Consider the following 72,089-nt stretch of genomic DNA (forward strand, 5'->3'; position numbering starts at 1 on the left):
CATAGATTACACTGACATGGGGGCTGATAATGTAACTAATGGGAAAAGGTACTTATTGGTAATGGTAGATCGATTCTCCAAATGGGTTGAGGCAATACCAACAGCACGTGAGGATGCCAGGTCGGTCATTAAGTGGCTGCAGACTGAACTCATACCAAGGTATGGGGTTCCAAGACAAATCCGATCCGACAACGGGTCCCATTTCAGTAACCAACACCTGAGACAGGTGGAGGAGAGGTTCGGCATTGTGCACAAGTTTGGGTCTGTGTACCGGCCGCAATCTCAGGGCCTCGTGGAACGTGCCAATCAAACTTTGAAGGCTAAGATAGCCAAGGTATGTGCAGGTTCAAAGTTGACGTGGGTTGAAGCTCTGCCCCTGGCGTTGATGGCCATGAGAGCCTCTCCAGGAGCAGGCACCCATCTCTCTCCACATGAGATTATGACTGGTAGAGTCATGCCTGGTCCACCAAGGGAGGGAGGTCATATGCCCGCCCTTGATGTACAACAAATTGTAATGTCTGAATATGTGAGAAAACTAACGGAACTCTCTGCAGCTCTCTCCAAACAGATTCACAAGGTCCAAGAGGGGGAGCTGACGGGAGATCCGGCGCCACTGAAGGTAAAAGTTGGTGACTGGGTGAGGGTTAAGGTCCACAAGAGAAAGTGGCAAGGACCCAGGTGGACTGGACCGTACGAAGTGAAGGAGGTTACTTCACACTCAGTCCAGGTCAAAGGTAAATTGGGCGCACCTTGGCACCACCTTACACATTGCACACCAGCACCAACTCCTTCCAGAACTTTGACTGAGGTCAGGGCTGACTTGAGCGCCCTAAATTCGGCACCAAATACAGAGGCTCCTAGTCTGTGAGAATGTGGAGGAGACTCTCATTAACAGAGACTGGAGGGCTTCGCCCTGGGAGGAGACATAGACCTCCCTGGGAGAGACTGGGTATCTCTGGTCCCTTGTTTGTTATTTTCATTATAGTCACTGGAGTTTCCATGGGAACTTTCACATGGCTAATACAGCAACCAGCACATCCACATACTAATATCACTAGTCCTAATAATATCACATCTCACGCCACCGTCAGAACAAACACCCATACCTTACGAAAACGACATGTTTTAAATAGCGACCAAAACTGTACTACCAACCAAATTAGAAGTACCACCCTATGTATCCCTATAAATACTACCACCACTGTCACCGTCCCTTGGGGAATGTTGGAAAGTACTGGGCAGAATGAAAACAGGAAGTTATGGCAAGTCCAATATCATTGGTACATGACATTGGGGGGTTTGGATAAATGGTCCTGGAAAAACCTAGTCGCCGAGACAGGTCCTGATTGGTCAAGTTATTCAACAGGACGGAACGTCTTATTATGGCGAAAAGGGACTTACATTGGCCAAAGAACAAAATGGCCTGAAGTTAATTATCCCACCAGGCCAGAGGGGAGGGCTGCCAATATTTCATATTGGCTCCATATATGGACACCGGTCCATATAGTCGAAATAGGGCTCCATTTTATATTTACTATTTTAAATGGAACTTGATTGTTTGTTTTGTATCAACACCCGACCCTTCCACTTCTACAATTAAGGACGATAGAAAAAACATTGTGAAACCCACAGGTAGAGGTAGATGGGGACCAATTACCATGGTTACCACTCCACCTACTTTGGATGATGCAATCTTGACCGCTACAGGTGTCTCCGGCCTTTCTAACAACTGGCTCTTGTTGACTGAGGAAGCGGCAAGGGTGACTCATCAGAGTTGTGTGGTTTGTATGGGGGCACAGCCATTGCTTCGCATTATCCCTGCCGCCATTACGCCAGAATGCTTCCTGTCTGTCATGAAACATGACAACCCTTCCGCCAATTGTACACTATGGGACGTAATTCATCCCTTGGTTACTAAAGTAACTAAGAAACCAATTTTTCCTATCAGGTGGCTAGAGCTAACTTTACCTGTGTTAATCTCACGAAAGGTCTACCATTGTTGGGTATGGTACCTGTTGGATGGTGTCGGTTTATCTATACGCCTAATGCTGAGTTTAAACCTGTTTCCAGGGCTGATGTCTGGTGGTGGTGTGGAGGCGTTCGTCTGTTTGATGGACTGCCTGGAAATGCCACAGGCACCTGTGCACTAGTCTCTCTTTTGCTACCAATTTCTGTGTATCCAACAGGTGTTCAGGAGCTGGTGACCCATGTGTCTGACTTAATTCCTACCAGGACCAGGCGCGCTGTGGGCCCTACTCGTGGGGACCCAACCTACATTGATGCAATTGGGGTCCCTAGGGGGGTACCAGATGAGTATAAATTGATTGACCAAGTAGCCGCAGGTTTTGAATCTTCATTTTGCTGGTGGTGCACGATTAATAAAAATGTTGACAGAATCAATTATGTCCATTTTAATGTTCAAAAATTAGGGAATTGGACACAACAAGGTTTTGAGGCGGTGCATGGCCAGTTGGCTGCGACCTCTCTCATGGCTTTCCAAAATCGTATTGCTGTCGACATGCTCCTGGCTGAAAAAGGAGGAGTATGTGCTATGTTTGGTGAACAATGTTGTACCTTTATTCCCAACAATACAGCCACAGATGGCAGCTTGACTGTCGCCCTGGAAGGGTTACGAACTCTTAATGGCAAAATGAAGAGCCACTCAGGGGTGGATACTTCAATGTGGGACTCTTGGATGGATGCGTTTGGTAAATATAAATTGCTAGTTTCTTCTATACTTGTATCCATCTCTGTTTTTGCTGCAATTCTAGTGCTTTGTGGATGCTGTTGCATTCCATGCATACGGACGCTGACAACCAGGATTATAACCACCGCTATTGATCCACATCCTGCAGATAACGGTCAGATGTTTCCTTTGCTTGCTATTGACGATGCTGACCAAGGATATCTGGATGATGAATAGCATTTAAGCTTTTTGTCACGTCTCTTGTGAGACGTGAAGAGGGGGAATGTAAAACTTTATCTTCTGATAAAGTTTTCCCTATTTTGCCAATTGCAGCATTTAAGCTTTTTGTCACGTCTCTTGTGAGACGTGAAGAGGGGGAATGTAAAACTTTATCTTCTGATAAAGTTTTCCCTATTTTGCCAATTGCACTATTAGCTTGTGTCACGTCTCTTGTGAGACGTGAAGAGGGGGAATTAAAACTTTATCTTCTGATAAAGTTTTCCCTATTTTGCCAAATTGCAGCATTTAAGCTTTTTGTCACGTCTCTTGTGTGACGTGAAGAGGGGGGAATCAAAACTTTATCTTCTGATAAAGTTTTCCCTATTTTGCCAATTACACTGTTAGCTTGTGTCACGTCTTAAGTTTTCCTTCTTTACTGTTACTTGGTCACGTCTCTGGGGAGACGTGAAGAGAGGGATTTGTCGTAGTAAATATATAATGTTATAGCTTGGTCTGACTAAAATCTTGTGCATGACCCATTTTGTGTTGGGCCTTTGTATTCAATACAATGCACAAAAGACTTCTATCTTGTCAGCCTTATCAGCAGGTGGCTAAGGACAACACCCACGCCATAGGTCTCTCAGTTCTTCCAACTCACGAGTTCTTGCTCTGAGGACACACACACACACACCCCCACACACACACACACATACACACACACACACACACACACACACATACACACACATACACACACACACACACACACATACACACATATACACACACACACACACACACACACACACATACACACACACACACACACACACACACATACACACACACACACACACACACAAAAAAATCCCCTTCTCTTAGGCTGAACATCTGAAGACAGAGAACCCGACTCAGAGCCAATGCAACAGTGACACTAGCCTGGAGGTGACCTCGCCCAACTCATCAGGACCAATCAGAAGATCAGAACTGCTAGATTCAACCTACTTCATTTTATTGTATAAAATGTCAGCACACAATGTTTAGGGGCTCTCTCTCAGATATCTCCCTACGAGATTGACGAACGGGTCCGTGCACGCTATTTACAGATATCTTTACCTCTGAATAAACTGCCTTATATTATACAATTATCCACCTTGTCCGAAAGTCTCTACTTGGTCTCCGTTCTCCAGTAAACTTGTGATCATCAACAAAATGAATGAGTTCCACCGGACCGCACAGTTTGATGCATCTGGCGGACATGAGCCGTTCATTTCTATTCAGTTGAATAGCCATAAATTCGGCGTCTGAACTGTGCGTAAATAGGCTAACCTAACCTCTCCCGTCTTATATCAATATAACATGCCCTCTCCCTCCCATTGTATCATATGTGGGTATTTTATATATTAGGCTACACAACTTCATCTGTCAGAGTAACTGTGCACATTCCTTGACTTTCCTCTAGTCTAAATCAACATTATCTACTCCCAGATCAGCGTAGGCTACACGTCAGCCTACTACAACCACATTGCGGTTAATTGCATTATTTAAACCATAGTTAGCCTACTTTAACTAATTCCTTTACAGAAAGAAAGGTTTGGAGAGCAAAGGAAATGTCAAACAAAAAAGTGGCAGTAGTTACCGGTGCAAATAAAGGCACAGGATTTGCGATTGTGAGGGAGCTTTGCAAAGCAACATTTACCCGGGATGTTATTCTTACTGCTCGAAATGAGAAACGAGGCAGTGAAGATGCTGAAGTCCGAAGGATTTCAAGTTGCTTACCACCACCTTGATCTCTGCGACCAGGGCAGCGCCAAGCAACGGAGTAACTTTCTGCAGAAGACATATGGGGGATTGGATGTGCTCATTAACATTTTACATTTTTACATTTTAGTCATTTAGCAGACGCTCTTATCCAGAGCGACTTACAGTTAGTGCATACATTATTTTTCATACCCCCTGTGGGAATCGAACCCACAACCCTTGCATTGCAAACGCCATGCTCTATCAACTGAGCTACATCCCATTAACAACGCGGGAATATCCTTTAAAAGTTCCGTGACCTGTTGCCACAAGAAAAGGGCAACCAGTGAAGAACAAACACCATTGTAAATACAACCTATATTTATGTTTATTTATGTTCCCTTTTGTACTTAAACTATTTGCACATAATTACAACACTGTATATAGACATAATATGACACCTGAAATGTCTTCATTCTTTTGGAACTTTTGTGAGTGTAATGTTTACTGTAACTTTTTTATTGTTTCTTTCACTTTTGTTTATTATCTATTTCACTTGCTCTGGAAATCTAAACATATGTTTCCCATACCAATAAAGCCCCTTAAATTGAATTGAAATTGAATTGAAAGAGAGATAGAGAGAGAGAGATATGCAAGCAGCATGCTAGAACACACCAACATGAATTTCTTTATCCTTGTAAGATAGGCTACTGCGTCTGCTATACATATACAGTTGAAGTCGGAGGTTTACATACACCTTAGCCAAATACATTTAAACTCAGTTTTTCACAATTCCTGACATTTAATCCTAGTACAAATTCCCTGTCTTAGGTCAGTTAGGATCACCACTTTATTTTAAGAATGTGAAATGTCAGAATAATAGTAGAGAGAATGATTTATTTAAGCTTTTATTTATTTCATCACATTCCCAGTGGGTCAGAAGTTTACATACACTCAATTAGTATTTGGTAGCATTGCCTTTAAATTGGGTCAAACGTTTCGGGTAGCCTTCCACAAGCTTCCCACAATAAGTTGGGTGAATTTTGGCCCATTCCTCCTGACAGAGCTGGTGTAACTGAGTCAGGTTTGTAGGCCTCCTTGCTCGCACACGCTTTTTCAGTTCTGCCCACAAATTTTCTATAGAATTGAGGTCAGGGCTTTGTGATGGGCACTCCAATACCTTGACTTTGTTGTCCTTAAGCCATTTTGCCACAACTTTGGAAGTATGCTTGGGGTCATTGTCCATTTGGAAGACCCATTTGCTTTAACTTCCTGACTTGAGATGTTGCTTCAATATATCCACATAATTTTCCTTCCTCATGATGCCATCTATTTTTTGAAGTGCACCAGTCCCTCCTGCAGCAAAGCACCCCCACAGCATGATGCTGCCACCCCCGTGCTTCACGGTTGGGATGGTGTTCTTTGGCTTGCAAGCAACCCCCTTTTTCCTCCAAACATAACGATGGTCATTATGGCCAAACAGTTCTATTTTTGTTTCATCAGACAAGAGGACATTTCTCCCAAAAGTACGATCTTTGTCCCCATGTGCAGTTGCAAACCATAGTCTGGCTTTTTTATGGCGGTTTTGGAGCAGTGGCTACTTCCTTGCTGAGCGGCCTTTCAGGTTATGTCGATATAAGACTCGTTTTACTGTGGATATAGATACTTTTGTACCTGTTTCCTCCAGCATCTTCACAAGGTCCTTTGCTGTTGTTCTGGGATTGATTTGCACTTTTCGCACCAAACTACGTTAATCTCTAGGAGACAGAATGCGTCTCCTTCCTGAGCGGTATGACGGCTGCGTGGTCCCATGGTGTTTATACTTGTGTACTATTGTTTGTATAGATGAACGTGGTACCTTCAGGCGTTTGGAAATTGATCCCAAGGATGAACCAAACTTGTGGAGGTCTACAATTTTTATTCTGAGGTCTTGGCTGATTTATTTTGATTTTCCCATGATGTCAAATAAAGAGGCACTGAGTTTGAAGGTAGGCCTTGAAATACATCTACAGGTACACCTCCAATTGACTCAAATTATGTCAATTAGCCTATCAGAAGCTTCTAAAGCCATGACATAATTTTTTGGAATTTTCCAAGCTGTTTAAAGGCACAGTCAACTTAGTGTATGTAAACTTCTGACCCACTGGAATTGTGAAACAGTGAATTATAAGTGAAATAATCTGTCTGCTAACAATTGTTGGAAAAATTACTTGTGTCATGCACAAAGTAGATATCCTAACCAACTTGCCAAAACTATAGTGGTTGTGTTCATTCCAAATGAATAGGTAATAAATAAATAAAAATGGTTAAATTACTTCTACTATAAAAAAAATGTAATTAACGCACAAGCGCGTGCACATATGTGAGGTGTTTTGTAGCAGATGTCCAAAAAATATAGAGACCCCCTTAATGTCATGGTATAACGTCATGGCACTCTGGACATATTTATTGTTAAAGGACTTTTGATCCAGTAAGCTTAAACAGAATTAACTATTTTTTAAATTAACTTTTTTACAGTATTTCTTGAGATAAGTGGTGTGATGCAGATATATTTTTCTTCAAAAGAGATGAATGACACAAATATTGAGAGGAAGTTAATGCTATTGTACATTCAGTATTTTAAGTAATAGTAGACCAAAACTAATGCCATCTTAGCCTTTTCCCTCTATACTTCCCAGGGAGCACAAATACTGCAACTCAGTGACAGTAAGATAAGACTATTGACATACCCAGGACATTGACAAGTCTAAACAAAGTTTTTTTTAAACTCCATAAACCACTACATATATTGGAAATAAAATAAGAAAACATTAACAAATCACTAAACATAAACAAATTCTCTGCTGGGAAAAGCTAAATAAAAAATGCAGACTAGACACCACCCAAACATATCAAATGATATTAGTACCCTTCATAAATTAATGTCTTGACTACATCTTGATTTCCAAGGGACAAGCAGTTTACACTAAACCAGTGGCATCAAAAAGGATCAGCCCCCATTTTGTATCTCCATGAGTACAAGGAAATACGATGGACAAGAAAAGGGAGGGATATGTACAGTAATTATAGCTACACTTGCAGGACTTAACAATCATATTGGACAACTGCTCCACCTGTGGGAGAAAAAAAAGAGTACATTCAATGGATAGACATTGTAAAGAATAATGAAAACCCAGCAGCTGTGTGGTCTATGATTTCAATTCAGTGACGATGTTCTGAGAGTTTGATTTGATACTTCTAACCATGCAGTATTCACTGACCTTGTGTTGTCTCCCCACATAATAGATCATGGGTAGGGGCTCTAAGACCTGTGGAACACAGCAGGGTTTGGCAGAGGCTCCAGGATTGTGGTGCTTATACAGAGCCAGTACCTGTGGTTGGGTAAACAACACTAGATATCTCACTGAACAGACCATCTCGTTCTGTATCTTGTCTCAATCTCCCCCCATGGCTATACAGTGTCTGATTACTGAAAACCCCAACTGTACATATCCTTTAAAGACAGTAAACAACAGGGACGCCTATAGAAACATGACTGGTAGCATTACCTGGGAGTACTTGTTTTCTGTGTTCCATATATAGGTGCAGGGGCCCATGCAGTAGTTAGCAAAGTAGCCAGTGGGTTCATGGATCCACTTCCAGCCCTTACGGAAGTCAATGTAAAGCCTTCGCACACAGCAACTCTCCGATTTGCTGGGGGGTACACACACCTGTGAGTTATACACCTTATTTCTTACAAACAGGGAATTAACAGGGCGTTAATAGGGAGTTAACAGGGCACTAACAGGGCGTTATGAGGGCGTTAAGAGGGTGTTAACAGGATCTCTAAGTAGGCTTACAATATATCTATCTGCTAAAAGAGATTAACTTTGTTAGTACACATTTAAGAGACATTAATTGATCGTTATAAATGTTATCTTGGGCCTGTGGAATAAAGGATAGTCTCACTCTGAGCAGATCTCTTCAGTAGTGGTTTGTCGTTTCTTCCGAGAGCTAAGCTGGCTGTGGCGTTCCACAGGAAGTGACATCAGTAAAATGTGAGCGCTTTGAGTGTTTCTGTATCTCCCCTCAGCTTGTCCATCCCTATCTTATGAAACATTGCCACCTGTCAGTCAAGAGATTCACAGTGGAGGTTTTGGCAGAAAACTTATGGCTTGAGTTGATTTCAATATAGTGAATAGAGTAAACTGCAAATACCTGCTATTCCGAAGAGGAATTCCTCCATTGGTTTCCCACAATCACAAGGCAACTTCAATTGGAATCCTTGCTCCTCTCCTGTAAAGTGTTGCAAAAATGCTAATATAATGGTGTATGAAACTGTTTTTTCAAACCTGAAGGAATAGGTATACTGTTTTAGGTGTAAAAGTCTGTTGGACAGTTCTTTCACATGCTTTGTCATGGGCCTTCTTTGTAGTGGCACTTCAATCAGACACAGATGTGTAACAGGATATGATTGTCTGTGTTGCAACATACTGTTTGTGTTATGTAATTATATCTACAACCCTAAAGGAAATTGTAACTTACCAGCCTCATGCAGCCACTCCCTCAGAGTCTGTGTTACATCAAAGGACACCCAGCGATTGGCCCATTCCTTGGAGACAAAATGGGACTTCAGGTAACGTGCCTTATCTCCAACTCTTCTGTAGAGTTCCAGCCTCTGCTCGCTGCCTTCGAGCATGCCACGGTTCTTGATGAGGAGATAAAGAAAAACCCTTGAATGAGTAGGTGTGTCCAAACTTTTGACTGGTAGTGTATAGTGAAGTGCAATTCCACCACTTTTCATAGTTTGGCAGCCTCTGCTGCTCTTTCGGTGCAGTGCATGTTTCATGCAGAGCACCAGAGCAGTTCTTCCACTATCAGGAGAAATGGTAATACATGTTAAAGGGCAACTCCACCACTTTTCAACCTCATATTCATTATCTCCAGCACCAAACCAGTGTTTACATATGTGAAAACGGCGCAAGGTCCTAAAGAGTAGCAGAGGCTGCCAAACTATCATCAAAAGTCTGACAAGGCACTCTCTATTGTTTCAGACATCGCTCTGGTTGTTGATCATTGCTAGACAGCCATTTTCAAGTCTTGCCATAGATTTTCAAGCCGATTTAAGTCAAAACTTTAACTAGACCACTAAGGAATCTTCAATGTCATCTTGGTAAGCAACTCCAGTGTATATCTGGCCTTGAGGTTTAGGTTATTGTCCCGCTGAAAGGTACATTTGTCTCCTAGTGTCTGTTGGAAAGCAGACTGAACCAGGTTGTCCTCTAGGATTTTGCCTGTGCTTAGCTCTATTCCCTGTCTTTTTTTTTTTTTACCCCCTTGCCGATGACGAGCATATCCATAACATGAAGCAGCCAAGGCCATGCTTGAAAATATGAAGAGTGGTACTCAGTGGTGTGTTGTGTTGGATTTGCCCCAAATATAAAGCTTTGTATTCAGGACCAAAGTTAATTTCTTTGCCACATATTTTGCAGTATTATGCATGTTTTGGAATATTGGTATTCTATACAGACTTCATTCTTTTCACTCTGGCAATTAGGTTAGTATACAATGTTTTTGATCCATCCTCAGTTTTATCCCATCACAGCCATTAAACTCTTTAACTGTTTTAAAATCACCATTGGACTCATGGTGAAATCCCTGAGCGGTTTCCTTCCTCTCCGGCAGCTGAGTTAGGAAGGACGCCTGTATCTTTGTAGTGACTGGGTGTATTGGTACACCATCCAAAGCATAATTAATAACTTCACCATGCTCAAAGGGATATTCAATGTCTGCTACCAATAGGTGCCTACCAACAGGTGCCTTTCTTTGCGAGGCATTGGAAAACCATCCTGGTCTTTGTGGTTGAATCTGCTTGATCGGCAATCCTCCCGCGATGCACCAAGCCCTGTCTGGACCCTGGTGTGGGAGACCCCGAACCTGGAGAGGGGCTGACGTCTGGGCCTGGATCGGCAATCCCCCCACGATGCACCAAGCCCTGTCTGGACCCTGGTGTGGGAGACCCCGAACCTGGAGAGGGGCTGACGTCTGGGCCTGGATCGGCAATCCCCCCACGATGCACCAAGCCCTGTCTGGACCCTGGTGTGGGAGGCCCTGACCCTGGAGAGGGGCTGACTTCTTGGTCTGGAGTGGAGCCGCTGACCGGAGCTGAACTGGACCCCGGTGGAGCGGACTACTCTGACTCCGGAGTGGAGCCGCTGACCGTTGCTGGACCAGGCACCGGTGGAACAGGCCGGGCCGGACTGTGGACACACACCACAGGTCTGGTGCGAGGCGCAGGAACGGGCCGGGCCGGACTGGGGACACGCACCACAGGTCTGGTGCGAGGTGAAGGAACGGGCCGGGCCGGACTGCAGACATGCACCACAGGTCTGGTGTGAGGAGCAGGAACAGGCCGGGCTGGGGACACGCACCACAGGTCTGGTGCGAGGAGCAGGAATGGGCCGGGCCGGACTGGGAACACGCACCACTGGCCTGGTGCGGGGAGCAGGTACGGGGCATACCGGGCTGGATACACGCACCACTGGTTTGGTTCGGGGAGCAGGCACGGGCCGTACCAGACTGGGAACACGCACCACTGGCTTGGTGTGAGGAGCTGGCACGGGCCGTACCGGACTGGATACACGCACCACTGGTTTGGTGCAGGGAGCAGGTACGGGGCGTACCGGGCTGGCGACAGGCACCACTGGTTTGGTGCGAGGAGCTGGCACGGGCCGTACCGGACTGGATACGCGCACCACTGGTTTGGTGCGGGGAGCAGGTATGGGGCGTACCGAACTGGACGGCTCTGGCTCCGGAGTGGATCCACTGACCGGAGCTGGACTGGACCCCGGTGGAGCGGAATGCTCTGACTCCGGAATGGAGCCGCTGTCTGGAGCTGGACTGGGCACCGGTGGTGCGGACTACTCTGGCTCCGGAGTGGATCCGCTGACCGGAGCTGGACTGGGCACCGGTGGAGTGGACTGCTCTGGCTCCGGAGTGGAGCAGCTGACCGGAGCTGGATCAGGCACCGGTGGAGCAGACTGCTCTGGCACTGGAGTGGAGCAGCTGACCGGAGCTGGACCGAGCACCGGTGGAGCGGACTGCTCTGGCTCCGGAGTGGAGCAGCTGACCGGAGCTGGATCAGGCACCAGTGGAGCGGACTACTCTGGCTCCGGAGTGGAGCAAACTTCCGCACCCATCCCCATTTCTGTAGCTGGACTAAACGCCGTGCCTAGCCTGGGCACCGACGCAGAGGAAAATTCCAGCCCTGTAGTAGGACTGGTTGCCGGCCCCAGACTGGGCACCGACACGTTTAGGAGCTCCTGCTCCAAAACGGGGCTGTACATCGTGCCCACCCTGGGCACCGACGCAGAGGTGGTTTCCAACCCTGTAGTTGGGCTGGTTGCCGGCCCCGGGCTGGTTGCTGGCCCCAGACTGGGCACCAACACGCTAAAGTGCTCCCTGCAGGGGTCCGTCGCTGGAGGTCGGGTGAGTTGTGTGGTTGGAGGAGGTGTAGAAACGCCACCTCTCTCCCATCGCTCCAATCTACTCACCACACGCTCCATTGCGCTGCCGGGAGCCTGGATCCTGCTCGCCTGCCGTTGGATACGTTCCTCCAAAGATCCGGATGGACCGACTGTACCTGCTGACTCCATTTTAGGTGCGTGTTCCTGTCCTGGAACGGGCCGTGCCGGACTGTGAACACGCACCACTGGCTTGGTGTGAGGAGCAGGCACGGGACGTACCGGGCTGGGAACACACACCACTGGCTTGATGTGAGGAGCAGGCACGGACCGTGCCAGACTGGGAACACACACCACTGGCTTGGTGCGAGGAGCAGGCACGGGACGTACCGGGCTGGGAACTGGCGTTGGATATGTACGACTGTTCCAGTCCTTCTCTTTCCGCGCCCAATCCTCCTCCAGTGAGGACTCCTCCGGGAGCCCCCACGAGTTAGGGAACAGAAACTCATCATCGTCGTCATCCTCCGACTCCTCAGTGTAAAACTGGTCCCATTCCTGTTCCCATGGTTGTAGGGACTCCAACTGGAACCCCACCGGGTGCAGTGGTCGGGGCTCTTCTCTCTCGATCCGCAGGTCTTGGAGGACCTCTAAAATAGCGTTCTCCTCCTCTCTAGTCAGGCCTTTCCCGGCCTCCTGCTGCCTCGTCGTCCACCCCGTGAGCCCCCCAACAACATTTTCTTGGGGTTGCTTCTTGGGCTTCTTCTTCGGCTGGCATCGTTGATGTCGCCGTTGATCCTCTCCTACCCGGGCTTCCTCCTTCATAGCCTTACCATAACGGATGGCCTCCTCCTCTGTGATTTTCCCCCAACCGAGGAGGACATCTACCAACGTAGCCTCCCGTTGAGTACCAGGCATTTGCTCCTTCTGGGCACGCTGCTTGGTCCTTTTGTGGTGGGATCTTCTGTCACGAACGTTGAGAGACGGGTCGGACCAAGGTGCAGCGTGAAAAGCGTACATGTCCAAAGGGCTATACACATACCAGCCTAACAGGAAACAAGATCCCACAACTAAGGTAGGCAAACAGGCTACTTAAGTATGATCCTCAATCAGAGACAACGAGCGACAGCTGTCTCTGATTGGGAATCACATCCGGCCAAACATAGACACACAACCTAGAACTGAAACATAGAAATAGACTAACTAGAACGTAAACATAGACTATATAACATAGAAACTCACGCCCTGACCCAACCAACTAAAAACAACAGGCCTCTCACGGCCAGGGCGTGACAGTGGGGTACAGAGATGAGGTAATCATTCAAAAATCATGTTAAATACAGAGTGAGTCCATGCAACTTATTATGTTACTTGTTAAACACATTTTTACTCCTGAACATATTTAGGCTTGCCATAACAAATGGGTTGAATACTTATTGACTCAAGACATCAGCTTCAGCTTTTAATTTTGTATTCATTTGTAAACATTTCTAAAATGTCAGTGGGTCCGTACCTGTCAATCCTACACCTTAGCATTGGTTGTGTGTGTGCTATTTTTGCCTTATGGAATTTTAGATTTTTGGGTGTGACAATGAGTGTTGGCAAGAAAGCAGAAACAGACAGTCAAACCACTTACGTCAGACAACTTGTGAGAATGATTCAGTTCTTAGTAATTGGGGTGCAGGGAACTTGCCCAACTGACTCCAGGTACCTTTACCTACCTGTCAGTCCCACACCTTAGCCTTTGTGTGTGTGTGTGTGCGTGCGTGTGTGAAATACCTGGTGCATGTTTAAAGGAGCCACCCAGATGGGGTTATCGCCACTATTTCAACGTCATTTCCTGTCCTAGAGATGAAATGCACGTTTAGGTTCCACCTCCGAAGAATGACGAAGGCGACTTATACATATTCACGAATTGGGTGTGGGAATTTCCACCTGGAGCTGCTAAACATCAACAAATAGGGCACTGACAGCTGTCAGTGTAGCTAGCTAGCATGCTAACCTTATCTAGCTAGCTAATGTTAGCTGTTGTTGCTGTTTTTTTTTATTACACCGTATTCAAAAGATTAACTAGCTGGTTCCATGGCAGGTTCTGGAGCTAGATTTGTCATAAGCATTGATTTAGGGAAAACTTTGCCACAGAGGGAATCCACTGGCCTATCTTTGACTTCGCCATCTATTATTATCTCCAAAGCTTTGACATCTTCCATAAATTGCGGCCGTGAATTCACAATACAAATAGTTAAGAATAAGATGAAGCTCCGGTAATATGGATAACTATTGAAAGATAGCTGATATGCGTGTTTCTACATTGTAGTGGACACAGTGGTTCTCACAGGGGAAGAGAAATGATAGGCTACAACGACTTTGCTCATGATCATGCATGCAGCAAATTACATGTAACTATACAGTGCCTTCAGAAAGTATTAACATCCCTTGACTTTTTCCACATTTTGTTGTGTTACAGCCTGAATACATTTTTCATTACATTTACATTTTTGGTCACTGCCCTACATATTTTTAATAGACGTACAAACATTTATAAAAACCTGTTTTTGCTTTGTCATTGTGGGGTATTGTGTGTAGAAATTATTTAATCCATTTTAGAATAAGGCTGTAACATAACAACATTTGGAAAAAGTGAAGGGGTCTGAATACTTTCCGAATGTGCTGTATGTACAGTTTTTATTGCTATCTATCTGTACTGTTAGTCCCTCTATTTCCTTTGTTAATATGAACTCGTTTGACCTAAATTGCTTTTGTTTTAAAGATGAATATTGAACTGCATGGCCTCTAAAGGCACATTTAAAAGTGTCCCATACAACAAGGGGATCTGCTGTACCTATGTTATGTTGGAAAAAGTCAGTTATAAATTCTCCTGTCCTGCTTAAAAACAAGTTGTCATCCAATAGGCTTTGATTAAATGTCCAATATCCTCGCCCATGTGGGAATTCTTAAGAGTAATGTATATGCCAATTATTTGATGGTCCAACTGCATTCAACACTTTTTAAACTTTTGGTGCCAGCGAGATTGACATAAGAAAGTAGTCAAGATGACTAGCTTGATTGAGTCTCCACCATGTATATCTCACTAGGTCAGGATATTTAAGCCTCCATATATCCACTAGTTCCAATATATCCATGATATTCGGGATTTCCTTAAGTGCATGAGGGTGATAGTTTGTAGTGTGATTTCCTTTATGGTCCATTGATGTATTTAAAACCGTATTACATTATAATGTAATATATCCCACCATAATAATAGAGTCTTGTATTGCTTGTAGGCTTGATAACTTATTATACATATTTTCATCATTATTTGGACCGTATAGATTAATGAGCCAAATCTGTTTATGGTCCAATAACATATTTAAAATAATCCATCTACCTTGCGGATCTGTTTGGACAATTTGCCCATTCAAATCAAAATGATTGTTAATTAATATCATCACCCTTTCTGAGTTTCTTTTCCCATGGGAGAAGTATATCCCCCCATCCCAAGTTGGGTTGTCATCCCAGTGACTGGCAAACCACCCCTGTCCACCTGGTTCCTAGGGCCTTTGAGAGATTGGGACCCATCCTTTAAAAAGATCACACAGTGCCACCTACAGAACAGAAGCAGATTAACAGCCAAAAGCATTTCCACCTTGGTTATTTAAAAAAAAGATACGCTACCAGTCAAAAGTTTGGACACACCTACTCATGCAAGGGTTTTTCTTTATTTTTACATTGTATAATAATAGTGAAGACATCAAAACTATGTGTTAAACAAATCAAACAATATTTTATATTTGAGATTCTTCAAATAGCTACCTGTGACGAGTACTGAGGATACGAAGCGGCAGGACGTAGATGCAGGAATCAACAAGGTAAAGGTTTACTTAACAATGAGAAAGAGAATAACAAAGAGCAAGTAAACGACACGAAGCTAACAATTACACACAACAATGAACGAACAGTCCAGGGCTATATAGTGGTGGTGATGAGATGATGAGGTGCAGGTGCGCTGGAGGTGATTAGGGTGCGTTGGGTTTCCGTGGCTCAGTAGACCGGCGAATCAGAGCGCCGGAGGGGAGCAACGGGAGGAGACGTGACACCACCCTTTGTCTTGATGACAGCTTTGCACACTCTTGACATTCTCTCAACTAGCTTCATGAGATAGTCACCTGGAATGGATTTCAATTAAGAGGTGTGCCTTCTTAAAAGTTAATTTGTGGAATTTATTTCCTTCTTAATGCGTTTGAGCCAATCAGTTGTGTTGTGACAAGGTAGGGGGGGTATATGGAAGATAGCCCTATTTGGTAAAAGACCAAGTCCATATTATGGCAAGAACAGCTCAAATAAGCAAAGAGAAACGACAGTCCATCATTACTTTAAGACATGAAGGCCAGTCAATACAGAAAATTACAAGAACTTTGAAAGTTTCTTCAAGTGCAGTCGCAAAAACCATCAAGCGCTATGATAAAACTGCCTCTCATGAGGACCGCCACAGGAAAGGAAGACCCAGAGTTACCTCTGCTGCAGAGGATAAGTTAATTAGAGTTACCAGCCTCAGAAATGGCAGCCCAAATAAATGCTTCACAGAGTTCAAGTAACAGACACATCTCAACATCAACTGTTCAGAGGAGACTGTGTGAATCAGGCCTTCATGGTTGAATTGCTGCAAAGAAACCACTACTAAAGGACACCAATAAGAAGAAGAGACTTGCTTGGGCCAAGAAACACGAGCAATGGACATTAGACCGGTGGAAATGTGTCCTTTGATTTGGAGTCCAAATTTGAGATTTTTGGTTCCAACCTCCGTGGCTTTGTGAGACGCGGTGTGGGTGAACGGATGATCTCTGCATGTGTATTTCCCACCGTAAAGCATGGAGGAGGAGGTGTTATGGTGTGGGGGTGCTTTGCTGGTGACTGTCTGTGATTTATTTAGAATTCAAGGCACACTTAACCAGCATGGCTTCCACAGCATTCTGCAGTAATACTCAATCCCATCTGGTTTGGGTTTAGTGGGACTATCATTTGTTTTTCAACAGGACAATGACACAACACACCTCCAGGCTGTGTAAGGGCTATTTGACCAAGAAGGAGAGTGATGGAGTGCTGCATCAGATGACCTGGCTTCCACAATCCCCCGACCTCATCCCAATTGAGATGGTTTGGGATGGGACGGACCGCAGAGTTAAGGAAAAGCAGCCAGCAAGTGCTCAGCATATGTGGGAACTCCTTTAAGACTGTTTGAAAAGCATTCCAGGTGAAGCTGGTTGAGTGAATGCTGAGAGTGTGCAAAGCTGTCATCAAAGCAAAGGGTGGCTATTTGAAGAATCTCAAATATAAAATATATATTTTTGATTACTACATGATTCTAAATGTGTTATTTCATAGTTTTGATGTCTTCACTATTATTCTACAATGTATAAAATAGTAAAAATAAAGAAAAACCCTGGAATGAGTAGGTGTGTCCAAACATTTGAGAGGTACTGTATATATAAAATACATCTTAATTTATTTACACAATTAACTAATAATATGTGTAATAATGTAGGCACTTCATACAAAGGATTGTTACTTATAACCAGGACTGGCATTACAAATATTTCATTTTTGGGCAATAAATTATTAATTTGGGGAAACAATTATTGTGATTCATCCTATACTGTCCCTAACATCATTACCCCCATAGCAACAGATCTGGGATACATATACACACTCTCCCCACCCTTCCCCCACAAACAACCACAAGCTCAGATGTTCAACAGTTGTTCCATCCCCGAGCCCAACTCAAGAGAAGACTTGATGTGTGAATGCATATACAGTTGTAGCTGTTTGAGTAGGCGTGCAAAATTGAGCAAGAATGGGGAGACTTGATTATCCAATGTCAAGTCCTAGCTGATGGAGCTCAGATACACCCCTTTCCCCTGAAACACACACACGCTGGTCCCCCGTTGTGACCATTTTCACAAGCATCTCTGAGCAGTCAGACCTTTTGATTATTTTGTGCCACAATAATTTGCCCCCTCTCTGATTGTCCGAGTGTGAGCCCTCCCCATGGGTTACTGCAGCTAACATTGCCAGCACTGCCACTACCTGGGTGGGGGTACTCCACTGGAATTCCCACCGGCTAGGCACAAGGTCGTCAAGGTTCTCATTAGCAGCTTTGAGAAATTCCTTGTACAGTATATTATGCTCACCCACCCGGGAGCTTTGGCTTTGTTGGACCAATCCTGCCAGGCATGCTCAGACTCTTGAGGGGGCGGTGCTGCTTTAGTGGGTCTCCAACCGCATTTATCTTTCTGTCTTGGCTGCGTATAGACTACTTATAGTAGGCCTATAAAACAGATAAGGACTTCTCCTTAGTGTGTGGGTCGCTCAGGTGGGTTTCTAGGGTATAGGGTTGGGTACCGTTCCATCATGATAGGACAATAAATAGACAAACTATATTTGTAATTTATTTTAAAATGTACAGTGGGGAAAAAAAGTATTTAGTCAGCCACCAATTGTGCAAGTTCTCCCACTTAAAAAGATGAGAGAGGCCTGTAATTTTCATCATAGGTACACGTCAACTATGACAGACAAAATGAGGAAAAAAAATCCAGAAAATCACATTGTAGGATTTTTTATGAATTTATTTGCAAATTATGGTGGAAAATAAGTATTTGGTCAATAACAAAAGTTTGTCAATACTTTGTTATATACCCTTTGTTGGCAATGACACAGGTCAAACGTTTTCTGTAAGTCTTCACAAGGTTTTCACACACTGTTGCTGGTATTTTGGCCCATTCCTCCATGCAGATCTCCTCTAGAGCAGTGATGTTTTGGGGCTGTCGCTGGGCAACACGGACTTTCAACTCCCTCCACAGATTTTCTATGGGGTTGAGATCTGGAGACTGGCTAGGCCACTCCAGGACCTTGAAATGCTTCTTACGAAAGCCACTCATTCGTTGCCCGGCGGTGTGTTTGGGATCATTGTCATGCTGAAAGACCCAGCTACGTTTCATCTTCAATGCCCTTGCTGATGGAAGGAGGTTTTCACTCAAAATCTCACGAGACATGGCCCCATTCATTCTTTCCTTTACACGGATCAGTCGTCCTGGTCCCTTTGCAGAAAAACAGCCCCAAAGCATGATGTTTCCACCCCCATGCTTCACAGTAGGTATGGTGTTCTTTGGATGCAACTCAGCATTCTTTGTCCTCCAAACACGACGAGTTGAGTTTTACCAAAAAGTTCTATTTTGGTTTCATCTGACCATATGACATTCTCCCAATCCTCTTCTGGATCATTCAAATGCACTCTAGCAAACTTCAGACGGGCCTGGACATGTACTGGCTTAAGCAGGGGGACACGTCTGGCACTGCAGGATTTGAGTCCCTGGCGGCGTAGTGTGTTACTGATGGTAGGCTTTGTTACATTGGTCCCAGCTCTCTGCAGGTCATTCACTAGGTCCCCGTGTGGTTCTGGGATTTTTGCTCACCGTTCTTGTGATCATTTTGACCCCACGGGGTGAGATCTTGCGTGGAGCCCCAGATCGAGGGAGATTATCAGTGGTCTTGTATGTCTTCCATTTCCTAATAATTGCTCCCACAGTTGATTTCTTCAAACCAAGCTGCTTACCTATTGCAGATTCAGTCTTCCCAGCCTGGTGCAGGTCTACAATTTTGTTTCTGGTGTCCTTTGACAGCTCTTTGGTCTTGGCCATAGTGGAGTTTGGAGTGTGACTGTTTGAGATTGTGGACAGGTGTCTTTTATACTGATAACAAGTTCAAACAGGTGCCATTAATACAGGTAACGAGTGGAGGACAGAGGAGCCTCTTAAAGAAGAAGTTACAGGTCTGTGAGAGCCAGAAGTCTTGCTTGTTTGTAGGTGACCAAATACTTATTTTCCACCATAATTTGCAAATAAATTCATAAAAAATCCTACAATGTGATTTTCTGGATTTTTTTTCCCCCACTGAAAAAAAGTATTTAGTCAGCCACCAATTGTGCATGTTCTCCTACTTAAAAAGATGAGAGAGGCCTGTAATTTTCATCATAGGTACACGTCAACTATGACAGACAAATTGAGAATTTTTTTTCCAGAAAATCACATTGTAGGATTTTTTATGAATTTATTTGCAAATTATGGTGGAAAATAAGTATTTGGTCACCTACAAACAAGCAAGATTTCTGGCTCTCACAGACCTGTAACTTCTTCTTTAAGAGGCTCCTCTGTCCTCCACTCGTTACCTGTATTAATGGCACCTGTTTGAACTTGTTATCAGTATAAAAGACACCTGTCCACAACCTCAAACAGTCACACTCCAAACTGCACTATGGCCAAGACCAAAGAGCTGTCAAAGGACACCAGAAACAAAATTGTAGACCTGCACCAGGCTGGGAAGACTGAATCTGCAATAGGTAAGCAGCTTGGTTTGAAGAAATCAACTGTGGGAGCAATTATTAGGAAATGGAAGACATACAAGACCACTGATAATCTCCCTCGATCTGGGGCTCCACGCAAGATCTCACCTCGTGGGGTCAAAATGATCACAAGAACGGTGAGCAAAAATCCCAGAACCACACAGGGGGACCTAGTGAATGACCTGCAGAGAGCTGGGACCAAAGTAACAAAGTCTACCATCAGTAACACACTACGCCGCCAGGGACTCAAATCCTGCGGTGCCAGACGTGTCCCCCTGCTTAAGCCAGTACATGTCCAGGCCCGTCTGAAGTTTGCTAGAGTGCATTTGGATGATCCAGAAGAGGATTGGGAGAATGTCCTATGGTCAGATGAAACCAAAATAGAACTTTTTGGTAAAAACTCAACTCGTCGTGTTTGGAGGACAAAGAATGCTGAGTTGCATCCAAAGAACACCATACCTACTGTGAAGCATGGGGGTGGAAACATCATGCTTTGGGGCTGTTTTTCTGCAAAGGGACCAGGACGACTGATCCGTGTAAAGGAAAGAATGAATGGGGCCATGTATCGTGAGATTTTGAGTGAAAACCTCCTTCCATCAGCAAGGGCATTGAAGATGAAACGTAGCTGGGTCTTTCAGCATGACAATGATCCCAAACACACCGCCCGGGCAACGAAGGAGTGGCTTCGTAAGAAGCATTTCAAGGTCCTGGAGTGGCCTAGCCAGTCTCCAGATCTCAACCCCATAGAAAATCTGTGGAGGGAGTTGAAAGTCCGTGTTGCCCAGCGACAGCCCCAAAACATCACTGCTCTAGAGGAGATCTGCATGGAGGAATGGGCCAAAATACCAGCAACAGTGTGTGAAAACCTAGTGAAGACTTACAGAAAACGTTTGACCTGTGTCATTGCCAACAAAGGGTATATAACAAAGTATTGACAAACTTTTGTTATTGACCAAATACTTATTTTCCACCATAATTTGCAAATAAATTCATTAAAAATCCTACAATGTGATTTTCTGGATTTTTTTTTCTCATTTTGTCTGTCATAGTTGACGTGTACCTATGATGAAAATTACAGGCCTCTCTCATCTTTTTAAGTGGGAGAACTTGCACAATTGGTAGCTGACTAAATACTTTTTTCCCCACTGTATATATATTTATTTTTTTACTCCTGAACTTCTTCTACTCTCAACCTCTCCGATCATTTTCATGATGTCCATCCGGTTTGCTTCTATATGCCATATCTTTCTAACTGTGCTCTTTCCCAAAAGCTCCCAACATACAACCTATATACTTATTATGGACACAGTATGCTTACATTATTAGCTATCTTTGTTATTATTTGTTGTCATTTGTTATTAGTCCCATCCTTCAACTCTATTCAATACCTCCCATCTATCTCTTAACACCATCCATATATTATTTCTATTTGCCATATATATTTCAACCGTACTGTGATGTTTTACAAAAGTTCTGAACCTTTATATTCTTATTGCTTCTACAGATTGTGAATTAAAAATAAACATTTTTGCTAAAAGTATTATATTATTGATCGATTGACTATGACTTTTCAAATCACCCAGTAATGCTATCTACAAGGTTAGCTCTAGGTAAATATTGCAATCCTTTAGCCATTCCTGGACCTGTGTCCAAAAACAAGCTACAAATGGACAGAACCAAAACAAATGATCTAATGATTCTGTCTCTTCACAGCAAAATCTGAAGTGCTGGGAAGATTGTATCCCCCATATAAATAACATTCTATTGGAAGCAAGAATTTTATATAATAATTTAAATTACAATTTTCTAATTTTTGAATCCGGTGTCGTTTTGCGTGTCAGTTCATAAACACTATGCCATGGGATCGGTACGTCAAAAATCTCTTCCCAACTATTTTGCAATCTATATGGGACGGCTGTCAATCCTTTGGTCCTTAAGTGAAACTGATATACTTTTTAATTTATCACAGTTTTCCTTAACCAATTATGTTCTTTAATGCAAGGCCGACAGACAAGTTCCTTACTTTCTCCCCCTTCCACTTTCCTCTTCCACTTTTGCGGTAAGGCTGCAATTATTTGGTTGTAATTTTGGGTAGAGCAGACATTTCCATATGTTTTTGTTAGCTGCATGTGCGACATAACTCCACCAGTCCTACCGATGATATCATTTACGAAGATTATACCTTTTTTAAACATTCTGTCAAAAAATAAAGTTTTTTTGTCAATTAGTATATTTGAATTTAACACAATATTTGTTGCATTATTTGTTCTGTCGTTTCTGGAGGATTAAATTGAAATTGCAACCAACTTTCTATGGCTTGTTTTAGAAATAGTGATATTTGGGAGATGATTTCCTTTTCAAATAACTGAAAGTGAGAGGTTGTAATCTGAATAAAGGGAAAAAGGCCTTTCTTGAACATTGGGTGAGACAATCTTACTAATTTGCTTGAGAACCAGTTCGGATTTAAGTATAACTTTTGTATGACTGAAGCTTTTAGTGATAGGTCTAATGCTTTAATATTTAATAATTTCTGTCCTCCAAAGTCATATTCATTATATAAATATGCCCTTTTAATTTTGTCTGGCTTGCCGTTCCAAATAAAATTGAATATGTTTTTCTAGGCGTAGGCAAGACCATAAGCAAATAGGTAAACTGGGATAATACTAAAGAGTTAATCAGGGTGATTTGTCCACAAATTGACAGGTATTTTCCTTTCCATGATAGTAAGATCTTATCTATTTTTGCTAACTTTCTATTAAAATGTATTGAAGTGAGATCATTTATTTCCTTTGAGATATGTATTCCGAGTATATCCACATCACCATCAGATCATTTTATTGGTAAACTACATGGTAATGTAACATTTTTATTTTTTAGTGATCCAATACGTAATATAGTACATTTGTCATAATTTGGTTGTAATCCAGAGAGGTTAGAAAATGTATCTAGATCCTCTATGAGGCTGTGGAGGGATTCTAGTTGTGGATTTAAAAGAAAACATGAATCATCAGCGTACAATGACACCGTTGTTTTTAAGCCCTGGATTTCTAATCCTCTGATATTATTATTGGATCTGATTTTAATAGCTAACATCTCAATGGCCACAATAAATAGATATGCCGATAGTGGACAACCTTGTTTCACTCCTCTTGACAGTTTAAAACTTTCTGAGAAATAGCCATTATTTACTATTTTACACCTAGGGTTACTATACATGATTTTGACCCACTTTATAAGAGATTCTCCAAAATTGAAATGCTCCAGGCATTTATATATAAACCCCAGTCGAACTTTATCAAATGCCTTTTCGAAGTCTGCTATGAATAGCAGGCCTGGTTTCCCATATTTTCCATAGTGTTCTATTGTTTCCAATACGTGCCTTATATTATCTCCAATGTATCTTCCATGTAAAAAACCTGTCTGATTAGAATGAATAATATCCGACAATAACTTTTTAATTCTATGCGCTATACATTTTGCTAGAATTTTTGCATCACAACACTGAAGTGTAAGGGGCCTCCAATTTTGTAAATGGACTGGATCTTTATATTTTCCACTTGTATCCTGTTTCAGTAATAATGAGATCAGACCTTCTTCTTGAATGTCAGATAATCTACCATTTACATAGGAGTGGTTATAACATGCTAATAACGGTCTTCTTAGTATATCAAAAAAGGTTTGGTATACCTCGACTGGTATGCCATCCAACCCTGGAGTTTTCCCAGACTTAAAGTCTTTAATTGCATCCAGAAGTTCCTCCTCTGTAATTTCACCTTCACATGAGTCTTTCTGTGTGGCTGTTAATTTGACATTATCAATAGAAAAAAAATCTCTACAATTAGCTTCAGTTAGAGGAGATGGAGGCGACTGAAAAGAAAACATATGCTTAAAGTACTTTGTTTCTTCCTTCAAAATATCATTTGGTGAATTATGGGTGACTCCGTCAATTGTAACCAGTTTCATTAAGTTCTTTTTGGTAGCATTCCTATGTTGAAGATTAAAAAATAATTTTGTGCATTTTTCCCCATATTCCATCCAGTTTGCTTTATTTTTATAATATATTACACCTGATCTTTCTTGAATAAGTTTCTCCATTTCTTTTTGTTTTTCCTCTAATTTATTCTGAGCCTCTATGTTACAGTTTTTATTGCCATCTATCTGTTCTGTTAGACTTTCTATTTCCTTTCTTAGTATAAACTCTTTTGACCTAAATTGCTTTTGTTTTCGAGATGAGTACTGAATTGCATGGCCTCTAAAGGCACATTTAAAGGTGTCCCATACAATAAGGGGATTCGCTGTACCTATGTAATGTTGGAAAAAGTCAGTTATAAATTCCTTTGTTCTAATTATAAATAAATTATCATCCAATAGGCTTTGATTAAATTTCCAATATCCTCGCCCACGTGGAAATTCAGTAAGATTAATGTATATGCTTATTATATGATGGTCCGACCGCATTCTGTCCCCTATCAACACTTTTTTTTTTTTACTTTTGGTGCCAACGAGAATGAGATAAGAAAGAAGTCAAGACGACTAGCTTGATTCAGTCTCCGCCATGTATATCTCACTAGATCAGTATATTTAAGCATCCATATATCTACTAGTTCTAATGTATCCATGACATTCACAATTTCCTTAAGAGCATGTGGGTGATTGTTTGTGGTGTGATTTCCTTTACGGTCCATTGAGCTATTTAAAACAGTATTATAATCCCCCACCATAATAATATTGTCTTGAATTGCTTTCAGGGTTGATAATTTATTATATACAGTGGGGAAAAAAAGTATTTAGCCAGCCATCAATTGTGCAAGTTCTCCCACTTAAAAAGATGAGAGAGGCCTGTAATTTTCATCATAGGTACACGTCAACTATGACAGACAAATTGAGGAAAAAAAATCCAGAAAATCACATTGTAGGATTTTTAATGAATTTATTTGCAAATTATGGTGGAAAAAAAGTATTTGGTCACATACAAACAAGCAAGATTTCTGGCTCTCACAGACCTGTAACTTCTTCTTTAAGAGGCTCCTCTGTCCTCCACTCATTACCTGTATTAATGGCACCTGTTTGAACTTGTTATCAGCATTAAAAGACACCTGTCCACAACCTCAAACAGTCACACTCCAAACTCCACTATGGCCAAGACCAAAGAGCTGTCAAAGGACACCAGAAACAACATTGTAGACCTGCACCAGGCTGGGAAGACTGAATCTGCAATAGGTTAGCAGCTTGGTTTGAAGATATCATCTGTGGGAGCAATTATTAGGAAATGGAAGACATACAAGACCACTGATAATCTCCCTCGATCTGGGGCTCCACGCAAGATCTCACCCCGTGAGGGTCAAAATGATCACAAGAACGGTCAGCAAAAATCCCAGAACCACACGGGGGACCTAGTGAATGACCTGCAGAGAGCTGGGACCAAAGTAACAAAGCCTACCATCAGTAACACACTACGCCGCCAGGGACTCAAATCCTGCAGTGCAAGACGTGTCCCCTTGCTTAAGCCAGTACATGTCCAGGCCCATCTGAAGTTTGCAAGAGTGCATTTGGATGATCCAGAAGAGGATTGGGAGAATGTCATATGGTCAGATGAAACCAAAATATAACTTTTTGGTAAAAACTCAACTCGTCGTGTTTGGAGGACAAAGAAAGCTGAGTTGCATCCAAAGAACACCATACCTACTGTGAAGCATGGGGGTGGAAACATCATGCTTTGGGGCTGTTTTTCTGCAAAGGGACCAGGACGACTGATCCGTGTAAAGGAAAGAATGAATGGGGCCATGTATCATGAGATTTTGAGTGAAAACCTCCTTCCATCAGCAAGGGCATTGAAGATGAAACGTGGCTGGGTCTTTCAGCATGACAATGATCCCAAACACACCGCCCGGGCAACAAAGGAGTGGCTTCGAAGAAGCATTTCAAGGTCCTGGAGTGGCCTAGCCAGTCTCCAGATCTCAACCCCATAGAAAATCTTTGGAGGGAGTTGAATGTCCGTGTTGCCCAGCGACAGCCCCAAAACATCACTGCTCTAGAGGAGATCTGCATGGAGGAATGGGCCAAAATACCATTAACAGTGTGTGAAAACCTTGTGAAGACTTACAGAAAACGTTTGACCTGTGTCATTGCCAACAAAGGGTATATAACAAAGTATTGAGAAACTTTTGTTATTGACCAAATACTTATTTTCCACCATAATTTGCAAATAAATTCATAAAAAATCCTACAATGTGATTTTCTGGATTTTTTTTCCTCATTTTGTCTGTCATAGTTGACGTGTACCTATGATGAAAATTACAGGCCTCTCTCATCTTTTTAAGTGGGAGAACTTGCACAATTGGTGGCTGACTAAATACTTTTTTTCCCCACTGTATATTGTCAAAGAATTGTGGATCATCATTATTTGGTCCGTAAAGGTTAATGAGCCATATCTGTTTATGGTCCAATAACATATTTAAAATAATCCATCTACCTTGCGTATCTATTTGGACAATTTGCACATTCGGATCGAAATTACTATTCATTAATATCATCACCCCTTTTGAATTTCTTTGCCCATGGGAGAAGTATATCCCCCCCATTCTTTTTTCCTACGCTACTTCATCTCGAATTGTTGAATGAGTTTCCTGTATACAATAGATATTATATTCCTTCTCTTTGAGCCATGTAAATATTGTTTTTCTTTTGTTATTATCAGCTAAGCCATTACAATTATAACTGGCTATACTTATTTCACCATACACCATAATGAGATACAAGTTTCAAGTCTATTTATCATTATATATGTTTGTAAATTTACCAATAAAAAATACCGTAATGATTTAGTGTCCATATAGCTGTATCGTGATATTTGCATTGCTACGGAGTAACCCTTCAATTGTTCTCCACTAATTCCCCCGCTAAAGCCCCTCCCCATCCCAAGTTGAGCCGTCATCCCAGTGATCAGCATCCCACCCACGTCCCTCCGGATCCCTAAGGCCCCGAGAGGCCAGGACCCATCCATCGAAAACAGCACACAGTGCCACCCACAAAACAGAAGCAGATTAACCGCCAAAAGCATTTCCAATGCTTTCACCTCTATATATATATCTATATAACTATTTTTTAAAATTATGCATAACCTATTTTCCATCATTATCAATTAATATGCGTAATAATGTCGGCAGTTCACGCGTAGGATTCTAACATATAACCCGGATTGCCATTGTATTACATTTAATTCATTGACAAGCAATTATTATCCTAGCAAATAATTCCCGTGGTCCATCCCATACCCCCCCAACATCCCCACAACAGATGCCAGACAAGCACACACGCACATACTCACATACTCCAACACACTCAACCCCCCTCCCCCACAATCCACCATAAAATCAGATACTCAACGGCACTGTATCTTAACATGAATGCACTAACTGTATGTTTCTCTGGATAAGAGTGTCTGCTAGATGACACAAATCAAAAGATACAGTACAGTGCTCTGTCAAAGAAAAATATGCAAAATAGTTTTGGGCCAAACATGGCATCATTGTTAACAGGCTACTTTAAACACAACTGCACATTACAGAATACTGGGATGGAATGCTGCGATGAAACGTATGAGAAATCAGCTGTTTACTCAGTTTAATCTCTAGTTATATATTTTCTTATATAATCCACTGCAAATGACATTTAATTGGCTCACGGGCCGGATGCGGCCGGCGGGCCTACAATTGCCCATCCCTGCAAAGGACTGGAGTGTGGAGCGCATAGAAAATACTAAATTATACGTCACGTTAATTTGTATCAAAAAACATAAGAAAGTTAGTTGGGGAACATCTCTCTCTGTACAACTAACAGGAAGCCTACTGTAGTCAAGTGTGAGCAGGAGTTGGCCATAGCGTCATCAGACTCGGACCCTCCCCCTGCGTGTCCACAGACCAGTCTGCACTCTAGCAAACCCTCCCACTTCAAGCAGCACCAGCACGGCCCCACGATTCTTCCTTCTGTCTCCATTTTCACACCGGGTGCCTACTCCAGGCATGGCTGACGGCTGTACCCAGTCATGGCACTGCGACATTACACCCTCGACTTCAATCTCTCAGCGCCAGGTAAATGACACACACCGGCATTCACTAGGCTACGAACGGTTGCAGCACAACAGGACATGGGGGTCATTAGCTATCATTTCCATTTGCGCATCTACTGTACGCTAGCTAGCTAACTAATCGTTGTCAATACGCGCAGTCTGTCTAATATATATACAAAAAAATCATACAATTATGATATATGCACGATTAGTGTTTTTTTTGTTGGAGGACGTAGCTAATGTGCTGAGTAATATTGATCTAGCTAAATGTCGTCCGCTATCTTGATAGCATAATTCCAAGTCAGACATTGGTTGCCAGCAACATGACAGGCAGGCGGGTAATATGACCTTTTGTGCAGTTGCTAGCTAGCTAGGTTAGCAAAGGCATCTCATCTGTCTGCTGCTGCGCCTGTCTGCGTCGTACATGTTTTGGTTTCAATTGACAGCCAGTCAAGTTTGACTAGCTAGTTAGCTAGCATAGCAATGTTGACTTTGTTTATTAATGAGGCTATAGCCATCTCAAGCTGGGCACAATTTTTTTAATCGTAAGGTCCCAGTGGCCAATAATCAGTCTTATATCCATAGTATAGCCGCTCACTGTAAAAAGGCATACAAGCAGAATTTGCAAGTTAAAGTACCTAGGCTACTGCCATTTATTTTTAGCATGTTGCTGCATAGCCAACTGTCTGGTCTATTAAGGTAACGTTACACAGACAAGACATGAAGAACATACTTATCTAGCTTAAGGGGGGGTAAATGTGGTAATTATTGTGTTGTCACCCTAGATATGTCCCTCCCCTTTTCTGTTTAGTGGACTGTCCTATGACTGTGCATGGGCTGCAGTCTATATTTCAAGAGCAGGAAATGACAGAGACTGTCCATGACACTGAGGGACATGGATACCTTGCTACCTTCATTGGCAAGAATGGCAGGTAGGCACCAGTTCCATCAACACTGTCATCATTATTTATGTCACCACCAACATATTTTGTAGAATGAATCTAGAATCTAATGTTCATGAATTAGGCCTAGTGTGTTTTCGATTTTTCAAAACCCGGAAGTGCTACAGTAAAAACATAAAAATAATAAGAACAAGTAATAAAGCACATGAGACACACAGCACACTATGAAGACAGTAAGGCCAGACAGGTTCAGCAAGGTATGGTGCTTTAGGTACTCTTTAAAAGCATGCACAGCCGTAGCACCCTTACGCACTGTACAATACATGTTGTATTTCTATTTATTAAGCATCCCCACAGCTACTCTTCCTGGGGTCCTCAGGTCACTACTTTACTACCACATATCTACAGTACAAAATCCATGTGTGTGTGTAGTGTGTCTGTGTGTGTCTCTCTTCACAGTCCCCTCTGTTCCATAAGGTGTATTTTTATCTGTTTTGTAAATCTGATTCTACTGCTTGCATCAGTTACCTGATGTGGAATAGAGTTCCATGTAGCTATGGCTCTATGTAGTACTGTGTGCCTCCCATAGTCTGTTCTGGACTTAGGGATTGTGAAGAGACCTCTGGTGGCATGTCTTGTGGGGTATGCATTGGTGTCCGAGCTGTGTTCTAATAGTTTAAACAGACAGCTCGGTGCATTCAGCATGTCAATACTTCTTACAAAAACAAGTAGTGATGAAGTCAATCTCTCCTCTACTTTGAGCGATGAGAGATTAATGTTAGCTCCGTGTACATTTAAGAGCCAGCCGTGCTGCCCTGTTCTGAGCCAATTGAGCCAAGTTCTTCTTTGTGGCACCTGACCACACAACTGGACAGTAGTCCAGGTGTGACAAAACTAGGGCCTGTAGGACCTGCCTTGTTGATAGTGTTGTTAAGAAGGCAGAGAAGCGCTTTATTATGGACAGACTTCTCCCCATCTTAGCTAGTGTTGCATCGACATGGTTTGACCATGACAGTTTACAAACAGGGTTACTCCAAGCAGTTTAGTCACCTCAACTTGCTAAATTTCCACATTATTCATTACAAGATTTAGTTGAGGTTAAGTGAATGATTTGTCCCAAATTCAATGCTTTTAGTTTTTGAAATATTTAGGACTAACCTATTTCTTGCAACCCATTCTGAAACTGACTGCAGCTCTTCGTTAAGTGTTGCAGTAATTTCACTCGCCGCAGTAGCTGACGTCTATAGTGTTGAGTCATCCGCATACATAGACACACTGGCTTTGCAGTACGTTTGCCAATCGGTTGTGCAGCCAGACTTATTTGCCATTCCTTTTGCCTCATCCCTCTCAACCATACAGTTTTAGAATTCCTCATCAATCCACAGGGATTTAACAGTTTTTACAGACATTTTCTTAATGGGTGCGTGCTTATTAGTAACTGGAATAAGCAATTTCATAAATGTGTAAAGTGCAGTCTGGTTGCTCCTCATTACACACCACAGACAAGCAAATATTATTTACATCATCAACATAGGAATCACTACAAAACGTATTTTATGACTTCTTATACACTATATTAGGCCCAGCCTTTGGAACTTTGGTTGTCCTAGATATTGCTACAATACAGTGCATTCGGAAAGTATTCAGACACCTTGTGTTTTCCCACATTTTTGTTACTTTACAGACTTATTCTAAAATTGATTACATTTTTTTTTTCCCTCATCAATACCCAATAATGACAAAGTAAAATCAGGTTTTTGAAAAGTTTGCAGATGTATTTAAAATGAAAAACAGAAATACCTTATTTACATAAGTATTCAGACCCTTTGCTATGAAACTCGAAATTGAGCTCAGGTGCATCTTGTTTACATTGATCATCCTTTAGATGTTTCTACAACTTGATTGGAGTCCATCTGTGGTAAATTCAGTTGATTGGACATGATTTGGAAAGGAAACACACCTGTCTATATAAGGTCCCACAGTTGACAGTGAATGTCAGAGCAAAAATCAAGCCATGAGGTTGAAGGAATTGTCCGTAGAGCTCCAAGACAGGATTGTGTCGAGGCACAGATCCGTGGAAGTGTACCAACAATTCTGCAGCATTGAAGGTCCCCAAGAACACTGTGGCCTCCATCATTCTTAAATGGAAGAAGTTTAGAACTAACAAGACTCTTCCTAAAGCTGGCCGCCCAGCCAAACTGAGCAAACGGTGGAGAAGGGCCTTGGTCAGGGAGATGACCAAGAAACCGATGGTCACTCTGACAGAGCTCCAGAGTTCCTGTGTGGAGAAGGGAGAACTTTCCAGAAGGACAACCATCTCTGCAGCACTCCACCAATCAGGCCTTTATGGTTGGGTGACCAGACGGAAGCCACTCCTTAGTAAAATGCACATGACAGCCCTCTTGGAGTTTGCCAAAAGGCACCTAAAGGACTCTCAGAACATGAAAAACAAGATTCTCTGGTCTGATGAATCCAAGATTGAACTCTTTGGCCTGAATGCCAAGTGTCACGTCTGGAGGAAACCTGGCACCCTCCCTACGGTGAAGCATGGTGGTGGCAGCATCATGCTGTGGGGATGTTTTTCAGTGGCAAGGACTGGGAGACTAGTCAGGATCGAGGGAAAGATGAACGGAGCAAAGTACAGAGAGATCCTTGATGGAAACCTGCTCCAGAGCACTCAGGACCTCAGACTGGGGCGAAGGTTCACCTTCCAACAGGAAAATGACCCTAAACACACAGCCAAGACAACACAGGAGTGGCTTCGGGACAAGTCTCTGAATGTCCTTGAGTGGCCCAGCCAGAGCCCGGACTTGAACCAGATCTAACATCTCTGGAGAGACCTGTAAATAGATGTGCAGCGACGCTCCCCATCCACCTGACAGAGCTTCAGAGTATCTGTAGAGAAGAATGGAAGAAACTCCCCAAATACAGGTATGCCAAGCTTGTAGCGTCATACCCAAGAAGACTCGAGGCTGTAATTGCTGTCAAAGGTGCTTCAACAAATTAGGATACTCCTTTCAAGCAGATTTCTGCAGCATTAGTAAATATGTGATCAATACATGCTGTTTGTAAATATCCTGGTAGGTTGACTGATAACATTTGGTATTGATATTTATTAGGATCCCCATTAGCCGCTGCAAAAGCATCAGCTACTCTTCCTGGGGTCCACATCAAACATGACATAATACATTGTACAGAACATTATTAGTCAAGACTGAAACACATACATTTTAAATGTCACACACAGCCTACATATCAGTACATACACACACAATCGATGTCTAATACATAGTACAGTGCAAATTACAATACAAGATATATAAAATGGCTGTGTCTCTTCACAGTCCCCTTTGTGCAGTAAGGTGTTCTTTTATCTGTTTTTTGAAACTGGTTTTATTGCTAGCTTGAGTTGCCTGGGGTGGCAGAGAGTTCCATGTAGTCATGGTTCTATTTAATATTGTGTGTTTCCAAGCCTCTGTTCTGGACTTGGGGACTGTGAAGAGACCTCTGGTTGCATGTCATGTGTTGTACCAATGAGTGTCTGAACTGTGTGCCAACTGCTTGAACAGACAGTTCGGTACCTTCAACACATCAATAGTGATGCAGTCAAACTCTCCTTAACTTTGAGCCAGGAGAGACTGACATGCATATTACTGACACTTTCCCTCCATGTACAACGAAATGCGATACGTGCTTCTTGATGGGCGCATGCCTATCAGTAACCGGAAGAAGCAGTTTCATAAATACTTAAAGTGCAGCGTACGGATGTACCTCATTACACACATCAGACCAACAAATATTTTTCACATCTTCGACATAGGAATCATTGAAAAACGTATTGTATGATCGTTTATACACAATTTTAGGTCCAGTTTTTGGAACTTAGTTTTTTCTAGATATGGCTATGATTATATGATCACTACATCTGATGGGTGTGGATACTGCTTTAGAGCAGATTTCTGCAACATTAGTAAAGATGTAATCAATAGACATGGATGATTTAGTTCTGTTTGTAAATACCCTGGTAGGTTGACTGATGACTTGAACCAGATTGCAGGCACTGGCTACAGCTTGGAGCTTCTTTTTGAGTGTGCAGCTTGATGACAATCAGTCAATATTTAGGTCACCAAGAAAATATACCTCTCTGTTGATATCACATACATTATCCAACATTTCACACATATAGTCTATAACAACTTCCTACGAAAATAGGCTTTAGGTGAGGCAGATGAATCTGTAGCCATATTACTTGCACATCATCTGACATGAGATCCTCTCTCAGCGTAACAGGAATATGACTCTTGACATACATGGCAACACCCCTCCATTTGCATGTCTATCGTTCCTATATATTCTATTACCATGTATAGCTACTACTGCATCATCAAAGGAGTTATCGAAGTGTGTTTCAGAGATGGCCAGAATATGAATGTTTTCTGATGTTAATAAGTTGTCCATTTCATGAACCTTGTTTCTCAGGCTACATATGTTAATATGGGCTATTTATTTTGGTCATTTTCTGGGTTGCTTGTTTGATTTTAGTGCTATTCTGAGGGGCTGAACTGAGGTAGACATGTCAGTGACATTTACATTTGAGTCAATGGTACTGAGTGGTCTGCCCACAGTGGGCTTCTTCCTAAGGCAGACAGTTTCAGTGCAAACAGTGGAATTCAGTTCTGTGTGCATATGATTATTGCAGACAATACCCTCGGAGCTAACAATTAAAGTAACATAGATTAGGTTACTTACATTTACTGCACTTCTATTTCTCTGGGATATAATATGATTTCCATGTCCTCTGTTGCTTATGACAGGGAGGACTGGACTGTACCAAACACAGACCATCAGTCTCTTAAGCAGTTCGCTATGTTGATGGAGATAATCCTGGAACCCCTGCGGTTAGGGTGAATCCCATCTCTTTTAAAGAGTGTTGGTAGCTCCCACAGCAAGTCAAAATTGTCACAAAAGGAGACATTCCTGTCTTTGCAGAGTTTCTTCAGGAACTCGTTTAGGGCAGCAAGGCAGCTGTAACGCTCCGAACCCCTTATATAACAAGGCAGGGGGCCAGAGATGACTGTTCTCTTCCCTGTGCAAACAAGGTTGTTCAAGAGAATGTTGTAGTCCTTCTTCAGTTCCTTAGATTGCCGAAAGCATGAACCAGGTTGCAGGCACTGGTTACAGTTTGAAGCTTTTTCTTGAATGGGCAGGTTGATGAAAGCCAGTCAATATTTAGGTCACCCAGAAAATATACCTCTCTGTTGATATCACATACATTATCAAGCATTTCACACAAATTATACAGAAACTGACTGTTAGCACTTGGTGGTCTATAGCAGCTTTCCTCAAGAATGGGCTTTAGGTGAGATAGGTGAACCTGTAGCCATATTACTTCAACAGTATTTAACATGTGATCCTACCTAAGCTTTACAGGAATGTGGCTCTGAAAATTGACAGTAACACCGGCCCCATTGGCATTTCTGTCTTTTCTGTAGATGTTATAACCATGTATTGCTACCACTGTATCATCAAAGGTATTATCTACGTGAGTTTCAGAGATAGTCAGAATATAATAATAATAATATGCCATTTAGCAGACGCTTTTATCCAAAGCGACTTACAGTCATGCGTGCATACATTTTTTTTGTGTATGGGTGGTCCCGGGGATCGAACCCACTACCTTGGCGTTACAAGCGCCGTGCTCTACCAGCTGAGCTACAGAGGACCACAGGTTAAAATGAGGGACAGGTTTTTGTACATTTATGAATCACTAATCACATGAAATAAATATACTGAACAAAAATATAAATTCAACATGCAACAATGTCATCTGTTACTAGCAAGTTATTGATTTCATGAACCTTGTTTTTTAGGCTACATGTGTTAATGTGGGCTATTTTTGGCACTTTTCTGGTATGCTTGATTGTTTTTATTGCTTTACTGTGAAGCTTATCAGTAGTAGACATGACAATGTTATTTATGTTTGAGCTGATAGTGCAGGGTGAGCTGCACACAGTGGACTTCCTAAACTCAGCAAAAAAAGAAACGTCCTCTCACTGTCAACTGCGTTTATTTTCAGCAAACCTAACATGTGTAAATATTTGTATGAACATAACAAGATTCAACAACTGAGACATAAACTGAACAAGTTCCACAGACATGTGACTAACATAAATTGAATAATGTGTCCCTGAACAAAGGGGGGGTCAAAATCAAAAGTAACAGTCAGTATCTGCAGTGCATCTCCTCCTCATGGACAGCACCAGATTTGCCAGTTCTTGCTGTGAGATGTTACCCCACTCTTCTACCAAGGCACCTGCAAGTTCCCGGACATTTCTGGGGGGAACAGCCCTAGCCCTCACCCTCCGATCCAACAGGTCCCAGACGTGCTCAATGGGATTGAGATCCGGGCTCTTCGCTGGCCATGACAGAACACTGTCATTCCTGTCTTGCAGGAAATCACGCACAGAATGAGCAGTATGGCTGGTGGCATTGTCATGATGGAGGGTCATGTCAGGATGAGCCTGCAGGAAGGGTACCACATGAGGGAGGAGGATGTCTTCCCTGTAATGCACAGCGTTGAGATTGCCTGCAATGACAACAAGCTCAGTCCGATAATGCTGTGACACACCGCCCCAGAACATGACGGACACTCCACCTCCAAATCGATCCCGCTCCAGAGTACAGGCCTCGGTATAACGCTCATTCCTTCGACGATAAACGCGAATCCGACCATCACCCCTGGTGAGACAAAACCGCAACTTGTCAGTGAAGAGCACTTTTTGCCAGTCCTGCCTGGTCCAATGACGGTGGGTTTGTGCCCATAGGCGACGTTGTTGCCGGTGATGTCTGGTGAGGACCTGCCTTACAACAGGCCTACAAGCCCTCAGTCCAGCCTCTCTCAGCCTATTGTGAACAGTCTGAGCACTGATGGAGGGATTGTGCATTCCTGGTGTAACTCGGGCAGTTGTTGTTGCCATCCTATACCTGTCCCGCAGGTGTGATGTTCGGATGTACCGATCCTGTACACGTGGTCTGCCACCGCGAGGACGATCAGCTGTCCGTCCTGTCTCCATGTAGCGCTGTCTTAGGCGTCTCACTGTACGGACATTGTAATTTATTGCCCTGACCACACATCTGCAGTCCTCATGCCTCCTTGCAGCATGCCTAAGGCACGTTCACGCAGATGAGCAGGGACCCTGGGCATCTTTCTTTTGGTGTTTTTCAGAGTCAGTAGAAAGGCCTCTTTAGTGTCCTAAGTTTTCATAACTGTGACCTTAATTGCCTACCGTCTGTAAGCTGTTAGTGTCTTAACGACCGTTTCACAGGTGCATGTTCATTAATTGTTTATGGTTCATTGAACAAGCATGAGAAACAGTGTTTAAACCCTTTACAATGAAGATCTGTGAAGTTATTTGGATTTTTACGAGTTATCTTTGGAAGACAGGGTCCTGAAAAAGGGATGTTTAGTAGGGCACACCGCCTCAGTGCTAACAGTATAACTCTGGTTCATAGGCACATGATTACTGCATACAATAGCTGTAGGATCGACAGAGGCATTCAGGGGAGTTAGAGGGACATAAATTAGGTTACTTACATCGTGACTGCCACTGCCCCTGGGATAATGTACATTTGCTGCAGCATTACGACAACTGAGCGACACAATGGTAGGGATAATTTGAGCTGGGCTTTGGTCATGATCTCAATGCATCCTTGAAATGTGTGGTCAGAGTCCAGGAGCCAAGATGATTTGGATGGACACCGTCATTCCTGTAGAGGATTTTCTGTTTCCAAAAGGTGTCAAAGTTACACTATATATACAAAAGTATGTGGACACCCCGATGCTGACAGGTGTATAAAATTGAGCACACAGCCATGCAATCTCAATAGACAAACATTGGCAGTAGAATGGCTTTACTGAAGAGCTCAGTGACTTTCAACGTCATCTGTCCTCGGTTGCAAATCTCACTACGGAGTTCCAAACTGCCTCTGGAAGCAATGTCAGCACAATAACTGTTCGTCGGGAGCTTCATAAAATGGGTTTCCATGGCCAAGCAGCCGCACACAACCCTAAGATCACCATGCGCAATGCCAAGCGTCGGCTGGAGTGGTTTAAAGCTCGCCACCATTGGACTCTGGAGCTGTGCAAACGTGTCATCTGGTAGTCCGACGGACGAATCTGGGTTTGGCAGATGTCAGGAGAACGCTGCCTGCCCCAATGCATAGTGCCAACTGTAAAGTTTGGTGGAGGAGGAATAATGTTCTGGGGCTGTTTTTCTTGGTTCGTTCTAGGCCCCTTAGTTCCAGAGAAGGGAAATATTAATGCTACAGCATACAATTACATTCTAGACGATTCTGGGCTTCCAACTTTGTGGCAACACGTTGGGGAAGGCCCTTTCTTGTTTCAGCATGACAATGCCTGCACAGAGCCCAGACCTCAACCCCATCAAACACCTTTGGGATGAATTGGAACGCCGACTTTGAGCCAGGCCTAATCGCCCAACATCAGTACCCGACCCCAGCGTTCCAACGTCTAGTTGAAAGCCTTCCCAGAAGAGTGGAGCCTGTTATAGTAGCAAAGGGGGGACCAACTCCATATGAATGATTTTGGAATGAGATGTTCGATGAGCAGGTGTCCATATGCTTTTGGTCATGTAGTGTATCTATAAAAGTTATTCCAACAGAGCTACATTAATCTGTAGTAATAGTTTGGATACATTATTTAGCCCCTGTCACTTGTACTAGTGTAAGTCAATAAGGTGATGTATCCGAACTATTGCTAGATAACAAGCTACTATGCTTTGCACAGGGGTTACATAGGGATCCTCTTTGGGGTTAAATAGATGTCCTCTGTGGGGTTACATAGATGTCCTCTGTGGGGTTACATAGATGTCCTCTGTGGGGTTACATAGGGGTCCTCTGTAGCTCAGCTAGTTCAATATCATCTTCGATTAGCACAATCAAATCACATTTTATTTATCACATGCGCCGAATACAACTGGTGTAGACTTACTTGCTTACGAAGCTTTCCCAACAATACAGAGTAAAAAAAACATTGTAACGAACACAAGAGAAATAAAATACACAAGAATGGAGCTATATACAGGGAGTACCAAAATCAATGTGCAGAGGTACTAGGTATTTGAGGTAGATATGTACATGAAGGCAGGGTAAAGTAACTAGGCATCAAGATGGATAATAATAAGAGTCAAATAAATTAGTCCCCAAGTGGCGCAGTGGTCTAAGGCACTGCATCGCAGTGCTAGCTGTGCCACTAGAGATCCTGGTTCAAATCCAGGCTCTGTCGTAGCCGGCCGCGACCGGGAGACCTATGGGGTGGCGCACAATTGGCCCAGCGTCGTCCAGGGTAGGGGAGGGAATGGCCGGCAGGGATGTAGCTCAGTTGGTAGAGCATGGCGTTTGCAATGCCAGGGTTGTGGGTTCAATTCCCACGGGGGGCCAGTATGAAAAAAAAAATGTAATTCGCTCTGGATAAGAGCGTCTGCTAAATGACTTAAATGTAAATGTGAATGTAAAGAACAGAGAGACAGTAGTAGCACCAGCAAATGATGTGAGTGTGTTGGGGGAGGGGTGTAGTGTTTGAATGTGTGAGGTTGTCAAGGTTTATGCAAAACAAATGTAGACAGAAGTAGCAGTGTTATATGCCCTCAGCAAATACTGTAATGGCAGATACAGGCTACACAAAAAAGTTGTTGTAATTGAGAAATATTTAAGGTGACAGGAATTTGTAAAATCCTAGTTCTTTTTACCAATACCCTGACTGTCCAATGAAAACCCCAGACCATTGATTGGCCAGTTAAGTGGATCATTGGTACAACAATGGCTTGCGTTCAGATGTGGCTTTGTTTATGGCTTTGTTTATCGGATCTAAGGGCTTTGGTGCTTCCTGTTTTATGTGTGGTGAGTGGTAAACACTGCCGGTGGGCCATTGGGTGGGCCTAAGCCTGCATGAATATGCCCGCGGCAACACCACACATAATTTTGGGTAAAAATGCTCAACCTTCAGCTGCCCCTGGCTCGCCACTGTGCTTTCATAAAGCTTAGGTCAATAGGTCAACCTGTACCATGCCACAGCTCTCCTCATGAGCTTTGGGTTGAAGGAGAGAGAAGTGAGAGAGAGAAGTTATAGCCTAGATTCAATTCTATATTTCTCTCAATTTAACTCTGTGCTTCTTTCTTTCTCTGTTTCTGTCTGTCTCTTTTCAGGTTGGTTATTCTGCGTGTGCCCGTCCATGGTCTGCTTACCATTGATCTGCAGTGTTGTGAAGGAGATAACATTGTACAAGTAGAGAATGTAGGTGATGAGAGAAACTTTACAAAGGACCTGCTTACATCCATACATAAAACAATAACACAAATACAAAAAAAGTACATATTTAACAGACCTTCAGAATACCCTAAGTAAGAAACATTTCCATAAATTAGATACAGCAACACATCAAATCAAATTGTATTTATCACATGCGGCGAATACAACTGGTGTAGACTTTACAGTGAAATGCTTGCTTACGAATTTTTCGAACATGTGGTCTCATAGGCCTTTGGACTATTTGACATTAAGGATATTTTGCTTAATGTAGCATTAGAATATGCAAAATAACAAATTCGGTTTTCTCTCAGCTTTTGAATGCACTGGAAAAGAAGCTGAGAAGTCTCCTACATGGAAACATTAAGAGGGTCAAGAGGTAAGCCTCGAGTGGTGGATAATCAAACGGTAGTGGCCTTGTGTGTTGACTATCTTGTGACTGGAGAGGTACACAAGCTGTAGTGTGAAATGATTACCCTGTAACCCCCTGTCAATGTCTCCATGATGCTATCATGAACATGATATCTACCACCTTCCCCAGGCTCCCAGCTCTGATACGAGGTGCAGCTGTTGATCGATACTGGCCCACAGCTGACGGCAGACTGGTGGAGTATGACATAGATCGGGTTGTATACGATGAGGACTCTGCATACCAGAACATAAAGATCATGCACTCACAGCAGTTTGGCAATATCCTGATCCTCAATGGGGATGTTAGTAAGTAAAATATAGCGTTCCTACAGGCCTTGATTTAAGATAGAATTTTAGAGACAATTGTTATGAATTATTCCTCACCTGCTGCTACTTTATATTGTTATAATTATGTTATTTACTTTTGTTATTTAGGTCACTATTGTTGTTCAACTGTCATTTTTCACTTCTAAAATCTAAATCTAATAAGATTAACATTTGACTGGGTTTCAGTCGTGGCATGTGGCTTACTTATCTAATGATATTGTAATGTGATTATATGGCAGATTTGTCAGAGAGTGACCTACCCTACACCCAAGCCATCATGGGCAGAGGGAAAGAGAACTATGCAGGGAAGGAAGTGCTGATCTTAGGAGGCGGTGATGGAGGAATCCTTTCAGAGGCCGTCAAACTCAAGCCAAAGATGATCACCATGGTAGAGATATCCTTTCAGGACACTGCTTTTCACTTCTCTCTGTGCTCAGTTAACATATTGCTTCAGGGATTTGCACCAACAATATTTTAACACTAACCTCTGAGCATTTTTCGAGACGTGGCCCGGTAGGATTATCTGATCTGTCATCTGTCTTCCCCTGTGCCTGGTTTGTAATGCCTTGACAAAGTGTTTACATCGACCAAATGGTGATTGATGGGTGTAGAACGCACATGAGGAAGACATGTGGAAGTGTTCTGGACAACCTGAAGGGAGAATGTTACCAGGTGAGCAGGACATTGCTGTCCACTGCACCTCTCCTTAGATGAGATGGAACGTTTGTCTTTTGCCCACTACTCTGAAAAGATTTGCTCCGCTCTCTGTGGTCTTGTATGTTACTACATGGGGTTTCCATGACTACATTGCCCTGCACCCCCTCCATCTTTATTCCATCTGTTGTTATCTCTCTCCAGGTGTTGGTAGAGGACTGCGTTCCTGTTCTGAAAAAGTATGTTGAGGAAGGGAAGACGTTTGATTACGTCATCAATGACCTCACAGCGGTCCCCATCTCCACAGCGCCAGAGGAGGGTGAGTGACAAATGCTCTCTCATGTGGTCCTCTTGGACAGTCAGTTCTAACGATGTATGCAATGATGAATACTGGTATGGCTCTTGTAAAGACGCACCGCATTATACCTCACTGCAAAGAATTGATCGGATTTAGGATGTGGATAGTGTAATCTTAACCTGTTTCTTGGATAGGAGCTTCTCCTGAGTGGCGCAGTGGTCTAAGGCACTGCATCGCAGTGCTAGCTGTGCCACTAGAGATCCTTGTTTGAATCCAGGCTCTGTCGCAGCCGGCCGCGACCGGGAGACTCATGGGCGGCGCACAATTGGCCCAGCGTCGTCCAGGGTAGGGGAGGGAATGGCCGGCAGGGATGTAGCTCAGTTGGTAGAGCATGGCGTTTGCAACGCCAGGGTTGTGGGTTCGATTTCCACGGGGGGCCAGTATGAAAAATAAAATAAAAAATAAAAACAAAAACAAAAATGTATTCACTAACTGTAAGTCGCTCTGGATAAGAGCGTCTGCTAAATGACTATAATGTCAATGTAAAAATGTATGAAACACTCGCATAATTGGTTGACAGATGGTTTACTCTGTCTCAGACTCTACATGGGAGTTCCTACAGCTTATCTTGGATCTCTCAATCAAAGTACTGCGTCCTACTGGGAAGTACTTCACACAGGTGAGACCCGTATTCGTTGAATGCTTCATACAGTCACCCTAGCATTGTGTGGAATTCAGCTCATATTGATATCACCATCCCTACACATGATTAACTTATATGTCTGTCTCGTATGTCTTTCTTCATGAGAGACAAGTTTGTCCTAGTGTGATGTTTTTTGGGGGACATTTTTGTCCCCTAATTGCTGTGTGGTCTGTGTTTTAACCCCGTTGTGTGTCATCAGGGTAACTGTGCGAATCTGACTGAGGCACTGGCTCTTTATGAGGAGCAGCTGGGAAGGCTCTCGTGTCCTGTAGACTTCTCCAAGGAGGTGGTGTGTGTGCCCTCTTATATGGAACTGTATCCTTCGAGAAAAGAGTCTTGTGCTTATCACACACGTCTCCCTCTCCCATTTACAGTCACACAGGCATACTCATGTATAGACGTGTGGTTACTTGTTGTTTACATGGCATTCTCCTTAACAAGCTGACTCAGGTGGGTTTTCTATACCGTTTGGAAGAAGTAAAGAGCTCCCTCGGTCCCCTCCGTATGCTGCCTGCCAGAATGTGAAAACTGCCCCCCCCTCCATGATCCGCTGTTGCACTGAGGGGAGAGATGACCCCCCCATCTCTACTCACACTGTTTTGTTATCCTTCCATGTCCAACTCTCTCTTAAACCCTTTTTACATGTTAGTTGTATTATTTTATGTCCAAACTTACAAGAGATTGTATTTCTGTTAGCTGGATATTTTGAGTTGGGCTGTTGTTTTTGCATGTGCCCTCCAAGGAGAGCTGTGGGGCTGCTACCACTGGTCTAGGGTTTAGACTTCTCTGACTATAGCCTGGTCCCAGACCTGTCTGGGTTTAGACTTCTCTGATTATAGCCTGGTCCCAGACCTGTCTGGGTTTAGACTTCTCTGACTATAGCCTGGTCCCAGACCTGTCTGGGTTTAGACTTCTCTGACTATAGCCTGGTCCCAGACCTGTCTGGGTTTAGACTTCTCTGATTATAGCCTGGTCCCAGACCTGTCTGGGTTTAGACTTCTCTGACTATAGCCTGGTCCCAGACCTGTCTGGGTTTAGACTTCTCTGACTATAGCCTGGTCCCAGACCTGTCTGGGTTTAGACTTCTCTGATTATAGCCTGGTCCCAGACCTGTCTGGGTTTAGACTTCTCTGATTATAGCCTGGTCCCAGACCTGTCTGGGTTTAGACTTTTCTGACTATAGCCTGGTCCCAGACCTGTCTGGGTTTAGACTTCTCTGATTATAGCCTGGTCCCAGACCTGTCTGGGTTTAGACTTCTCTGATTATAGCCTGGTCCCAGACCTGTCTGGGTTTAGACTTCTCTGATTATAGCCTGGTCCCAGACCTGTCTGGGTTTAGACTTCTCTGATTATAGCCTGGTCCCAGACCTGTCTGGGTTTAGACTTTTCTGATTATAGCCTGGTCCCAGACCTGTCTGGGTTTAGACTTTTCTGACTATAGCCTGGTCCCAGACCTGTCTGGGTTTTAGACTTTTCTGACTATAGCCTGGTCCCAGACCTGTCTGGGTTTTAGACTTTTCTGACTATAGCCTGGTCCCAGACCTGTCTGGGTTTTGGACTTTTCTGACTGTTGTTGTCTAGTTGTCATGCCATACATTTTACATGTCTTATACACGGCAGGGCAACAATACTCAGAGAAGTTGGCTAAATCTCATACAGGTCTGGGACCAAGCTATAGTCAGAGTTCTAAAGCCTAGACAGATCTGGGACCAGTATTTAAACACTCTTGGTATACCTGCCCCTCAGGGTGTTGTTACTTTTCAAATTTGAGTTATTAAAACAGCACCAACATACAATAGGCTTTTGGGTTCTGATTGTGTGATAGGATATGTGCTCGCCGTAGTTTCAAATGAATGTCTGTTTGTGCGTTTGATTGTTTTTCTTCTTCTGTTGTAGCTAATTTGATTCCCAGTCCTTCCCAGATTCCCAGTCCTTTCCAAGATGTTGAAAAGGCAGTGTGACCCTGCCCATTGAGGCTGAAGTGTCCAAACATGTTTTTAAAAGGGAAAAGGGCCCTCCTTTGTGGCGGTTTCTTGCTTTAATGTGAATTATGTTTTTATTATTTACCACCTTTTTAGTTTCTCCTGCTGGATCTTATTTTACAAATTCAGTTTAGAATTTTTCTATAACATTGTTTGGTGCATGTGCTGGAAAATTAAATATTTTTTATTGAATCTAGTTTACCATATTCACAGTGCACATTCATGCCTTTGATCAATGTTGTGGTGCTTTGTTAAATGTATTTATTTTATATTATTTCACCAAATGCTGTTTTATCCCACTTGAAAAAAATACATTTTGTTCAGCAGTGACTACTTGCTATTAAAAACGAGTTGGAGAAGAACATTTTTGGTGTCTTTCTTTTGCAGGGAAGTATGTTTGATTCACAGTGGTATTACCAGATAGATTAGCTAGCAGTCTGAGATGTTACAACTGACAGACAATTTGGATGTTACTACTAAAAGTCCAGAATCATTCCTATGCAAACGAACTCACTACTTTGGATACAGATTTGTTTGCATTTCATTCTACCATGAGCGATTTCAGTAAGACTTCCCCTTTGATAACATGAACTTCAGTAATTTCATTATCCTGCGTGTGGTTCTAATGTCCACAAAAACAGTGTGTCCTTAGTGTAGAGAATCCATCAAGTTATCTATCAACTACAAAGGATGTACTTATCAATTTTGGCAGACAATCTTATCCAGAGCAACTTACAGGAGCAAGTAGGGTTAAGTGCCTTGCTCAAGGGCACATAAACAGATTTTTCACCTGGTCAGCTCAGGGATTCGAACCAACAACCTTTCGGTTACTGGCCCAATGCTCTTAACCACTAAGCTACCTGCTGCCTGCCCAATGTGCTGATCAGGCTGCTGAAAAGACACTTCCAACCTGGAGCAACGCTTGTATGTGGCGGGAGACATCTTTCTGGGAAGCTGCTGTATACACCTAATAATTTGCAATAAGATTGCAATTTTTATTGCAAATATTACACTAACACACATACCTGTGTGTGAGTTGTCACAACTATTTCCTCTCTGTTTTAACTGTATTCTCCACACCTTGCCTCTATCTTTCCCTTAGTATTGTATTGTACTGTGTTTGTGTTTTGTCTCTGTGTAGAACCTGAATTGCCGATTCTCAGGTAACATTTTTATTTTATGTATGTGATATTTAGCAAGATTTATAATCACATCACATACTTTTCGTTAGTGGAGATGGAATATAGAACTCCCATGATAATATAGTAGTGTGTGGTCAATGAACAACTGAAGAGCGGTGTCATAAGCGCCAGACTAACCACTTCAGGGGGCCTGAACAACAACATTTTGGAGGCCCCCTCATGGTGGTGGAGAGAATGTTTCTTTAAAGCTAACTTCCAGCAATTCTACACATTTTGCCATGGAGCAGAGAGAAAAATGTTGCAGTTTTATCACAAATGTCTTACTATTTTATACGTTTTGCAATGGGGCTGTGAGAAGATGTTGCCATTTTAAAGCTAATTTATTGCTATTCTACATATATGCTATCTGATCAGGGCTGGCTCTAGCCTTTTGGGGCACTAAGGAAGGGCACTGCTGTCTGTCACTACCATCTGTTTCCACTTCCATCCACTCCATTCATCCTTTTGGAAACAAATATGTGACCCAAATACACTGAACAAAAATATAAACGCAACATGTAAGGTGTTTGTCCCATGTTTCATGAGCTGAAATTAAAGATCCCAGAAATTTTCCATACGCACAAAAAAGCTTATTTCTCTACAATTTTGTGCACAAATGTGTTTATGTAGTATCTGAGGAATTTATGACTTTGTTAATGTTTGCAAATGGTAGCTTAGAGAATGTTGATTTGGCCCAGGGAGACATCTGGAGAGCAGTTTTAGAGGAGTACCCTAAAGCAGAGGAAGTCTGTTAGGTGACCTCCTGGGATTGGTCTATAGGGGAAACACCCATATCAGATTACATAGGATAAATACTTGGTGAAGACAAAGGAGGTCAGAACAACATGTTCTTTTGGGTCCACTGTTCTCCAGATGCCTGCAGGTATCTGTAAATCGACGCTGAAATCCTTTGTTATGAATAAACCTTTATGATCAAAGTACAGCGTCAGCGGATTTCCTTGTTCTCACAGCATAATTAGCAACGTTTTCTCGACACAACAAAATGGCGTCGAGGATTTGGACGAATTGCGTTTTTTCTCAGCGTTCCATTCATGGGCGCCGAGCTGACTTTCGCTCCGGAGTCCGGCAGATAAGGGTGAGTTTTCTCACTACTTTGGCCAACTGGTCAGTTCGTGTGTCTGTGCGTTGAATGAATGCACCGTTAAGAACTTGCGTGTGTTATTTGCTGTGGGATAGGAGTCCGTTCTAAATTTGTTTGCGCTGGTAAACAACGCAAAAAGGGGGGAGTGTCTATAGGGATATTTTGCTTGAATAAAATTCAAGAAGAATAGATTGAAAGGAATAAGGCCAAGGTAAATGTATACAAATTAGGACCATTGCGAATCTATGGAAAGCCCTCTCAGGAGGCGATCATTAGGATGGGCCGAAAATCCTAAAAGCACATTAGGTGGGTTTAGGTCAGTCCCGGGGACTGGGGATTGTGGTATAAACATTCTATTGCAAGTTACCGCTCATCTTATAGTTGACGAAGTATATGTTTGATGTGACCGCTCATTGAATATCCGCAAACTCGTGGTAGCCTAAATTTAGGAACAATGGAAAATACGGCGCAATGGAGGTAACATGCTACATGCTACATGCTACCTTAGGGGTCCATAGGAATGGAATAAGCCTCTTAAAACTGTGTATGTATGAAAGAGAGAGAGAGAAAAATAATAAAATAAAGACGTCTCTGTTGTGTTTAAACTGTGTGTCGACTCATATTAGGATAAGATTTATGTTAGAGATATATACATATATATGTTTTGGTTGAGGATAGGGGTTTTTGTTTTTATAAGGAAATACGTAAGTTAAGGTTAAAAAATCTTATGAGTCTCCGTTGGTGAGAACGTTAATAGTTGTTAACTATATATGAGCCCCCTGGAAGGACGCTAAGGTTAAAAAACGTATGAGTCTCTATAAAGAGAGAACGTTTACTAACTATTAGAATATCATGAGCCTACAGGGAGGAGTTTTTAATAGTGTATAGAGATGTTTTGTAATAGATAAGGAAATAACTATAAATCTGCAGATTAGGATAAAGGGAAGTTAAGAAACTTCTAAGTAGGATTTGTGTTCAATGTTTTATGTTGGTTTGTGAGCTCAGTTAAGTGTTATTGTTTGTCTATGGGGGGTAAAAGAATGGAGGTAGAGCAGGACTGTTAACTTTCTGTTGTATAGCTTGGAGAGAGCTGGGAGAGAGCTCCATCCACTCTGAAATCGTACTGGTGAATGTACTACGCATGAGTGTGATTTTATGACTTTAGAGTTACTTAGGGAAAATATGCCACTCCCCTACACTGAGCTGCTGGGAGACGAAGACAAAGAGAGAGAAGATTTAGACACTAATAGTGTATTCTGGTTGTTAAATCGGCTGTTGTTTGACGATGAAACTGTTTTCGTGAGACCTATCGAATTGATAAACTAGAGATATGTTGACGGATTAAATAAATAAAATAAAATGTTATTGAGCTATTTATACTATTCCTGAGTTAAGTTTGCTTATTTCTTAGCGCGAATGTGAACGGAGGAGTATTGAATGGTTGAAATAACTCAGTGTGTGCATAAAACACTAAATTCTTGTCTGTCCTTTGTTATTCTGTCATATGAGACGATAAGAAGGAGGAGAGAGAGACAGAGAGAGAGAGAGGAATTGCTGACGTGTACATCACGCGACAGAGTCTGCTGCAACGGATCAAGTCAAACTAAGGCCAGTACTGTTCTATTTACAAAACTTACCTTCCCATACAGGATATTTTGTGTGCCTAGCATATTTGATGTTGTGACAATTTGACAGGGACTTGGCAACAGACTGATCAATTGATGTAATTGCATATTGGAGTTTTTGTGAATAAGTTGGTTTGATTAGAGTTGTGTTGGAAATCGAGTACTGACATTATTCTGTAAATTAAGGTAATTGGGTGCTTATTAAGCAATTGGTTTGTGAGTGCTGTAGTGTTGCTGGATTATAGGTCTTTCTTTTTTGGATTGAACAACCATGGCCAGTGGAAGGGACTCTTAACCCTGACGTTATCAACATAATGAAAGTGCTTCTGTCAATTCATAAGGCAGATCAAAAGAAAGGGAAAAAAAAGGGAACAACGTAAAGAAAAGAGACAAAGAGAGCTGGGTGTTCTTAAGCTGTTTGAAAATGAAGGACAAAAACTGATAAAAGATACCAACGATAAAAGAAACAAAGGTATAGAGAAAATTGTAAAAGCAGTGAAGGTGACAGAAAAACTAATGACAGAAATCAGTACACCTTTCTCACATACGGATTCAGCAAAAAGACCCCCACCTTATGAGAAAGAAGTAGAGTTTAAGGACGTCTATCCTCAGCTTCCAGTGATCATTCAGGAGGGTGATTAATGCATCAGAGATGAAGATGAACGAATAATAGAGAGAGGACGAGCAGAAACGACCATAAAAATGAATCCAAACTCCAAAAGTAAGAAAAAAACGAGATGTCTGGAAACTAAGGGTGGAGTGAGGTTCAGGAGGATGGAACTTGAAGATGATGATGATGATGATCAGAGTGATTCAGAAGAGATCATGGGTGGATATGACCCTGTGATCAGACGGAGGTTGGCCAGAGCGGAAAGAAGGGGTGATGGATGTTTGAAGAAGAAGAATACAAGATATTCCAGTTCTGATGAAAGCGAAGATGAAGACAGCGATAAAGATTTGGAGATTAAAGGTGCTTCATATTCAAGAGGATTTTATCCTACAATGACTAGCACAGAAGAAATAGAAAGAGATATAGACCGATGCGTATCATGCCTGGATAAAGCGAATAATTTAGAAGAAGTAAGAGAACTGGAACAACAACTCGAGAAGCTGAAGATACAGAAAAAAAACTGCTGAGAAAAGGACCCCAAGAATTGGAGAAAAAGTATACATTAAGGCCAAGGAAAGAGGGCACCAGTAAGAAGATGATGCCAGTGATCATTCGAGGACAAAACCTAGAATATAAGCCTTTGCAAAATACCGATATGTCAGATATACCTGAGAAGCTGCCTACTCTTCAAGATGGAGCCTATCCTTGGATTTCAAAATTGGAAGAAATTACGGTGGGAACACAGTCAGCCATAGGAGACATTAAGAGACTTTTGGCTAATCTCCTTGGGATTCCAGATATGGAAGAAATATTTCAGAGAGCTGGACTGAATAGATATGTGGGGACTGCAGTGAACGACCCTGAATTGTTGGCTGCAAGTAGGAATCGTCTGTGGAGAGCACTGAAAGATACGTTTCCAACAAATGTGCATCCTGACAACATTCTGATTGATCCACTAGGACAACAAGAAAATCTGAGAGCCTATGTGTCAAGAGTCCATCAAGTGTGGAGAAATATTACCGGAAATGATCCAGATGTGAGTCAAATTGAGCAGTCAATTTTGAGAGCTAAACTGCAGATGGGACTGCCCTCACCAGTAAGGAGCAAACTGGCAGAGGTGGTTGGACTTGGAAGCATGACAAAAGGCGTTTATACAGATCATATAGCCCATCAAGTGGATCTGTACAGGAAAAAGGAACACAACCAGAAAGAACAGGACCAAGAAACTCTCAGAAAACTCAATCAAATACAACTGGTGGAGAATAAGAAGGAGAAGAAACAAGCTTTGGTTATGCAGAATCAGTGTGCACCAAATCAACAATCACTGCCACAGCTTCAACCGGACCAGTTCCAACCGCAATTGTACCAGCCACCAATAGCGGTACCAGTTGTTTCATATCCACAGCCAGTTTCTGGACAGACACAGAATTGGAGAGGAAGAGGACGAGAAGGCTTAGAAAGAGGAAGAGGAGGAAGATTTAAGCCATACTTCCAGCAATCTCCAGAAGTGTGTTATGATTGTGGACAGGTTGGTGACTTTGCTGTGAGTGCAATGGGCCAGGAGGAAACATCAGAGGGAATTTCAGAGGAAGATACAGGAGCAAGTCAAGATCATCTGGAGGACAGGTGAACCCCTATAGGGGCAAGGAGCAAGGATTCTAGGGGTGCCCAGAAGATCCGAAAGGGGGGGGTCAGCTGGTAGCACCAGTTATGGAAAAAGATCCAACAATTGTGGTGAAAATAAACAAAGGACAATGGGAAGTGATGATGGATAGCGGAACTGCTTTTATCTGTGTTCAGCCTGAAGAGGTTACACATCTCACTATGTAAAATTAACTAATTAGGAAAGGGATTCGAGGGAGTAAAACAGTTGATTACTCTTAAGGAACCAATTGAGCTCTGCTATAAAAATCTAAAAATTACAATACCCATACTGGTATCAGAACATACACCTATTGCATTGTTGGGAAGAGATTCATTGTGTAAGTTTAACTGTACAATAAGATGTACACCAGACGGCTGTCTGGTAGAAGTGCCAAAGGAAAAGGTTTACCAATGGTTGATGATGACAGAGATGGATTTGTCTACAGTATTCTGGATTGGAAATTTTGAGGAGCAAGACCTCCTTGGAAGAATCAGTATCCATTGAAAGATGAAGCAATCCAAGGGATTGAACCAGAAATTGAAGGACTTTCAAAAGCATGTGTTTTGAAGACAAAATAAAAATCCTTAGAGTAGGAATCAATTGTTGTTTTGGGGAGAAACCATGAGGGGTTGATAGTAGCACCTCTGGACCTATTAGGTCTGAAGATTTAGGAAGCTAGGGATTAGCTAATGTTGCAAGGGGAGATTAGGAGACAGATCATAAAGGAATAGGATGTTTATGGGAATATCAGATTGTGATGATTATATGATGACTTTGGGGTAAGCAGGAACATAAGGTTAGTAATGAGAAATATAATGTAACTTTTGAGGTTTAATTTAGTAAAGAGAGAAGTTTCATAGTCTGGGAAGCATACCATTGGAGGATAAGTCTAGGAGAGAAGTGGGGACTGGGACTTTTTCCATGGTATGGTGTAACATTTTTGGCAGATCATATTGATAATATTACCTATACTTTGCAGGGTTTTGCAAATGAAACGATAAGAGGGTTTAACCTTCTGTCGAATACTCAAAGAAGTCACAGACTGACGCTGTTGAAACATGACATGGCTCTTGACTATATTTTAGCAAAACAAGGTGGCTTATGTTTGGCTATGAATTTGACGGGGGATGATTATTATACTTTGATCCCAGATAGTTCCGATAATATCACTAGTGTTATAGATGCATTGAAGAATATAAGGGATGCGTTTGGTAGATCTGAAGGAGCTGGATGGTCAGCGAAGGCTTGGTTGCAAGATCAGTTAGGCCCAGTGGGAGCAGTGAAAGTTCAGATTTTAGTAGCAGCTCTGATAGCGCTGTGTGTGATGTTTTGCTTTTGTACTTTTGCGAAGGCTATGATATTGAGATGGGTTGGAGTTGTGATGCCTGGAGAAAACACTCAGCTGCCGTTGTTAACTGTTACTGATCTAGATGAAGATGAACAAGTGGGACTGGATGGAGTATTGATGGATAAATATCCATTTTGATTATCCGATTATTTTTCAAATGTTTTTAAATATTAGTGTGATTTTAGTATTTTGTTATGAATCAAAGGGGGGAAATGGTATGTGATTCATTTTATATATCATTTTTATATTTTTAGTTGATATTGATGTTTTAATTTGAATGTGTTGTTTTGCAAAAGATACTGTTTGGTCTTTTCTTTTCTTCCAGAAGCATATGGGGGAATATGTAGAGGGGATTCAAATACTCAAACATGGACAATATGAAAGGAGAATATGGATGGACTGGAGGAGGTGGAACAAGGAAGGTGTGGAAATGTTCCGATTCCATCATCAACGATGCATTGGAAGTCGACACTGCTGAGGAGATGAAGTGTAGTGGACTACATTCCAGTGTCTGCAATGATATATAGACATATTTGCATGTGTAATACATAATTTGTGTCATATTCTTTCTGTATTAATTTTTGAAGAATGATATTTGCTGTTATTGGGTACATGTGGGGATCTCAGATGTTTTTGTTTATTTCGTGGATGCTTAGGGATATGGGGTCTAGGCAGGGATAGAGAGAATCCACAGGAGGGTCCGATGGGTTGACCAGCCTGAATGTGGACATTTTTTATTGTATTTTGTTTGCTGAGGCTTTCATGTGTATTCAAATTGCATCATAGTTTCAAATGCATTGATAAAGATTTATGAATTGATCTGGAGTACTTAGGTGGTTGCCTGGGGCAGAGGGGCCATGAGAGAATTTTACTGTCTTGATTGATTGATGGATATTTGGAAAGAAGGCTGCCAGACAGGTTTTTCGCTCTCACACTCCATAAAGATTTGTTCATATTTCATAGAAATGTATTTACACTCCCTAGAAAAATGTATTTTTGGTTTGTTAAAAATACTCAATAAGAGATTGTTATTTGTCATAATCCTATTCTTTTTGTTTTTGAGAGTTAATTAGTCTCGAAGGGGGGAATATGTAGTATCTGAGGAATTTATGACTTTGTTAATGTTTGCAAATGGTAGCTTAGAGAATGTTGATTTGGCCCAGGGAGACATCTGGAGAGCAGTTTTAGAGGAGTACCCTAAAGCAGAGGAAGTCTGTTAGGTGACCTCCTGGGATTGGTCTATAGGGGAAACACCCATATCAGATTACATAGGATAAATACTTGGTGAAGACAAAGGAGGTCAGAACAACATATTCTTTTGGGTCCACTGTTCTCCAGATGCCTGCAGGTATCTGTAAATCGACGCTGAAATCCTTTGTTATGAATAAACCTTTATAATCAAAGTACAGTGTCAGCGGATCTCCTTGTCCTCCACAGCATGATTAGCAACATGTTTTCAGACACAACATTTACATCCCTGTTAGTGAGCATTTCTCCTTTGCCAAGATAATCTATACACCTGACAGGTGTGGCATATCAAGAAGCTGATTAAACAGCATGATCATTACACAAGTGCACCTTATGCTGGGGACAATAAAAAGGCCAAATGTGCAGTTTTGTCACACAACACAATGCTATAGATGTCTCAAGCTTTGAGGGAGTGTGCAGTTGGCATGCTAACTGCAGGTATGTCCATCAGAGCTGTTGCCAGAGAATATAATGTTCATTTCTCCACCATATTCTGCCTCCAATGTCGTTATAGAGAATTTGGCAGTACGTCCAATCGGCCTCACAACTGCAGACCACGTGCATGGCGTTGTGTGGGCGAGCAGTTTGCTGATGTCAAAATTGTGAACAGAGTGCCCCATGAACACAATTCCATTTTATCGATGGCAATTTGAATGCACAGAGATACCGTGATGAGATCCTGAGGCCCATTGTTGTGCCATTCATCTGTTGCCATCACCTCATGTTTCAGGATTATGATGCATGGCCCCATGGCGAAAGGATCTGTACATAATTCTTGGAAGCTGAAAATGTCCCGGTTCTTCCATGGCCTGCATACTCACAAGACATGTCAACCTTTGAGCATATTTGGGATGCTCTGGATTGACGTGTACGACAGCGTGTTCCAGTTCCCTCCAATATCTAGCAACTTCACACAGCCATTGAAGAGGAGTGGGACAACATTCCACAGGCCACAATCAACAGCCTGATCAACTCTATGTGAAGGAGATGTGTTGTGCTGCATGAGGCAAATGGTGGTCACTCCAGATGCTGACTGGTTTTCTGATCCACGCCTCTACTTTTTTTTAAGGTATCTGGGACCAACAGATTCATATCTGTATTCCCCGTCATGTAAAATCCATAGATTAGGGCCTAATGAATTTATTTCAATTGACTGATTTCCTTATATGAACTGTAACTCAGTAAAATCTTTGAAATTGTTGCATGTTGCATTCATATATTCATTTTTGCTCAGTACAGATATAATTTTTTTGAAATATTCCACAGATTCCATTCATCCCTACATTTTCATTAATGTTTTCCCACATGAATGCACTGCATTATATACAGGACAATGGCACCACTAGAGAAGTACGTGACAGAGCTGTACTGCAGTGTGTTGCAACACTTTCTAACCTACCTGTTTATTTTATTATCACTATGGTAATGATGTGTCACTAAAGGAGTGCCCAACTGTTCCTGTTCTTATAGGTAACAAGATTCCACTGTTCCCCTTCATTATAGGTAACATAATACAGTAAGCTACATCAGGGAAGTCATACAGTACACCCGCTCACATTTTAGCAGATGCTCTTATCCGAAGCAATTTACAGTAGTGAGTGCATACATTTTTCGAACTGGTCCCCCATGGGAATCAAACCCACAACCTTAGTGTTGCAAGCGCCATGCTCTACCAACTGAGCCACACAGGACCTCACTCACTCACTCACTCACTCACTCACTCACTCACTCACTCACTCACTCACTCACTCACTCACTCACTCACTCACTCACCCACTCACTCACTCACTCAGTCACTCACTCACTCAGTCACTCACGCCTACCTTCCATCTCTCTATTACCTACTTTCCAGCTCTCTATTACCTTCAGCCTTGACATACTGTAATACAACACGAAAATGGTTTGTGTGGACTGTCCTGGTTAAATAAAGAAGTTAAAGCCTGACAGCAGAAGTGGATAGCAGCATGCCTTTCCCAGCACCTCTGTTCTCTTTGTTTGGTCTTAATAAAGAGGTGTGGCGACTTTGTGCTCTACTTGAAAGGCACAGAATTCCAGGACCTGTGATAACATTAAGAAAAGTACAAAGGTGCATTCAGGTGCACACAGGTACACAAACACACGCAACATGGGCTATTGTTACGTCAGAGGAGGATATGTTCAGAGTTGGGTCTGTATAGGCTATTGTTACGTCAGAGGAGGTTATGTTCAGAGTTGGGTCTGTATGGGCTATTGTTACGTCAGAGGAGGATATGTTCAGAGTTGGGTCTGTATGGGCTATTGTTACGTCAGAGGAGGATATGTTCAGAGTTGGGTCTGTATGGGCTATTGTTACGTCAGAGGAGGATATGTTCAGAGTTGGGTCTGTATGGGCTATTGTTACGTCAGAGGAGGATATGTTCAGAGTTGGGTCTGTATGGGCTATTGTTACGTCAGAGGAGGATATGTACCGAGTTGAGACTGTATCACATATATCACACATAATATAATACACATTACAGTTTCTGATGAGTTTTACATTACAGTAGCTGATGCACAGTTACAGTTGTGCGGTATCCCTGCTATTCACAAAGTTGTGAGGTATCCCTGCTATTCACAAAGTTGTGAGGTATCCCTGCTATTCAAACAGTTGTGAGGTATTCCTGCTATTCACAAACGGGGGAAATTCCGAAGAGTTTCAAGAAAACTAACATTGTCAATGTATAATTAATGTCTGAATTTTATGCCCTGCTTGCTGCTGTTTCTTACTCAACTGTGGCTCTGAAGTTTTTAACATGTAATTATAAGTTATCTCTCTAGTGGCTAGTGCAGCCTCTCCCTGCCTCACTCACAGGTGAGTGAGAATTGTGCAATGAACACTGGACACATCCTTTATCACAGCCAAACAATTCAACAGTCGCCATTTTGTTTGAATTGACATGCATGAGCTACAAAATACATAGACATTAATGAATTCGTTTGTTTTGGGTAAGGTTGGTTGGGTTAGGTGAATCATTGGGTTATTAGTTACAGGTTTTGTTGACCTGAGTATTAGATGGATCATATTTTGGACAGCTCTCAACCAGTAGAAGAATTAATACAATACTGTAATATCATAGAATTGTGCCATACCCAAAACACACCAGACAAATGGTGATGATTTGAGACACAGTCCAAACCAAATGCACAGGTGCTGCAGTTTGAAAATGAAGACATTTGAGGTGAGGGCAGGTGGGTAAAAAGTTTACCAACAGATAGCAGCCTATGTCAGAGAACCACACAACAAAAGTCAGGACTGGGAACGGAACACAGGTGTGGCATGTGAGCAGAGCAAGACTATCGGTGAGTCAGAGGTGGGCTCCCTCTCAGAACGATGTCAAGCAGGTGCATAGTGTGACAGGAATGATGCAGGTCCAACGCTGAACAAATCCTTCTCTGACGTAACAATAGCCCACTCATATGTTCACCATTAAAACTAGGACTCTTTCCAAGTCTTTTTGCAACATTGGAAAGTGGAAACACACCTGACTGACTAATTACAGCATTACCGCAAAAATGTAAGAGGCAAGTGGAAGAGGGAGAAAGTAAGGAACTTGTTAATCGGCCCTGCATTGAAGACCAAAATTGGTTAAAGAAAATTGTGATAAATGAAAAAGTATACCAGTTTCATTTAAGGACCAAAAAATGGACAGTTGTGCCATACAGATTGCAAAATAGTTGGTAAGAGAATTTCGATGTACTGATTCAATGGCACATGGTTTATGAACTGATACACAAAACAAAGAGTTTTTCAATGTAAATTATTATACAAAATTCTTGCGGTAAGGTAAGGGGGGTAGAAGGATTACTTTATCCTATCCCAGGTATTCCTTAAAGAGGTGGGGTTTCAAATGAATGTAATATATTTGGAGTGGAGGATACAACCATCCCAGCTCTGCAGATTTTGCTGCGAAGAGACAGAATCATTAGATCATTTGTTTTGGTACTGTCCATATGTAGCTTGTTTTTGGTTAACTCTGCAAATAGCACTGCTGGGTGATTTGAAAAGTCATAGTCAATCGATCAATAATATTATAATACTCTTAGCAAACATGTTTATCTTTAATTAAAAATCTGTAGAAACTATGAGAATAGAAAGATTCAGAACTTTTGTGAAACATCACAACACAGTTGAAAAATATATGGCAAATATAAATCAAAACTGGATGGTCTTCAGAGATAGATGGGAGGGATTGAGGGTAGCTGAAGGATGGGACTAAAAACAAAAAACAAAGATATTAAATGTATATAGTGTGTATAAGCTGAAAGTAGAAGCCTAAGTGTTGTTGTCCATTAGTTTACTCAAATTAGGGGAGGGGTGGTAGGGTTAGGGGGAAATAATAAAGGAAAATATATTTAAAAATATATAAACTCAGCAAAAAAAGAAACGCCCCTTTTTCAGGACCCTGTCTTTCAAAGATAATTCATACAAATCCAAATAACTTCACAGATCTTCATTGTAAAGGGTTTAAACACTGTTTCCCATGCTTGTTCAATTAACCATAAACAATTAATGAACATGCACCTGTGGAACGGTCATTAAGAAACTAACAGCTTACAGACGATAGGCAAATAAGCTCACAGTTATGAAAACTTAGGACACTAAAGAGGCCTTTCTATGGACTCTGAAAAACACCAAAAGAAAGATGCCCAGGGTCCCTGCTCATCTGCGTGAACGTGCCTTAGGCATCTGTGAACGTGCCTTAGGCATCTGCGTGAACGTGCCACGCCTACCAAGTGATGCACACTACTCACACAAAATACACACACAAGCCATCACACACACACATACATACCTCATACTCACAAACACACACACACACACACACACACACACACACACACAGCCAACGCTGCTGTCCCATGTAATAGAGACATTAAACCACTGGACACTTCCCGTTTCACACTGTGTATTTAAATACTGTATTCTCGACATGGCTCATTCAAATATTTCTACTACTGTACATTGTATTTTAGTTACACTGTTTTATACACACCGCATTTTTATGTATATGCTGAATTCTTGACATAGCTCACTAATATATCTACTGCTGTACATACCATTCCTAGTATATCTTGTGGAAATTAATCGGTGTATATACATATAGATTGCATTTGTATTACTGTTACACTGCTATCTGGGTTGTTGTGGTCCTCTGTAGCTCAATTGGTAGAGCATGGAGCTTGTAACGCCAGGGTAGTGGGTTCGATCCCCGGGACCACCCATACTTAAAAATGTATGCACACATGACTGTAAGTCGCTTTGGATAAAAGCGTCTGCTAAATGGCATATTATTATTATTATGTTGCCCTGGCCACATCTGAGGACTGCAGATGTGGCCAGGGCAATACATTGCAATGTCTGTAATGTGAGACGCCTAAGACAGCGCTACAGGGAGACAGGATGGACAGCTGATCGTCCTCGCAGTGGCAGACCACGTGTAACAACACCTGCACAGGATCGGTACATCCGAACATCACACCAGTTACAACTGCCCGAGTTACACCAGGAACGCACAATCCCTCCATCAGTGCTCAGACTGTCCGCAATAGGCTGAGAGAGGATGGACTGATGGCTTGTAGGCCTGTTGTAAGGCAGGTCCTCACCAGACATCACCGGCAACAATGTTGCCTATGGGCACAAACACACCGTCGCTGGACCAGACAGGACTGGCAAAAAGTGCTCTTCACTGACGAGTCGCGGTGAAGAGGAATGAGCGTTACACTGAGACCTGTACTTGATTTGGAGGTGGAGGGTCCGTCATAGTCTGGGGCAGTGTGTCACAGCATCATCGGACTGAGCTGTGGGTTACAGGGAAGACAAATCAAATCAAATTGTATTTGTCACATACACGTGTTTAGCAGATGTTTTAGCGGGTGTAGCGAAATGCTTGTGCTTCTAGCTCCGACAGTGCAGTAATATCTAACAAGTCATATCTAAAAATTTCACAACATATACCCAATACACACAAAACTAGTAAGGAATGGGATTTAAGAATATATACATATATGGACAAGCAATGACAGAGCGGCATGGACTAAGATACAGTAGAATGTTATAGAATAGAATGCAGTATATACATATGAGATGAGTAGTCCAAGATGTAAACATTATTAAAGTGACATCCTCCTCCCTCATGCGGTACCCTTCCTGCAGGCTCATCCTGACATGACCCTCCAGCATGACAATGCCACCAGCCATACTGCTCGTTCTGTGTGTGATTTCCTGCAAGACAGGAATGTCAGTGTTCTGCCATGACCAGCGAAGAGCCCGGATCTCAATCCCATTGAGCACGTCTTGGACCTGTTGGATCGGAGGGTGAGGGCTAGGGCCGTTCCCCCCAGAAATGTCCGGGAACTTGCAGGTGCCTTGGTGGAAGAGTGGGGTAACATCTCACAGCAAGAACTGGCAAATCTGGTGCTGTCCATGAGGAGGAGATGCACTGCAGTACTTATTGCAGCCGGTGGCCACACCAGATACTTACTGTTACTTTTGATTTTGACCCCCCCTTTGTTCAGGGACACATTATTCAATTTCTGTTAGTCACATGTCTGTGGAACTTGTTCAGTTTATGTCTCAGTTGTTGAATCTTGTTATGTTCATACAAATATTTACACATGTTAAGTTTGCCGAAAATAAACGCAGTTGACAGTGAGAGGATGTTTCTTTTTTTGCTGAGTTTATATATTTAAAATAATATATATATTTATAAATATATATATATATGGGGGATTGGAAATTATGCAGATAATTACATTGATAGAAGCCACAATCGTTTAGCATTTTAGAAACTGATCAACCCCCTGAAAAGGAAAGAAACACACCTGACCGGTTTTGTGTTAGCGCCACACAATGGCAACACACTGAACCATGGGGCACACCTCATCCCCTGCGCACCAGTCTAGACAAGTACAGTACTATCCTTAGACACAGCTATGCTCTACCTTCTGACCCTGAAACCATCTGGGCCAAACAACTGACCTCCAAATACATTAACCCTTAAGGTCAATTGACCTTAAAAAAACTGAAACTGCAGAAAGCATCTGGCCACTTCTTTGGGTCTAACTCTTCATTACTTGGGTCTTAATCCACTTATTTTCAACTCCATTAATATAGAAATATAATTAAATATCATATGATATTCAAGATTAACAGGCTAGCTAGTAACATGTGAGAACTGGATAAACTGTAGCCTAAGGGCCAGATTCACTGAACATTGACCTGTTATATTCCAGAAAGAATTATACAAAAAAGTAAAAACAAATGATAAAAAGTTGAAAAAGGTCGAAAGTGTTAATAAAATAGGTATTTAAGCCTTGTTTAATTTTCTCTCATAAAAGTTTTATGTATCTTGGTCAGGTACAGTCAATGACGAGTACAGTACATTTTTCAGAACTGTATTTGACGTTTTAGGGGCGTGTCCCACATGTGACGTAATGATGGTGAGAAAGTCACTGCTACTAACCTCACGTTGGTTTAGCTGCCTGGACTATTTTTACAGTAAGGAAACATTTGCGCTTTTATTTGTGCCGTATATTTAGTATATTAAGTCGGTCTGAGAGGGGAAGGACAATCATAAACTTGATTTATTAAATTGATCTATCAGGGGGTCAGTGCTGAAAATTGCCTAAATCTGGATTGTTGCATCGTCGATGAGAAACACATGTTTTATGGAGATGAAGACAACCCCCACAAGGCGCCAGCTATGTGGAGTTGTGGAGTGCGCTGTGTCCGGATGCGGTGCTTCACCAGGTAAAATATATTCCTCACAGAATCTTTCTCTGCTGTTCAGGTCATAGACCTACAGTAGCCTACCTACATATAGGCTATAGGTCCAGGCTGTCAGTGATTTGAGATTGACCGTTACCATTGACATTGAGGATGAATCGTTTTTCTGTAGTCCGTTATGGTAGCAATTTATATTATTAAATGTGCAGATCAAAAATAATAATAGGTTGAGATAGATGGTGTAACAGTGTTGTTATTGGTCTATATATATGATGTTACAGTGTTGTTATTGGTCAATATAGATGATGTTACAGTGTTGTTATTGGTCAATATAGATGATGTTACAGTGTTGTTATTGGTCAATATATGTTATTGTAGCTAGGTCTACATGGCATTCATGTTCTGATTTCACATTTTTATAATGATTTTGGAAATAGTTATTGGAAACCTACCATCACTGATATTATTCCCTATCTCAGAAAATATGCAATACCACAGAAAGAGGAAGACAAATAACATGAACTAATCTAATCTATACAATCTAATCTGTACAAATACGAAACTATAGTAGCATTGTTGATTTGAACATACATCTCTGCCAGACTGTCAATATTATCCCACATAGGAATGATCAAACAGTGTCAGAATGTGTGTGTGTATATGTGTGTGTGTGTGTGTGTGTGTGGTTTCCCAATTATGTTATAAAAAAATCAACCAGTATACATATTCTGCAGCTCTCCAGGTGAATGGATCAGAGTAATTGTAATATTGTTTCAGGACACAACTGATAGTGTAAATGGAAGTGTGTCAGAACAGGCACACAGTAATCTGTTTACTTTAGAGTCATGTACTCCATACTAGTGTTAGGTAACATAATTTCTGAGAGATCAGAAGACACACCCAACATATTGTATTCATTCAGAGAACAAAATTTGGATTTTAATATTGATGTATAAATCTTATCAATCAGACATCCGAGATGAGATCTTGACTGTTCCTGTAAAGATTATGTATGGTGTCTGTGTGTTCCTTATAGTGTAGAGAGGATGTATGGCGTCTGTGTGTTCCTTGTACTGTAAAGGGGATGTATGGCGTCTGTGTGTTCCTTGTACTGTAAAGGGGATGTATGGCGTCTGTGTGTTCCTTGTACTGTAAAGGGGATGTATGGCGTCTGTGTGTTCCTTGTACTGTAAAGGGGATGTATGGCGTCTGTGTGTTCCTTGTACTGTAAAGGGGATGTATGGCGTCTGTGTGTTCCTTGTACTGTAAAGGGGATGTATGGTGTCTGTGTGTTCCTTATACTTGTCTCATCAGTAAAATCTTATCTCTCGGTCATTCAATTAGACTGGGCTAAATCTAGACAGTATCGTCTATTTTTTGGACATTTAATTAGTTTGGTCTCACCACACCACCACTATCTCAGTAGTGCAATCAAAGTATTTTGTTTCATTTGTGGTAAAGGATTCTCATCAGAGTTAATACAGAGTTGCTTTAACAATGAAATGTGTTGGGATTGAATTATGAGTTGTTAACGTTGATGCTGTGAACTGTTGTTTTACAGAACGATGACCTCTGATCTCCTACACATGGGAACTAGGAGACATCCAAGCCTGCTCCGGATATCCCTCCTGCTCCTTCTTCTTCATGCAGCCATAGGTGAGGTCTTATATACAGTAAGCAACACTGTACATGAGAAGCACACCTTTTGAGAACACAATCCAAAGGTTGTACTGAGAGACCATTGAGGAATGTCTCAGTCTGTTTAGCTGTCTACAGAGGGAATCTGAGAAACCCCATCCTACTGTTAGGCTGGAGAAGTCTGACATGCCAGTCACTCAGCATTACCTGGAATCAACACACACACAATGCCTCATACCTCCCAATTATAGAAAAACCTGCTGGTCTGGTTCGAGTCTCACCTGCGACTTAACGCCCAGAAATGTCACAAGGATGTTGTTATTCAACACACACTTTAGATGGAAACAATGAGTAATACTGAGGCCGAGAGGTAGGGAGGAAGAAGAGGTAGGAAGAAGAGGTAGGGAGGAAGAAGAGGAAAAGAGAACTGTTGAGAAAAGAGGAAGGAGTGGGTGGTTTTTATTGTAGTGTATGGAGAAAGGCCTGTTATCAACAGCCAGTCGACTGTTAACAGTAGGCTTTTACTGGCCATTCTGGCTGGTGCATTGTTCACTGATCTTGTTGCCACAGACTGTCTGTCAGGCTCCCTGATCTGGGGAAGTAGCCTTGTGTCTAATGTTGTCATTACACTGACCGATGTTGACTTCTCTGTTTCTGTTCTCAGGACATTCCTTTGCACAAACATCTCAACCTCCACCCTTCTCAACCCATCCTCCATCTTTACCTCCACAAAGTGCACCGCTTATAACAACTATATCAACTACACCGACTACAACCATATCAACTACAACGACCAAACCTTCTCCAACAACTACAACCATATCAACTACAACGACCAAACCTTCTCCAACAACTACAACCATATCAACTACAACTACCACACCTTCTCCAACAACTACAACCATATCAACTACAACTACCACACCTTCTCCAACAACTACAACCATATCAACTACAACTACCACACCTTCTCCAACAACTACAACCATATCAACTACAACTACCACACCTTCTCCAACAACTACAACCATATCAACTACAACTACCACACCTTCTCCAACAACTACAACCATATCAACTACAACTACCACACCTTCTCCAACAACTACAACCATATTAACTACAACTACCACACCTTCTCCAACAACTACAACCATATCAACTACAACTACCACACCTTCTCCAACAACTACAACCATATCAACTACAACTACCATACCTTCTCCAACAACTACAGCCATATCAACTACAACTACCACACCTTCTCCAACAACTACAACCATATCAACTACAACTACCACACCTTCTCCAACAACTACAACCATATCAACTACAACTACCACACCTTCTCCAACAACTACAACATCCACACCCACATCAACTACAACAACAACACCTTCTCCAACAACTACAACAACTACACCAACAACTTCCACACCAACCACAACCACATCAGCTAGAACAACCACACCTTCTCCAACAACATCCACACCAACTACAACCACAACAACTACACCAACAACATCCACACCAATCACAACCACATCCAGTACAACAGTGTCTACCACCCCAAATACTATAGCATCAATCATGTCACATACTAACACAACAACTACACCATATCCCACCACATCAGCTATAACCACAACACCTGCAGCTCCATCAACCATCCCATCCACAGCCACATTAACCACTACAGACATTTCTTCATCTAACACTCCAAACACGTCAGCAGTCTCAGTGCCCATGTCTAATGCAACAACCCCACCCCTCACATCCCTTACAACTCCTCACCCATCACCACTGCACACTGCCTCATCCAACATGACTAATGAACCAATGATGTCCACCATGCCATATCCATCCACTATTCTGCACTCAACCTCGCCCATCATAACGTCCACTGCCAACAGTAAATTAGACAATACTTACTACAGTATGTTAAAATCTCATCATTCAATGACACTCATTGTACAGTCAGACTCAGCAAGTGAATGGACTCCTGTCTCTCCATTTCAGTGACCTCTAAAAATACCACTCCTCCAGGACACTCCACACCTTTGCCAACAACATTCACCTCTAATGCCAGTACAGGTAAGTCAACAGCCTTAGTAATGGTGGAGGGGTGTAACACAAAGAGTAATCATACTATTGACTGTATGTGAGATTAAGTCGCTGTATAATAGAGGAGTTTGTGTGGAGCTACAGATGTAGGATCTTAATTTGAGCCAGTTTGCTACAGCGGGAAAATAATCCTGCAGCAACAGGAAATGTGAATTATTATGTGGATTATAATTAATGTACATTTTTTGTAGGGGTTGGTCAATTTTTTTGTTAGGGCAAATCAAGTCCGACATTTTAAAGTGGAAATTACCAACTTTAGAAGCCTTTTTAAACCTCGAAATACACTACAAGTTTGCATTTCCTGCTCTCCAGGAAAATTATCTGTAAGTGTTGCATTGGTTTGCACTGATCCTCACATATCTCCTCTCCCCTCTCTGTTTCAGAGTCAGCAGAGGTACATTGTAACTTCTCACAGCTCTGTGCCAATCAGTGTACGTTTAATGAATCATGTTTATAATATGAATATATGATATTGAGGCATTAGTCTTTCATGTCCACTGGTATTGTACTTGCACTTTACGTTAAAAAAATTTTTTTTGGGGGGGGTAAGAAATGTGCTATATAAATAAAGTATGATTGATTGATTGATTTGAAATGTACGATGAAATCCAATGTAATGTGTATGTTTAACAGCCGTGTACTACTGGATGATCCTTGCAGTGGAGGTGACTGGAGACCTGAAGAATGAGTCGGACATCAGTGGCTGGGTAGGCCACAGGAATGTGAATGAAACCTGATTGACTGATGTGTGATGAATCGTGTTGAAACTGTACATTTGTTTAGTTATACAGTTGAAGTCGGAAGTTTACATACACTTAGGTTGGAGTCATTAAAACTCATTTTTCAACCACTCCACAAATTTATTTTTAACAAACTATGGTTTTGGCAAGTCGGTTAGGACATCTACTTTGTGCATGACACAATAAATTTTTCGAACAATTGTTTACAGACAGATTATTTCACTCATAATTCACTGTATCACAATTCCAGTGGGTCAGAAGTTTACATACACTAAGTTGACTGTGCCTTTAAACAGCTTGGAAAATTCCAGATAATGATGTCATGGCTTTAGAAGCTTCTGATAAGCTAATTGACATAATTTGAGTCAATTGGAGGTGTACCTGTGGATGTATTTCAAGGCCTACCTTCAACCTCAGTGCCTCTTTGCTTGACATCATGGGAAAATCAAAAGAAATCAGCCAAGACCTCAGAAAAAGAATGGTAGACCTCCACAAGTCTGGTTCATCCTTGGGAGCAATTTCCAAATGCCTGAAGGTACCGTGTTCATCTGTACAAACAATAGTACGCAAGTATAAACACCATGGGACCACGCAGCCGTCATACCGCTCAGGAAGGAGACGCGTTCTGTCTCCTAGAGATGAACGTACTTTGGTGTGAAAAGTGCAAATCAATCCCAGAACAACAGCAAATGACCTTGTGAAGATGCTGGAGGAAACAGGTACAAAAGTATCTATATCCACAGTCCTATATCGACATAACCTTAAAGGCCGCTCAGCAAGGAAGAAGCCACTTCTCCAAAACCGCCATAAAAAAGCCAGACTACGGTTTGCAACTGCACATGGGGACAAAGATCTTACTTTTTGGAGAAATGTCCTCTGGTCTGATGAAACAAAAATATAACTGTTTGGCCATAATGACCATCGTTATGTTTGGAGGAAAAAGAGGGTGGCAGCATCATGCTGTGGGGGTGTTTGCTGCAGGAGGGACTGGTGCACTTCACTAAATAGAGGGAATCATGAGGAAGGAAAATTATGTGGATAAATTGAAGCAACATCTCAAGACATCAGTCAGGAAGTTAAAGCTTCGTTGCAAATGGGTCTTGACCCCAAGCATACTTCCAAATTTGTGGCAAAATGGCTTAAGGACAACAAAGTCAAGGTATTGGAGTGGCCATCACAAAGCCCTGACCTCAATCCTATAGAAAATGTGTGGGCAGAACTGAAAAAGCGTGTGCGAGCAAGGAGGCCTACAAACTTCACTCAGTTACACCAGGTCTGTCAGGAGGAATGGGCCAAAATTCACCCAACTTATTGTGGGAAGCTTGTGGAAGGCTACCTGAAACGTTTGACCCAAGTTAAACAATTTAAAGGCAATGCTACCAAATACTAATTGAGTGTATGTAAATTTCTGACCCACTGGGAATGTGATGAAATAAATAAAAGCTGAAATAAATCATTCTCTCTACTATTATTCTGACATTTCACATTCTTAAAATAAAGTGGTGATCCTAACTGACCTAAGACAGGGTATTTTTACTAGGATTAAATGTCAGGAATTGTGAAAAACTGAGTTTAAATGTATTTGGCTAAGGTGTATGTAAACTTCCGACTTCAACTCTACATCAAATGTGACAGCATTGTTTTCCTTTTTCAGTTCTGGGCTCTATTTCATTCTCACTTGGACACCTGTGAGCCCTACAAGCCTGAACAAGCAAATGGAACAAACTCGACTGACACACTGCAAACCACCTCTGTCAGTCCAACATATCCCACCCCCTACAACATGACAACACTATCCCAGAACTTCATCAACTTCAGCATGACAACCTTGACAACAAACATGACAACTATGCTTTACAATAGTATTAGTACTCCCTCACACAACCATAGCATGACAACTCTTTCTCCCAGCTATACCATGTCCCCCAACTGGCCCCATAGCACCACAAGGTAAAGTATTTTGTCACACGTCATTATTGTTCGTTATGATTTATACCGTAGATGTGCAGAATATGATGTTTGAATATTGTGATGTCACGAGAGGCTGTGTCCTGGAGGGACGTTACATCCCCCTGAGGTGGCTGCAAACCCAGACAGCTATGGCTCCATCTGCTGGTATGGTCGGGAACTCCAACCCTCTATGGCCAATCTTCCCACGCAGCTGAAACAAATGAGGAGCTGATGAGCTGAAGGTTTGGGAAGGGAAGAGACACAGTCTCCAACCGGGGCTCTCTGGAGGACAAGAGTGCTGCACGTCCACTTCCATGAGGAATATAAGGATTTGGAGATACTTACCTTTGGGAAATACTCACCTTTGGATATATACACCTGTGGAAATACGTGTGGGACATTTGGAAGGACGTTTTGCTGGGTTGGCCACTAGCTGCAACGTGGAAGACAGTAAGACTGGGGAAAAGTTATTTGAGCAAGACATCACAATATCAACAAAAAAAAAATATTCTAAAGCTAACTCTGTTTATTCACTGTCTGTTCTTCAGTGAAGCGCATGAAGGTGGAAATATGACTGCTGCCAGCCTGTTTCAAGTAAGACTAGATCTCTCTCCAGACAAACCTGCCTTAATGTGCATGTGAATAATAGAGGGTACTTTTTCTTTGTCTGTGAAAGTATGTGAGTTGAATCAAAACTCTTATCTTTACAGGACATTGAGGTGACGTGTGTCAATAAAACAGGGATCAGGTTAGTTAACCTCACAGGCGGCTGGTGGCCCCTGAATTGGGGAGGACGGGCTCATAGTAATGGCTGCAATGGAATTAATGGAATGGTATCGACACATCAAACACACGGTTTCCTTGTGTTTGATACCATTCCATTCACTTCATTCCAGTCATTAATATGAGCCGTCCTACCCTCACCAGCCTCCTGTGGTGGAAATACCTCCACTAATTTCAATACTACAGTTCAGCATCATGTGTCCTGCTCCACACCTTAATATTGCCCCAAAACCTCCAGGAGGACTAGGTGCACTGTGCTGCTGCAGACGAGGAAGCCAACGTTTCCCTGTTGTTTTCAGCGGGCCCTGTGGCTGGGTCAGGAGAACAGCACCATACAAACCAATATAGTGGGAAATAGAGTGGAGAGAGTGGGTGAGTCGCATTGACCCTAATGTGAGTCTGAAATCTCTCACAGGAATGTACATTTATCTGAGCCTGACGTCTGTTGCTTGTTGCTTCTAGGTAAAGGTCTGTGTGCAGGCCAACTGCCGCCAAGTAATGGTTTTGCAAAGTGCAACGGCTTCCTCAATGGCACCCTCCCTCTTCCAGACACGTGTCACACTCCAGAGCCTGTCAATATCTCATGGTAAGTTGGATGTCACTCTGGAAAAGTAAATACTATGCTGCTGTTTCTGTGTTTTGTAGCATTTCTATAGTATCAATAGGGTATACAGTGCCTTCAGAAAGTATTCAGACCTCTTGACTTTTCAACATTTTGTTAGGTTACAGCCTTATTCTGAAATTGATTAAATTGTTTTTGTCCCTCATCAATCTACACACAATACCCCATAATGACAAAGCAAAAACAGGTTGTAAGACATCTTTGCTAATTTAGAAATAAAAACCCAGAAATATCACATTTACGTAAGTATTCAGACCATTTACTCAGTACTTTGTTGAAGCACCTTTGGTAGCGATTACAGCCTCGAGTCTTCTTGGGTATGTCGCTACAAGCTTGGCACACCTGTATTTGGGGAGTTTCTCCCATTCTTCTCTGCAAATCCTCTCAAGCTCTATCAGGTTGGATGGGGAGCGTTGCTGCACAGCTATTTTCAGGTCTCTCCAGAGATGTTCGATCAGGTTCAAGTCCGGGCTATGGCTGGGCCACTCAAGGACATTCAGAGACTTGTCCTGAAGCCACTCCTGCGTTGTCTTGGCTGTGTGCTTAGGGTCGTTGTCCTGTTGGAAGGTGAACCTTGCCCCAGTCTGAGGTCCTGAGCGCTCTGGAGCAGGTTTTCATCAAGGATCGCTCTGTACTTTGTTCCGTTCATTTTTGCCTCGATCCTGAATAGTCTCCCAGTCCCTGCCGCTGAAAAACATCCCCACAGCATGATGCTGCCACCACCATGCTTCACCGTAGGGATGGTGCCAGGTTTTCTCCAGACGTGACGCTTGGCATTCAGGCCAAAGAGTTTAATCTTGGTTTCATCAGACTAGAGAATCTTGTTTCTCATGGTCTGAGTCTTTAGGTGCCTTTTGGCAAACTCCAAGCTGGCTGTCATATTCCTTTTACTGAGGAGTGGCTTCCGTCTGGCCACTCTACCATAAAGGCCTGATTGGTGGAGTGCTGCAGAGATGGTTGTCCTTCTGGAAGGTTCTCCCATCTCCACAGAGGAACTCTAGAGCTCTGTCAGAGTGACCAACGGGTTCTTGGTCACTTCCCTGACCAAGGCCTTTCTCCCCCGATTGCTCAGTTTGGCCAGGCGGCCAGCTCTAGGAAGAGTCTTGGTGGTTCCAAACTTCTTCCATTTAAGAATGATTGAGGCCACTGTGTTCTTGGGGACCTTCAATGCTGCAGACATTGTTTGGTACCCTTCCCCAGATCTGTGACTCGACACAATCCTGTCTTGGAGCTCTACGGACAATTCCTTCAACCTCATGGCTTGGTTTTTGCTCTGACATGCACTGTCAACTGTGGGATCTTATATGGACAGGTGTGTGCCTTTCCAAATCATATCCAATCAATTGAATTTACCACAGGTGGACTCCAATCAAATTGTAGAAACATCTCAAGGATGATCAATGGAAACAGGATGCACCTGAGCTCAATTTCAAGTCTCATAGCAATAGGTCTGAATACTTATGTAAATAATGTATTTCTGTTTACATTTTTTTATACAATTGCAAACATTTCTAAAAAACAGTTTTTGCTTTGTCATTATGGGGTATTGTGTATATATTGCTGAGGATTTTAAAAAAATGTAATGTATTTTAGATTAAGGCTGTAACGTAACAAAATGTGGAAAAAGTCAAGGGGTCTGAATACTTTCCGAAGGCACTGTACATCCTCTCATATGAACATGTTGTATCTTACAGTGGGCATGCAGGGACTGTTTACGTACCTCTTGGGAATCAAACCCAAATGAACTGTGGCATGCCCCCTAAACCCCCCATCGGTAAAAACTATTACATTTTTTTCACCCTTGCTCATTTACCCATGTGATAGTGTAACATTTAAGAGGCAGACACAATAATTTGCCATTTCAAACTTCAGTGGGGGTTTTAAACACATATTGTTATCTAGATTAGATTAGAAGTTTAATAGTCAGATGTACAGGGTTGCAGGTGTAATTACAGGGTACAGTGAAAGTCTTAAGCTCCATCAAAGTGAAATAAAAACAATACAATTAATAATAAAGAATATAAATAAATATAAATCAAATATATACATATTAACACTGTAACGATGGTGAACCCCTCTATCTTGATAAGTACCACATTCCTGCTTTTCAGAGGCGGAGATTTTCTGCAACTGCTCCGCTTATTGCTATGGTACAGGTAAATGCAATATTTACAAATAAACAGATCATTTTGGGCACCCGAGTGGCGCAGCGGTCTAAGGCACTGCATCTCAGTGCTAGAGGCATCATTACAGACCCTGGTTTGATTCCAGGCTGTATCACAATCCGACCGTGATTGGGAGTCCCATAGGGCCCAGTGTCGTCCGGGTTTGGCCGGTGTAGGCCGTCATTGTAATAAGAATTTGTTCTTAACTGACTTGCCTAGTTAAATAAAACATCAATTAGAAAATGTCAGTGATACTGCGATGGACCCGCTACACCTTTTCATCTCCCACCATTTGATAACTCTATCTTCCTCCCTCTCTGTTTAGCTGCATACTATACCTTGGGTATACAGATCAAAGATCCTGCTATGAATATTTTAAACATCTCATATATGGTGAGTTGTTTCTGTTGTGTCACCTGTTTGTGAGTGTTTGTGTGCATATATCTGTGTGTGTGTGTGTTTTGTAATTGTATGCATGTGTGTGTGTGTGTGTGTGTGTGTGTGCGCGCGCTGTGTTCCCTAGATTGATCAGCTAAAAAAACCTTCACCCTGCACCAACGCCTCAGAGACACAGTATGTCCTTTTCATCTGTTTTAAAACTGTTTTCTCTCTGCTTAACGTCAATATGCTCACACTTTCCAATTAGATCATTACAGCGTAAATTAACCCCAATAGTACATATAGCGCCATACCTTGCTACACTACGTTTGATATTTTTTCTGACGTAATTCTCTGTTACAGTCCTCCCTGTCCTCCACCCATCATATCAACTATCTACCAGGTAATTTTGCATTGAGATAATACCCCAACCCCACAATGAGCTTTCATTGTTTTATGTTTCTCTGTAAAGAAACCATATGCTAACTTATTGACACAGTCTTGGGGTGACATCATTTGAAACCTTATGAGCTATTCTGTGTTGTTTTCACACAGGATGCTCATGTGGAATGTAGTGGCGTAAATACCAAGTGAGTTCCTGTACTCCTTGCAGGCCAAAAACTTCTACAGTACATTCAAGACGGCCCTTTATGTGGAGTGATGACGGTGGTGTGACTTATTAATAACTATACCATTACTGTTTTCCTACCAGTCTCCAAAGCTGCAGGGTTATCGTGCGCCTTGACCATTCGTTGCCTATATGTACAGTCAGTACTGCATTGATGAATCTGTTCAATGATAAGCCTGGTATTGGCTATAATGGAACGGTGACGCGAGCGGGTGAGTAGCCATACCATGGATGGTGAAAGCATCTGTGTATTTATTCATATATACCCTTGCAACGCCAAGGTTGTGGGTTCAATTCCCACGGGGGGCCAGTATGCACTCACTAACTGTAAGTCGCTCTGGATAAGAGCGTCTGCTAAATGACAAAAATATTTTAAAAAATACACATTATACAGTTTGTGTTTCTGACTG

At 42.2% G+C, this 72,089-nt stretch overlaps 3 protein-coding genes across 5 annotated transcripts in view; 2 read left to right on the top strand and 1 right to left on the bottom strand.

Annotated features, from left to right (window-relative positions):
* Positions 1 to 7,000: 7,000 nt before the first annotated feature.
* LOC121541234 (transforming growth factor beta-1 proprotein-like) lies at positions 7,001 to 9,329 on the bottom strand. The gene is made up of 6 exons (XM_045207982.1): positions 9,170 to 9,329; positions 8,843 to 8,920; positions 8,594 to 8,732; positions 8,194 to 8,338; positions 7,906 to 8,016; positions 7,001 to 7,758 (listed from the first exon to the last, which is right to left on the bottom strand). The coding sequence occupies exons 1-6, from the start codon at positions 9,321 to 9,323 to the stop codon at positions 7,606 to 7,608; spliced, it is 780 nt and encodes a 259-aa protein (XP_045063917.1). The 5' UTR covers positions 9,324 to 9,329; the 3' UTR covers positions 7,001 to 7,605.
* Positions 9,330 to 28,388: 19,059 nt separating this feature from the next.
* LOC121541911 (spermine synthase) lies at positions 28,389 to 44,512 on the top strand. 2 transcript variants are annotated; one of them, XM_041851293.2, is made up of 11 exons: positions 28,389 to 28,569; positions 29,333 to 29,479; positions 39,674 to 39,761; positions 40,088 to 40,152; positions 40,315 to 40,490; positions 40,751 to 40,905; positions 41,094 to 41,183; positions 41,370 to 41,484; positions 42,063 to 42,142; positions 42,366 to 42,481; positions 42,617 to 44,512. In XM_041851293.2, the coding sequence occupies exons 2-11, from the start codon at positions 29,370 to 29,372 to the stop codon at positions 42,645 to 42,647; spliced, it is 1,026 nt and encodes a 341-aa protein (XP_041707227.1). In that variant the 5' UTR covers positions 28,389 to 28,569; positions 29,333 to 29,369; the 3' UTR covers positions 42,648 to 44,512. The 2 variants fall into 2 exon arrangements, with proteins under 2 accessions (XP_041707227.1, XP_041707226.1); XM_041851292.2 differs by having other exon boundaries at positions 28,390 to 28,569; positions 29,359 to 29,479.
* A 19,278-nt stretch (positions 44,513 to 63,790) lies between these two features.
* Positions 63,791 to 72,089, top strand: part of LOC121541912 (adhesion G-protein coupled receptor G2) — a 16,885-nt gene continuing 8,586 nt past the window's right edge. Inside the window, exons 1-16 of one of the 2 annotated variants that reach the window (XM_041851294.1) lie at positions 63,791 to 64,201; positions 64,309 to 64,383; positions 64,797 to 64,844; positions 65,047 to 65,120; positions 66,808 to 67,103; positions 67,652 to 67,697; positions 67,814 to 67,851; positions 68,125 to 68,258; positions 68,349 to 68,472; positions 70,203 to 70,282; positions 70,620 to 70,664; positions 70,999 to 71,066; positions 71,197 to 71,246; positions 71,415 to 71,454; positions 71,607 to 71,641; positions 71,764 to 71,891. In XM_041851294.1, coding sequence (XP_041707228.1) covers positions 63,880 to 64,201; positions 64,309 to 64,383; positions 64,797 to 64,844; positions 65,047 to 65,120; positions 66,808 to 67,103; positions 67,652 to 67,697; positions 67,814 to 67,851; positions 68,125 to 68,258; positions 68,349 to 68,472; positions 70,203 to 70,282; positions 70,620 to 70,664; positions 70,999 to 71,066; positions 71,197 to 71,246; positions 71,415 to 71,454; positions 71,607 to 71,641; positions 71,764 to 71,891 — 1,603 coding nt within the window. In that variant the 5' untranslated portion in view covers positions 63,791 to 63,879. Of the gene's footprint in view, positions 64,202 to 64,308; positions 64,384 to 64,796; positions 64,845 to 65,046; positions 65,121 to 66,807; positions 67,104 to 67,651; positions 67,698 to 67,813; positions 67,852 to 68,124; positions 68,259 to 68,348; positions 68,473 to 70,202; positions 70,283 to 70,619; positions 70,665 to 70,998; positions 71,067 to 71,196; positions 71,247 to 71,414; positions 71,455 to 71,606; positions 71,642 to 71,763; positions 71,892 to 72,089 lie in introns of those variants that run through there. The other variant, XM_041851296.2, reaches the window with a different exon arrangement.

This window comes from Coregonus clupeaformis, chromosome 27 (assembly GCF_020615455.1).
Source record: "Coregonus clupeaformis isolate EN_2021a chromosome 27, ASM2061545v1, whole genome shotgun sequence".
Classification (NCBI taxonomy): domain Eukaryota; kingdom Metazoa; phylum Chordata; class Actinopteri; order Salmoniformes; family Salmonidae; genus Coregonus; species Coregonus clupeaformis.

Coding starts and splice junctions, on each gene's coding strand:
- LOC121541234 (XM_045207982.1), bottom strand. CDS start 9,323: ATGCTCGAAGGCAGCGAGCAGAGGCTGGAACTCTACAGAAGAGTTGGA. Junction 8,733..8,842: donor ATTCCTCTTCGGAATAGCAG/GTATTTGCAGTT, acceptor ATGTTTCATAAG/ATAGGGATGGACAAGCTGAG. Junction 8,339..8,593: donor ACTGAAGAGATCTGCTCAGA/GTGAGACTATCC, acceptor TGTACCCCCCAG/CAAATCGGAGAGTTGCTGTG.
- LOC121541911 (XM_041851292.2), top strand. CDS start 28,524: ATGGCACTGCGACATTACACCCTCGACTTCAATCTCTCAGCGCCAG. Junction 40,153..40,314: donor AACATTAAGAGGGTCAAGAG/GTAAGCCTCGAG, acceptor CACCTTCCCCAG/GCTCCCAGCTCTGATACGAG. Junction 42,482..42,616: donor GTGCCCTCTTATATGGAACT/GTATCCTTCGAG, acceptor AAGCTGACTCAG/GTGGGTTTTCTATACCGTTT.